The 71,752-nt window shown below is 41.8% G+C and overlaps 2 protein-coding genes across 10 annotated transcripts in view; one reads left to right on the top strand and one right to left on the bottom strand.

Moving 5' to 3' along the window:
- Positions 1-8,585: 8,585 nt before the first annotated feature.
- Positions 8,586-30,755, bottom strand: TMEM273 (transmembrane protein 273). The gene is made up of 6 exons (XM_085324731.1): positions 30,702-30,755; positions 25,262-25,312; positions 24,633-24,743; positions 22,697-22,721; positions 12,059-12,085; positions 8,586-10,840 (listed from the first exon to the last, which is right to left on the bottom strand). Exons 1-6 carry the CDS (start codon positions 30,748-30,750, stop codon positions 10,795-10,797), a joined length of 309 nt encoding a protein of 102 aa, XP_085180857.1. The 5' UTR covers positions 30,751-30,755; the 3' UTR covers positions 8,586-10,794.
- Positions 30,756-64,760: 34,005 nt separating this feature from the next.
- Positions 64,761-71,752, top strand: part of CUNH10orf71 (chromosome unknown C10orf71 homolog) — a 20,551-nt gene continuing 13,559 nt past the window's right edge. Inside the window, exons 1-4 of one of the 9 annotated variants that reach the window (XR_014898200.1) lie at positions 64,761-65,094; positions 68,106-68,208; positions 70,182-70,244; positions 70,787-71,051. The gene's annotated coding sequence lies outside the window, so the exon portion shown is untranslated. Of the gene's footprint in view, positions 65,095-68,105; positions 68,209-68,893; positions 69,102-70,181; positions 70,245-70,786; positions 71,052-71,752 lie in introns of those variants that run through there. The other 8 variants (XR_014898199.1, XM_085324735.1, XR_014898198.1 and 5 more) reach the window with 8 other exon arrangements.

A 71,752-nucleotide genomic window follows, 5' to 3' on the forward strand; every position in this document is an offset into this window, starting at 1 on the left:
TGTGTGTCTTGCAATAATTGTGTCCTTTCTGCTTTGTTGAGTACTTCTAAGAGCTTCCTTGTTTCCTGAAAGGTGTCCTCAAGGCTTCCTCGGGTTTTTTGGTCAGTTCTTCTGTAAAGGGTGCTCTGTCTTCAACAGACTTGTCATATTAAGACCAGCAATATTTTTTTCCTTTTCCCCCTCAGTCTTAGAAAATTGTCTTACTTCCAAGTCATACAGTTCTTTAATGGGCCTTGCCTTTGGCCTATTTTATCCTCAGTATAGTGTAAATATAACTGTTTCTGGCATTACATTGACTTTTGCATCAGAGACAAAATTAGTAAGCATCCCTCAGCTGGCAGCCAAATCATGTTTTGTAGCCATGCTGTCCAGACTTCCGCAGAAGTTGTAGTGTTGCTGTTACCACCATTGAACTTGCCAGGCCTTGATTGCAAACTTGTGAAGAATTATTGCTCTCACATCTTTTTAAACTCTAGGCATGGTTTTGGTTTGTGTGCTGGGTCACGTACTGATGTTTTGGACTCTGAGCAGCACAGCAGGCTGTGTTCTGATTTCTTCACTTGCAGTATTTGTTATTTCCTATCATGGCCACAGTATCAGAGCAATCTGCACGCTGTAAGCTTCAGCCTCGTCTGCGTGACTTCCTTTACTTGGCAGATTCCAGATGTTTTGCCAGAGTTTATTTCTGAGTCTTTCATTAGTCTGTCTCTGATGTGTCTGTGTGTGTGTGTGTGTGTGTGTGTCCTAGATGCCAGTGGAGAACTGTTCTCTTATCATGGATTTGGTTAGTCAATTCTATCCTTCCCAACTCTCTTTCTGCTCCCTTCAAAAAAAGTGTCTTGTTTTCAAGTCTTAAATCAATTGAAAATTCCTTAGTATTTTAATTTTCTTATTGCCTCTGCATTAAAAAATCTTGTTCATACATCCTGTTTTTGCATGGATACAATACTTGAGTTTCTACAATCCTTTTTCATAGTTAGGCTCTTGGCTGGGTTGACTAAAGACTATTAAAAACCTCAAGTGTTTCAAATTCAACTTTTATCAGAAATAAATTGTCTTTCTGCCTAATATCCTTCTGATAGCGTGCATTATTTGTAACTGTAGACTGAAGCTCTGTGTAGATCTCTCTGAGAGTTTTTTCACTAGTAAGGAGTTGACTCGCTCCATTCTTCACTCTTTCAGAATAATTTTCTGGTTCGATTCCTTCTTGATACCGCAGCTTGTTCTCAGGTCACGCCAAGCTGGGGAGTCTGTCAAACTCTCTGCTTGTGGCATCCGGACTCACCAGCATTGCTCTGCATGGAGCCCCTGTCAAAATGAACATTTTGTTCTACGTGCCTTGTACCAGAACTTTTTAAAGGCACAGCTCCACACATGTTGTGAACACTCCTTTTTGCCCAGAACATTTACCTTTCCATCCCCCTTTCCTATGCCCCACGTTTGGGATTGATGAGGAGAAAAATGCAGAGAGCTTACTCTATCCCATAGCCCAAGGGTGGAGTATTCCTCCAGGTGCCTGCAGAGTGTTAATGGACACTGTATGGACCATGAAGGGACAAAGGGAATCTGCCCCAGTAATTTTTAAAGCTTTACTTCTATAGCTAATGATACCTTAGAGAGTTAATGAAAGAGCTTTTAGAGATGGCTCTGTTAATGCTCATGAATGCGAGCGTATGAGTAGTTTTGCTTACTTCAATAGGAAGTTTATTCAGGCAAAATTCCCACTGAGGTCAGCTGGGCTTTCTCCAGGGCAATCCTTGCCTAATAGATCCCTTAATGGTAATAATTATTTAGTTTGTGTTTCTAGCTAAATATAGGAATATTTTAAATTGAAAAATAAATAGGCTGTATTGTCTTCCTAGCTGCACTGCATTTTCCTGTAGTAATTCCACCAGGTTACTCCTAGTCTTTGCTGGTATAGCTGAATGTAGAATCATCCCTTCTGTTCCTGCTTGAAATAGCTTATGAAAAAGTCTCCATTTTATACAATTTATTTCAAATAGAAATTTATGGCTTAAACTGGTTAACAGCATGACATCTAATCACTCCTGGAGTATCTGAACCATAAAATAAAATTAAGGATTTTTTTTTGTCTCTAAATGAGGATGTGATGGCAGAGTAGTCACAACACTTGGCTTTTCACCAGAGGTGTGAATTCCCCTGTTGAGTGTTTTCAACCTAAGTAGAGAATCAGATCTTGCTTCTTCAAGGCTTTTCTTGGTCAACCCAGCTATGAATGGATACCAACCATTCCAGCTGGGGGTGTCAGAAAGGCAGCTGCATGTGATCAAAATTTTTACATTTTCTTAAACGTGATTTACCACAGAATTGGCATGTATTGGCTGTGCCAGTCTGATGGGCTGTCCTTGCTTGTCTTAAACTGTGGGTGCTTTACTACTATATATGCTGGGAGATGTGCTTTATAAGTGTAAACAAATATGTCTTCTGAGCAGCAGAACTGCTGGTCCCAACTGATTTGTGCCATGTGCTTGATTGACTTTTTAGCTAAGTAAGGCTACAGCTAGGTATCAGATAATCTATAAATGAGAGGGGTCAGGAGAATGCCTCAGCCTTGGGAAAAGCCTCAAATTGAATTTTGTGTCTTTCTTAGACACTAGGATCCATGCTGTAGGGTGATCCAGTTGAGAGGTGGGCTCCCCAGGATCTAATAGGGTTCAGCATCTAGCTGAAGCATTTCCTGCAAGTTCTTTAGGATCTCCTATTTGGATTCACTGTTGTCTAATATGGTGATGCTCAAACGTTCTCTCAACCAGTGATGACACTAATACGGTCTTTTTCTAGCTGCCTGTCTTCATGAAACTTATTGGAGTTTAACTGTCTTGGAGGCTTCTGCCTTTTTGTCAAATCCTGACTGAAACTGATCCATCTATTTGAAAGTTGGTGGGAGGAGGCTGCCTTGGCCTGAGCTCCAGAATTCCCTCTAAGAAGAGATTCCAAAAAGCCCCAGGACTTTATGATGGTTCCATGCTTTCATTTAGGAAGGGTGGAAGGATCTGCCATAGGCAGATTACTGCCTGCTGTACCATGAAATATCCTGAGTTCAGCTGTTCCAAAGAACAGCAAAGATGCTCTGAAACCAAGCTACAGTGGGACTGAAGCCAGCAACATATATGGAAAGCACATGAAGTCATAGGGATTATTCTGCTCGGATCGACTCTTCACTTTCAGTGCAGTGTGTCCTCTTATGCCTTTTAACATCCACACAACTCAGTTGGATTAATTTGCTCTTGATTTTCCTCAGTGCGAAAGAGAGTGATTTTTACCCCCAGTGTAAAGTTGCATTGATTTCATTAATGCCATTACATTAGCATCAATTGGCACTGTCCTAAAGGACTAAAAGGCATAATCCATTTTTAGATTTTCCTTCAGAATGAGACAGAGAAGGAATTCTCGGTTGATAGGTCATGATCAGGTATCATTGTTAAGTACTAGGATTTTCCCTGGGAACTACAGTATGGAAAATAGGAAGACTGAGGACTCTGAGAAAAGGTAAAACCATCTATACAATGCAATTATATGGGATGTAGAAATTCTGCAAACAAATATGCACATATTTCTATTTCCAATTGAATTCTTCAAGTTTGTAGCCAAGTCAGAGAAAGTACCCTACTTTGCAGAATCCTTAAGGATGTGCTTAACTCAAGAAAGAAGGGATTTTAAGGAAAGTTTTTCTAGAGTCCTTCCTATAAGATGCTTCCATGTGGGAATCAGGCCAGTTATGTGTACAGTTCCTGACTCTGGGGCAATTAAGATCACAGCCATAATATTATATTAACACAGAATTTGGTGTGCCTAATGACATATTGAATCTTCCTAAATTATAGCTAAATTACAAAATGGAATAATTTACCAAAACCAGTTAATAAATGTTTAGAATAGGAAGATAATTGAATTATCCCTTGTTTGTCAGAGACAGATAATCTCCTTGTGAGAAATCTCATTTTTTCTGAAGCATGATTAATTGGCCTGACGAGTCAGAGATTATGACAAATTACGCACGAGGAGATAATAAATAAGTCAGGAGGAAGGCCAGGGAGCAGAAATCTAGCAGCTGTTGTTTGCTCTGAGGCCTGTTACTGCTTCTGAACTCACCCTGGCCCGTATGTGGTTCCCCTGATCCTGCTGTGGATAAGACATCCAGCAGCAGCACCCACCAGTAGATGCATTCCTCTGTACTCCCCGGGCCTCTATCCATTTCAGAGCAATAGCATCACCTCTCCCAGGAAAGATGCTTGAAAAAGCCACATACTTCTAGGCCAATGACTGTTTTTCAGTTACTGAGTAATCAAGGACATTAAATCAATTTTTGATTTTTCCTTAGTCACAGGAAGGCATTTATGGCTCACACAGAAGATACAGTCATGGCTTTATCTTGTTTTCAATTAAACTCAATGGAAAAATTAAAATCAGTTGTAGCCATGCCTGACTCTCAATGCGAAGTGTGCCTAACCCCTGCAATGTATGCGTAGCTAAGGGGCTTCTGGGGACTGTTGCGTGAGGAGTAGGTACAAACTCCTCTCACCTTCTCCGAACTGGGGATGCAGTGTGAAAACAGCCTTCGATGATCTCATCAGCTGCTGCTTGGATGCTGGTCTCTAAAGAAACTTAGAAACTGCAGGCCTTGTGTCTTGGTTTGTCACAGACAAATATGTGTTTAGATATTGAGAGCATGAGTTCTTCATAAGTATTTTTATAGTAGGGGCAAGGAGCTGCTCCTTCCAGTTGGGAAACTTGATTATTTACAGGGTTAGGGTTAGACAGGGGTCGATACTTTAGTGCAAAATGCTATGTTCTTCATTTAGATCTGGATTTAAAGCCTTTCCCCAAAGTTTGTAAGTATCTGAGCTGACTGTCTTTCAGTCTGATTCATGACAAGCATATGACCCAGATTTAAAATGTGGATCTTAATATTTGAATTATGTGTATAATGTTACCTGCTTTCATCATCTTGCTTCAAAAGCCTGCTAGGTGGTCAAAATGAATTAAAACACCCCAGTTTATTGGCTTTGTCAATGTTATATCATTTGAGCTTGAGAAAATGTTTCCATTTGCATCCGCTTGATATGCATAGATCATACAGGATTCTGTTTTAACAGGAACTTGATTTCAGTTATTGTCCCATTAATGGTATTTGGAAAAGGTTTTGAATTTGATCTAAATTGTTTGTTCATATGCAGCATTGGTAGCTGGATGACAGTGATAGTACTCAGGGAAACCCAACATAGAAATCATTTCTATAAGAGGATGCAGGATTGAGGCAATGATCTTGTCAGGTAAGTTTAAGACAGGTCTCAGAATATAGAGGGGGATAAGGGAAAGGGGATGGACAAACTCATTACTGTTGACACCACCTTATATATGGATATATACCTGACTTTTGCATTTAAAGGTCAGTGTATATGTTTTATTTACCATATATGTCTAACTCACTTCTGCTGGTCTCTAATGGAGATCATTTGTGCAAGAATCACCACCAATATACAATAGTGTATACACATATATGTACACAACTCGGAGTGATTTTGAGAGTAGATGCAGGGCTAGATCTGTGACCTTTGAAAGATGGCAACTGCTTGGACTCGCTGCCAGCCACGGCAAAGGCACTGCCTCTCCAGGAGTAGGCAGATAGAAACTGATAGAAACCTGTAATCTTACAGACCTGAGGTCTGGGGTGCTCCCACGGTATAAAAGATGCCAATTACCTCCCCAAAAGAGGCCTGGGCAGGTAGCAAGGTCCCTGTGGTGGCGACCTGTCAGAAGTGTGTGATGTGTGGGAGGGCCAGGTTGGCCATGCAGCCTGCCCAGCTGCAGGCACCAGTTTGGCGGGTTGCTGTTGGTGCCTTTCGCCCTGCCAGCATGCAGCAGCCTGTCCTTGAAGCAGCAATTTTGTGTTTTGTATCTGTTTCAAGGAGGCAGTTCCTTTGAGGGGGGTCCCCATATAAGAGCCCTTGTACATCCTCCATGGGTTTTCATTTGTCCCCTTGCTACTCTAATGAGTTTAAAAATTGAGCAGCTTAAAAAATACCAGGGTTGTTCCCAAATGAGGTGAACGCTCAGTGTTTTATATTCATTGGCACATCTGATCCAGTTTTAATCACAGCAGAGCATGTTCGCATCTGGTCCCAGTCCTATGAGTCTTCTCTAGGTATTGTGGAGTAATTGAAAAATATGGTTAAAGATAATTATTTTAATTGCCCATTGACTCAGGAAGATTTCTGATAGCAATGAGCGGAATCTAATCTTTACAGTGAAAGGCCTTGTGGATTCCCTGAATCAGGACAGATCCCAGGCAGCTCTGGCATGAGGGCTACAAAATAAACATCAACTGCCTCCTATGAGTGCTGTGTGGGTTATAGGAGGGAATGTGTTTTTTAACGGTGTGCAGAGGACAGAATCTGTGCACAGTGCCCGCTTGCCTGTGAAGCATTTGGGAGTGTTATTATTCCGCAGAGTGGTCAACCCCAGTGTAATGTTGTGGACTTTGCTGGGACTCCTGTTTGATCTAGTTGTGAGCAGAAGTACAGGGTTCATTTAAAAGCTGAAATACGAGAATAAAGAGCACATACATGCAATAGGGTAAAATATGGAACATCTAACCGTTTCAAAAGCAGCATTTTTTTTGGAGGTAGCATTAAAGAAGAATGAAGGTCTAATAATAATAATGTCATTCACGTTGAAACTGGGAAACAGTGTCTGTATTCTCTGCTCTACCAAAGATTTCCTGTATGGCCTTTAGCACAGCCCTTTGGCTGTTCCATATTTCATTTCTTTTCTCTATAAACTGTGGACAAATCTTTTCTACCACTCAAGAGTATGTGAATTGCTCTCATGCTGTGTCAGTAGGGACCATGCAAATTCATAATGCCAGTGAGGGTAGTGGTTTGAGGCAGAAGTCTGCTGGAGGCCAGAAAGGGCACGTATCAGCATGTACTTGCACTGTTCCTGGATTTCATCTAGACATTTGCTATTAGCTGCTGTTGCAAAATGACTTTTGGAGCAGATAGACTTTTAGTCTGTCTTAGCTTGGCTATTCTATGACCACTGTATGTATGCATGTAACGAATGCAATTTTCAAAAGTCTGACACCTCCATCGGTCCTGTTTGTTCCTTTTACAAGTAGAGGCACTCTGTATTTCCAGCCAGATGTTACACCATCATATCATGTTATAGTTATTTGTGCTTTATTTATTTCACATTCTATTTATATTTCTCCTCGTAAGTGAGTGTAAATATCCCTTTGTTACCAGGTTTGTTAGGTGTGCATTCTCCTTTGCTTCTATTTTCCCATCTTTGATTGATGAGTGAAAGCATTTTATGTTTTTTTTCTCTTACTTTTGATTAAGTGCAGTTGCAAGAAAATGAAAAATAATACTCCTGATTAAAGTAATCTGATTCTTCACTTAGAGACAAGAGAGAAGCCAAGAAAGATTCAGACTGAAAATGTTTTGACTATTATGAAATTTGCCATCCTTTCTGTTTGGGAGGAGCCAAACCAGACTGTTGTGTCACTCACACCTCTCTCAGAGCAGATTTATATCAGCGAGGTCTGATTTGCAGCACGTGCTTGTCCCCCCCCGCCCCAGACACTGCTTTTCTACCCAGGCGGTTCCACAACGGTAAGTGATATTTTGCCCAGTTTGTCCCCATGTGAGCAAGCACTGAACAAAGCTGTGTGATTCCAGCAGTTAGTCCTGATTTGCTGAGAGTCCCCAGAGCTGCTGGGAAGCTGGGCAGAAGTAGCCCATGTTGGACAGGCAGGAGGCGAGCACAGAGTTGTCCCGGTGCTCACTGCGGAGCTGGCTGTGGAGTGCCCAGTCTATATTCTCCATAAAGAATTAGTGGAGCCCTCCAACAATGTCTTTTGTCTTTTGACTGAATGCCTCCAAAATGCTCCCCTTTTATCCAGTTTTCCTTCACCAATTATTTCCAAATGGAGCTACGGGGCTTGAGTCAAAGCCAAGAGCTGCTGATGCTGCAAGTGGTGCTAGTAAAGCCAGTTGTAGAGGCAGGCAAAACCAGTACTTGTATGGGGTGGCAGAATGGCTGAGGTATGTTTTGTCTGTGCAGAGCCAGGCTGGCTGCTACAGTTGTGCAGTCGTGGGTTGGGCACTAAATTGCTGCTGGCACAGCAGCCCCTTGCAGCACTGGCAATTGCCAAGCGTGCCCACATCGCTCAGCGGCTGCAAAAGCAGCAGCGTTGATGCTCCAGGCCCCCTGTGTGTCTCATCTCTGCCTGTCCTTTTCCCACATCTGTGGAGACATGGCACACAGAAAAAGGTTTGGGGAGCTCACAATCTCTTCCCCAGCCTACAGCATTTGCTTAATCAATATTATTAACCTTAATTCTCCAGGTCTTGCCCCTCCACTGCTTGTTACTTACCATTTTTTTTTATTTATTTCCATCTTCATTTCTTGTAGTGTACTGAAATGATATGAAAGAAACATTTGTTCACACGAATAAGTGAAGGTAATAGCTTCCCTGCCTGACCACATGTTCTCTTCTGTTCCAAGTCTTAATTAAAATGGTACTAAAGGAAGCAAATCAATTAACAGATACCTTACAAGATGGTTTATTCACTTACACATGTACACATACACAATTACTTACAAGTATCACATTACAGCTTTAGTTTATCTGTTAGAAAATGCTGCTAATGAACTGCAGTGTTACTGAACTGGGTAACAGACACCTAGGGAATACATGCAAATTATTCCAGTACATCATTTTTCTGTGAAATAAACTTTACATTTTGTTATCTAAAATATGGGGGGAAATTACAATTCAAATAAATAATATACCTTCATTTTTACATTTTTTGTAAAATTACCTAGTTTGTTAAGCTCAGAAAAAAAAAATAAATAAATCCTTTTAGTTACAATAACAAGTTAGTACAATAGCTTATTCTTCACAGAAACAAAATCCTGAGATATCTGCCCTTACGCTCTGACAGTGCGCTGACCCTAAGCCCCTGGCTCAGCACATCAGCTCTGGCTCTAGCATGCAAGGCTAACTGCGGCTGTTCACAGTCTGCAAGTTGATTACTGGAGGGGGGCCCGGGTTTCCACATTTTTTTCAAGTCATATTTCTTGATAAGACACACAACTTCCAGGTTGCACTTCAGTTTAACATTTTTTTTTCTGCGTTGAATTCTTCTATATTACAGTGGTAAAGAACTGGAAAAAATTTTTACTTTTATTTGAGACTGATGTAACCGAGAGCAGAAACTGACTCACAAGTTAACTTCAGGAACGGATGCTAGATGACAGAATAAAAAAATCCACGTGCCTGCAGACATCAAGTTGAGCTAAAAGTTTGGATTTATTTACAGTCTGTGGTCTTCAGATCTGGCTAGAGATTCAATAAAATAGCATGTTCCCTTTGGAGTCATCTTGCAATGCTATGTTATTGCAGCTACGCCCATGCAATACTGTGACATTATTTAATTTTGTGCAAGCTCTACCTGAGTCTTTCAAACCTCTGCTTCCTGCTGGGTTTCCTGAGAAGAGTGGTGAGAACAGCAGAGGAAGTTGTGCTCCCAAGCACCTGCGGCAGACGTGCTGCCCTGTCTTTAGGAGCTGAAAGTAAAACCTGTTTTGAAATACAAAAAAAATACTGCTTTTCTTGAACCTTGTGATGATAATATCTGTTATGGTGAAACTTTTCTGTGAACTGCTGAACTTTTGAAAAAAATGACTTAAAAGGAAGAATCTGCATCTACAGAGTTATTGTCTTAATTAAGACTAAAAACGTAGCCTTTCTGTAAAAGTTGGATGTGTTTACAAAATAATATGGACTTAAACAATTTAAAACTATTTAAACTATTTAAAATGATCTGAGAGAAATCTCTCAATTTTCCTCTTGTTGCTCGTCCTGCAAGAGGCTTGTAATTGGAACTAGGCAAAGCAATTTTGATGAATATGGAGTCAATAATAAACAAAGCTAAAATAAGAATGGAGGAGCGGGAGACTGGATTTAGTCACAAATTCTGATTGAATTTAGTGAATTATTTTATATTAAAAATAGAAATGGGGGATTTTGGAAATATCAGCTTAGCTTGTTTATAGAATGTTGAGATGAAATGTTTCATTTCAGATGCCCAGAAACTTTTTATTTTGGGTATAAAAAATTGTTTTGATTTCAAGTTCTAAAACCAAAATCTTAATATTTTATTTGGAAGTGACATTTTTTCACTTTAAATGACCCCAGTTCATTTAAAATGACTGAAACTAGCATTATGGCCTAAAGTTAAACAAAAGACGTCAATTCTAAAGCTAAAAATAGATATCACTTTAGCATGAATGAAATATTTTTAGATAAACACAAAGCATTTGTCTTGAAAAACTTGAGAAAGCTTGTTTTGCTTGATCTCAAATGACTGATTTTCTGAGTCACTTCGTACATTATTTGCCTTACTGGAAGTATGAGTGTGGCTTTGAATTCTGCTCTGAAATATCTTGCTAGCTTTTTAATTACCCTGGATTTAACTGATTTTAGAAATCAATCATATACTTATTCCAGGCTAAACAGGGCCTATTAATGAGCAGACCTCATCTTTTCCATTTTCCTCATACATTTTGTTCTTATCCACGGTATTGGGGATTCCAGGCTTTTCGTGTGCAGATTATTGAAGTTAGCATGCACTGTAAACTCTTGTAGCCAATCAGTCTTTCAATTACAAAGCAAGCAAAGGAATTGTTATTGGTGAGATTCCTGCCTGTGGACAAGAGACTCGCATTGATCCTCAGAGCAGGTAGCTGTCAGCTGCAAAGGGATTATAGATCATTTGTACTTTTTTGCCCTGGGATGTTGACATCTTCTCTGAAAAGAAAAAAATGGTGCAAGTTAACAGTATTTTTAACAGTATTTTATCACCTTTTTTTTTTTTTTTTTTTTTTTTTTTTTTTTTTTTTTGCCTTTAATGATCTATGGCATCATTGTAAAAGCAGAATTGGGAGACAGAGAAGTAAAAATCACAGGAAATCTACAAAATAGTTATTGGAACCATTATAGTTACTTCCATGAAGTTCCTTCCACTTAACTTTTTTTCCCAAGGTGTTTCTGTGTATCTTTGAAGTATTTGTTTTTCCTAAATGAACTTATGTAACAAAAATATAATTCTGGCTATGGGGGTGACTTCCAGCTGCCCCTTTCTCTATCACGTAGGAGTCCACCTGCAGCCAGCAATGCATTTTAAGGCAACATCCTGCTCGGGGGACTGCTCATACTGCAGAGGTAGAAAATGGGAAGTCATGTGGCCTGACTGCCTCTTGGAAGCTGCCTTGGTGTGTGGCTTTGCTGTGTGGTTTCACCTCCAGGTTTCCATTTCTCCAGCAGCCAGCAGGTGACTACTAGCTGAGCGACTTTCCTCTGAAGATTTGTTAACGTTTGTACAATGCCTTAGAAATATGAAGGGATTTGTCTCATCGACCTTCAGCTGTCTAAAATGTAGGTGCCTGTATTTTAACTAGGTCTCAGAGTAATCAGTGGAGACAACCACCTCCAGAGGGGTCTTTGTATCCTGCAGCAGTGTTACAGGCTCAGGATGCGTCACCATTTCCCCTGGTCCCCTGGCATTGCCCTGTCATGCAGAGAGGGAGCAGCTCAGCAGCTCCTGGATCCATCCTGTGTCTGCATCTCTGCGAGAGGTTACTCCGTGGAGGAGCCACTAAGGTGGCATAGCAGCATTGCAGCACAGCCATGCCATAAAGCAGACAGCCTTAAAATAGGCCTGGGCCTTATGTTATGGTATTCCAGACTTACAGCTGGGACGTTTGAGGACAAAGGTCCTAAATGACTTGTCTCAGGCCCTATGGAGTGTCTGTGATATAGCTGCAGGCAGGTTGGGGTGCTCTGGGCACCTGTAGGTTCTTGAGTAACCCCATCCCAGTCTTTATTGCTGGCTGAATTTTCTCTATGTGCCTCTCTACGTTGTCCTGGTCAATGTGACTTTGCAAATACTCTCGGACCCTGTGTCTGCCTAGCATCATCACTCCACCCTCCCTGCTCCATCAAACTCACCCTTTCTCTGGAACATACCTGTTCTGACTTGATCCCATATTTGACCTGCAAAGTATAGAGAGTGAGACATTAATTATGACTTTAGGAGCAGTGATCAAAAATGAATGTTCAAAACATCATCAGGTTAAGAGCTGCCAAAATACAAGAGCTTTTCTTCCTTTATTTTCTTCACTGCTCTTGAATCTTTTATTCAGTTTTACTCCACCTAGTGTCAGTGCCTGGAAGTAGGACCTTTATATGCCCTATGGTCCTCAACTTGTTTATATCTTTAGCTCTCATGACTCAACTGGGAATTTGTATTCATCATAGTCTCCTTCCTTCAATACAGCTGAAGAGTTTTCTGATGACTTTGCTAAAAAGAGAATTCTTAGGAAATTTGGCAAGCAGGGATATATTCCTTGTAATTTGCCTCAATCTTATTTCTTTCTCCAAGAGAAACTTTGTCATATGTGTTTTTTTGAAAGCTATACTGAAATTTTCTGTTAATGTAAAATTCCCTGCATTAGTGTCCTTAAGAAGCAGTTAAGACCTGATTCTCACCTTTCTGGTTTAAACTGGACATGCAGTCCACTGCTGAATGAGTTTAGAAGAAGGAACGAGGCCAGTGCAAGCTAATTTGAGCTAGTTAGAGTGAATCAGCACTGAAACAGGTTCAAAGATGCTTACTTGACACCTTCCCGTACCTGTGCTGGGGCAGGAGAAAGCGGCGGAGATTCGCTGTCTCTCAGTGTTGCTGCCCCTCCAAGCGCCTGTGTGCTTCTGGCCTGATCTTAAGTAACTCTAATTCTGTGCATACAAAGGCGTAATCCTGTAAGTCACTTAAAGGCAACGGCTTTCTTGCTGATACTGTCAGGCTGCCGTTCCACACTTTACAGTGCCAGCCGCTGCAGAGAAGGATGGTTCAGCCTTCCCTGCCACCTCGGCTGTAAAATGTCACCACTTCCCTTGTGCCGGCTGCTCTCAGATAGCCTGATTTCTCCAAAAGCCATCTTTACTTTATGTCACGTAGATTTTCAGCAGAGCCATTTCCCGAGGCCATGGAGCTGTGGGGCTGCCTAACAAGAGTATGTGGCTGGGCTGGGAGGGAGGGGAAAGCTCCAGGTGGGGCAGGACAGAGCAGGACTGGCTCTGAGGGTGGCACCATCCTTGGGAACGTTCGCACTTAGCTCTCCTGCAGGTAGGGGTGGAAGCTCACCCAAAGGTGCTAGTTGCAGACACTTTAAAAGCAGCATTGCCACCTAAAGAGGTAGTCAAACTCCTCCTCTTGTCTCCCACCCCTCCTCCTCCTTTCCTGTGCCAGCACAAGCATTTCTGTGACTGCAGTAAATCAGATTTGGCAGTATGTCAGGGTTTTTTTAAGGACAAAAACCAAACAGATAAACAAAATCTTTATGACTTTTCAACCTGTGGTTTTCAGTCTTTTTCTATTTACAAAGTCCTTACAAAATTTTCATGTAAACTGTGAGGCTCTGTGAAGTGGCTTTAAACTCAATTTGCACCCATATTGAGGGCTTTTAAGCTCATTAACTTCCATAAACCCTTAGAAACAGCTCAGGGATCCCCAGACTTTTGCGGCTCACAGGGTAAAAGTCAGCATCGCTTTCTGTGATACTTGCTCATTTCTTTCAGCTTGCCATTTGCTTTAATAAATTAGCTTTGCTGATGCCTAGTACAGGTTCTTCAGAGCATAAATCTTGGAAAGTAAGAGACCATAGAATTGAAAGAAAATTATCTGACAGACCATATACATGAGCTTAAAAGAAGGTTTATAAATTATCCTCCTTTCTGAGAAATCACTGGAAAAAGCTTCAGAGTGAAACTAAAATTAAAGATTCCCTTTTTCATTTGTTTAGTGTGAACTTACCCAGGAACTCAAACAGGATGCAGGAAATTCTGTGAGCTGGACTAGACAGGAGCTCTGATTTGATGGCTTTTTTTTTCTAGTGAAGACCTGTGGCACTCTGAGTCTTTTGCTTCGAGAGGCCTTATCTTGTTTTATTTTTAAAGCTATTTGTCTTTTAGTGATGATCGCACTTTCATTCCTAGCTAAACCTATGTTGTCACAGTCACACAGTTACTTACACAGCTATTGCTGGAATCATGGCACCAGCATGCTGGCTGACAGAGACCAGGATGGCTCGGGAAGGACTTGCCTCCAACAGGTGTCTGGATATTGCCAGGAATGCATTCTCCTGACTCAGCAGTTTGGGACCAGCTCTCACAATCAAATGATTTACAGCTATTCAAGACCAGCCTCAAACAGTTGTGCAGAGGAGTAGGAAGGAATAAGGATTCCTCTCCATTTGGCAGCTGTGAAAAGGTCAACTGCAAAGGCAGCCCCAGCTCTCCAGAGAGCAGAGGAATCCTGGGCCAGATGCTTTCCCAGGGCATGTGGAAAGTGGCCAGGCAGGAGCAAAAATAGCTAGACGTGTGGCTCTGCCCTTCAAGCTGGTAGCTAGCACGAGTGAAGTATGGAAAGGATATAATGAATTACTTTCACCCGAGCAGTCTGGCCAATATATAAGTATATATATAAAATTCTCTCTGTGTGTGTATGCGCATGAGTGTGAGAGAGAGAAGTTTTCCCTCCGTGCAGGAATGGTGATACAAGAAACCAAGGCCTGGAGGTGCCCACAGATTGTCTTGGTGCTGTTTTTTAAAGCCCTGTGTCACAGCATGGTGCAAAGCTTAGTGTCTTTGTTCTTGAGTGTGTGATATAAAGATCAATTTCATGTACAGAAAGGGTAACCTGAGATAAAGTAACATGTTGAAGGTTGGTCAGAGGAACAAGTTCTGTTAGACAGGACAGTGACAGAACGAGGTAGATATGCCAGTTTACATGGATGGTTATTGCCTCAACACAGAATGGATACCTACACTTTGTTTCTGTGAAGGTATCTGTAAAAAGGAGTTGAGACAGCCATTTCTGAGGGCATTTGCTCATTTACATTTACACAAATGCATATGAAGTCCTTTAGGCCATCGCTGGCTGTTCATACGCGTGTTTACTTGCAATAACATGCGTTAGCATGGCATTGGGGTAGCTTTTAAAGATTTTTCATTGAACTCAGTTCCTGGGATGCATGCTGAGAAAATCTGTATTACTAAACTATGGTTGCAGTGAACAGAGCCCATAGTCTGCCAGCCACCCGCCAACGCCTGCTGTGTTCAGCAAGGAATCAGACCTGCTCCAGTGTATTTCCAGGGCTGGAGTCATCTCACACAGATGATACCTGCTCCCTAGCGAAGTGCAAGCCCTGGTGCTTCTGCCTAAGTATTCGGCAGCTCTCCAAGTTATCTTGCATTTTCACTCCCAATAGCTGTTCGTTGCTGATGTTAGGTCACAGTGACAAGGAGAGAGGGAGTTTTGCGGTCAAAGCTGGCCACAGATAAATCATTTTTGATTGGTTTGGCAAAGCAGAGGCCTTCTCTGTGGTGCTTATTTAGAGTGTAGAGGCTAAGTGTCTTTGCTGTCTTTGCTTTCCTTTTCTGGTAAACCCGTACTAAGTTAGGAAAACGGTATGTTGACCTGTTTATTGGGGTATTTGTGTAATACATTAGTTGGAGAATGAAAGACCTTGTGAAAGGTTGCTGGGAGAAAAATGAGTTGCAAGTAAAATAAAAGTTCATGGTAAATCTTTCAAGATATAGTGAAGGGATGTTAAGGGAAAGCATTAAAATCTTTGACTCTAGACCTATCAAAGATTCTGGTGAATCTAATGGCTGATTTTATCCAGATCTCATAAAAAGTCACCGATCATCATAGTTTTTTAAAAAGAGTATTCACGGGAGAAGGGAAAAAGAAAAAAAATAGTTTAGGAAAACAGACAGTGGCCCTGAGGAAGTTAGACTTGCCTGGATTGCTGTGGATTGCTAAAACTTTGGAGAGAACAGACGTGCATGGAGGTTACTTGTAATCCTTTCCCCTTTGATGCTTCACTTCTGTTGTTATCAGACGCTTTAAGAAGGTATGTGAGAAAGCTACTTTGGCTTGGTCACAGCTCCTGCCAGGAGGAACTGTAGCACTGAAACTCAGTTTGGCATGCTCCATGAGTCCAGAAAAGCATAGGTTAGGACAACCAATACCAGAACAACCAGTTCTTACTCTTTTCATATAAAAATCTTCTCTGGAGAAGAAATCTCAGTTACTCTGATTAGCAATTGATAAAATGAGATTTTGCAGATCTATTTTTGGCATCCTGGTATTTCAAGTACTTTTGCCTGTGAACTTGTCTATAGTACAGTGGCAGTATGTGTTTGCGTCTTAAGCAGATATTTCAATGGAGAGTAGAGTGGCTGAGACAGTATCCCTCACGGGAAGGAGAGGGAACATATAATGTTACATGGGACTAGTTTATGCAGTATCTTAGTCAATGTGATGCATTTCAAAGCCTTGCATCCCGCACAGACTGCTTTGTAGATTCTGAGCCTTTTTCCTTGTGCAATGTTCTTCCAGTGACGCAGTCAGCTAAGGGCAAGGTCTCTTTTATTTAAAAGAATGTTTACTTATGGATTTGAATTTGTGAATATTGTCCCCAGTTTCCAAAGGACTCCCACTTGTGAATCTCTCAGGTATCCTCGTATCAAAAACTAGATCTCCACTTAAATTTATTTGTGACATCAAACTCCAGCGATTAGAAAAGTTATACATCTCCTTTGCAGCTAATGCTATCTGTGATATGACTTATGTCTACTTAATTGGCTTCCTGTTTAACAGTTGGTGCTTTCTGTGATCCACAGTATTATAAACCAGTTTGGGATATGTTGATCAAAACAAAACTAAGAACTACTTTCCTTTACAAAATAGGAGGATATTCTTTCTGTCTCCCTCTGAACTTGCTTGAAGGCTCTGGGATTGTTTGATTAGATCTTGTTACGTTCATTATCTCCACCTGTCAGTGCAGCTAGGTATAGACCCAGGCAGGGCCAAATGCTAGGAAAAAGGTTCTTAGCTCAGATATCTAGGCTGAGACAGCTTTGCTACTTGGGAGAAACTGCAGCTCAACATTTAAACTTGTGCTTGTTTGTCCAAACCTAGTCTTTACAGTGTCATCCATCTCTGATGTTTATATTTTCCAAGTGGATGACTTCACCTCCTATTTAATCCATAATGCTATTTTTAGAGTTAGACAACCTGGAGACTAGAGGCTTTCAGGATGGGAATGACCGTTTCTCCTTGGCTTCTGAGGGGGAGGTTATGTGGAAGAAATGAGCCATGACTTTGAACTCTGTCTCAGTCTCAAAGGTTATCATTTCACATGGGTTTCCAGACTTAGTTCAAGTGAAGGCCCTTTGCAGTTTGCCGGCAGCCTGAGAATCTCATTCAATTTATGCAGAATGGGTGCAATTATAATTCACTTCTGTTAAACAGGGAGGCTCAGTGGGAAAGAACGGCAGGCCCATCATTGCATGCACCATCTGCTGAAGTGAAACCGAGCTGGCTAAAATGAAGGGTGCCATTCCGGATGCGATCTCCCAGGGAAATATATCTGTGCTGGAGATGCAAGTGGTTGTGGACAGAACATCAGAACTCACTGCATGTTCTTGGGAGCTGTGGTGAACCCTCACATACGTGGGAATTCGCAATGTCATCGGGTGCAGCATTATATAGTCTGTTGCTGGTGAATGATCGCTTGTGTCTGTTTCATGAGGGAATAGGGAAAAAGGAGACTTGCCGTCCATGGAAGTGGTATTCGATTATAGTATTTTAAGAAATATGTTACAGGCTAGAATTTATCCGCTGGCATTACCCTTGGTTACAAAAATTTGGTATTGCCAGATCAGTGGATTGCTCATGCCTGGAATGCACAGATATTCTGTAGTCTGAATGAGGAAAAAAAGAGAGCTTTTCCTGTCAAAAGGCACAGCCTGCTCCAACCCAAGGGAAGTTCTGCATTAGCTGAGAACAGTGCAAGTACCCTGACATGCAGCTGAGCAGCTGTGATTCCAAGCAGAAAAGAGCTTAAAAGATGCACTTAGCTTAGTGCCAAGCCCTCCTCTGTTTGTCTAAAGAGGCTCTGATTCACAAGAGTACCCTAGGTTTCACCAGGATAGCCTAGCAAAAGAAAGAGAAGTCAGTCCCTTGGAAGAAGTCTAGTGGGAAAACACAAGAGAATATCTAGATGCTACTCTGGGTAGCAAAAGAAAATCATTGATATGCTTTGCACCTCCATTGATATGCAGCACCCAAGCTCCTTCTCTTCTACCTCAAATATCAAAATGACTTGTGCATTGCATTTAAAACCTGATCTCATGCTGAGTGATTTGCATGGGTGGCTGTGGAACTCATGAGCATTTTTGGTATATGTTGTTGCTCAGGATGTTTTCAGGCAACAGATTCCTTTTTGCTCTTGCAGCAGGTTTAAAATATGTACCTTTTCCTTTTTAGTAAACTTCTATGTCCCTGTCTCTCAATCCTTCTCCTTGTCTCCATATGCCTCTTTCTTTGTCTCCTTCTGTCAGAATAAATCTGGCTGCCATGCACTGTAGTTAACTCAAAATATTGCTAACATTAAATGTGCCCAGACATTTTTATTAATACATTAAACTTGCATGAAATTTAGGCATTATAATTTACCAAGCTTACACCAAGATGGCATTTGAGACTGACACGAGCTATTAATTAAAAAAGGACATTAAATAATTGTCAGTTGACATCTAAATTACTGTTTTGTTAGCTGACAGCAGCCTGCCTCAAACCTCTTACTCAAGTATTAGTAAATACCCCATTGAATTTAAGGGCATCCCATTATAAGTTGATTGTTTGAATCATAATGTTATATACCTGAGTAAATAAAGTGGTAGATGCTGTTAATTATTTCACAGTGAGCTGCCAATGTTATTTGGGTCTAGAAACAACTTCTTTTTAAAATATTTTTGGAAATTGCTCAGGTGGAGACTGATCAGAATGCTTCCTGATTTAAGTGTAAACATGATTTTACCATAGCCTGGTTAGGTTCAATATCAGCTTATCAGGATTCTAACGTAAATGAAAATTGTCTTCATGGAGGTCTTCCACTGGTATGAGTCTGTGTGACTCCACTGACTGCGATGGCTCTGTGCTGGATCACACGCACTCAGCATATGTCCCAGTGAGGAAGAGAAATTATTAAGAAGCTTAAGGCACTTGTGGGAATTACAGAGTGGAATTTAAAGCAAAATTTGGCTGAACATGAATTCAGTGAGTGCTTTATCAGTTGGATTAAGCTTCTCTTCTGAATGCTAATAATATCACTAGTTGAGCTGAAAACTGTCTGCAGATGATATGCCAGTTGACTCCAGTCCTAAAGGGGCGATATCTTGATTATTAGATATTGCTGAAGGATTCAGGTATTCATTTGCCTGTATGATTAGCTGATGTAAGTCTAAGACCAAGTAATTTCAGATGGTAGACTTTGGTTCATCAAAGGGTTTTCCAGGACCATCTATTTGCCTAAAAATACTGTGAATTAGAATCTCCAGGGAACTGAAGCAAGTAGTTAAAATCAGTTTAGACCTAATTAGCACTTGTCTCTCCAGTGACCTCAATAAATGGGAAACTATTCCTTTGGCCTATGGGGAAAAATAAATGAGATGAAAACGAACACACAGCTTGGATGTTCTTGAGAAGACTCTTCAGTACTTGTAATACTGCAACATTTGTAATGCTTGATACTATTAATATCTCAATGCTGTTTTCAGGGAGTCTGTGGTTTTGGTCTGGGGATTTTTTCTTTGCTTGTTTTTCTAAGAATAGCTACTTCCCTTGTCCCCTTTGAGAGATGTACAAACATCCTCAACAAGTTAGATTAAGACAGTTGGCATCCAAAACATAGCACAGACAACCATATCTTTGTGTCAAGTTTGGTCCTACAAAGAGGAGATGCCAACATTCTTGAAAGTCTCATGGAAAGCTATCACATACTCCAGATACTACCCGTAGTATAAATGTCCAGTTCCTGCCTTTAAGATATTCCAATCAGCTATGGGCCGGTATAATGGCAACACTAATTTTGCCGTATGGAAAGGTCCAGCTCAGAGGAAGGCTAGCAGAAAAGATGGAATACTACATCGGATCCTGCATGCTTTAACTCCCCTTAATTTGCTGTGAGTAGATTGCTGGGTTGCAAAACAGACGAATGATGGTGCAAAACCAACAAAACTAGTGCTGCATCAGTTATCGGATATATGGAATAGTATTACTTTGTTTATGAAACAGTACACCGTGTGTACTTCCATGCTAGAATTGATGCTATCTCAAGGATATCTGCACCTCACAGCCAGCGTTATCATTAATCTTCCCAATTAAGGCCTCTTTGTAAGTTCTTAGATCCTAATTAACATGTTTACATCATCTGTGGTGTAGCTTTATCAGAGTTAAACCACTCCATCATTTTAGCAGATAAACAAGAATTGGCTGTGTATTTTTTTTGATTATTTAAGATTAGATCACATATTCTCTTTTTTTTTTCACTACAAATCAACCTGCTATAGATTAAGATATAGCTACATTTTAAAATTCATTTTCTATGAGCCTGGTAATATTTCTACTGTTAGTGTCAGTTTTCCTCAAAATCAGTAGAAGGCTATATTGTTTTCTCAGATTAGCATCTGTACTACAAAATCCCTAAATGATTCACTGAGGAGTAATACATAGCTGTCTTGAGGTAAACAAGAACAAGATTTGTCAGTGAACTACTCACTGTTACAGTAGAATTGAAAAGTACAACTGATTAAAGAAGAGATGTTGGATTTCTAATTGTCTTCCACTTAACAGAAAAAAAATCAGCATACATAGTTTTGCCCCCAAAATATTGTGGGATTGCCATCTCTCACATTGATCTGTGGTGGTGGTTCTAAGTGAAAGACATTTTTTGTGTGTAATGTCGTGTTTCCAGCCTTCAAATCAGAATTTTGACATGAAACTAAGGATTTCTCTCTACCTTATAGCAAATGCTTGTAGATCACACAGAATCATCAAAAAGGTCAGTGTAAGGACATCACTAAAGATGTTAAATTTTGTTACCGTGACAAAGTCAGTTACTTCCTCCAGAAAGAAAAGATAATATGATAGATGCTCAAAATGTCTGTGAAGGAAAATATCACACATAATAAACAGCATATGGAGTAGAAAAGCAAAGTCCAATCTGCGACAGTTTTATAGATCATAGCAGTAAGCCTGGATGAAATATAGTAAATCTACTTTCTTCTATCTCTCTTCTTGTCTTTTTCCCTCTATTCCCTTTATGACCTTTTCCCTCTGGACTTTAATCTCCGAGTTTTCTGTTTTGGCTTTGATCTTTTTTTTGTTGCTGTTGTTCCTGTGTCTACATTCTCTTTAATATATCAGAAATAGCTTACTAGGCATTGTATAAATATGTCTTTTCTTTCTCCTGGCCACGTAGAAGTCCTAATTTATTTTAGGTTGATACATGGAAAATGTGAGTGTTTTGTAAGAGAACAGCCTGAACACAGCGTGTTACTAAAAAGAGAACATTTTGTGAGAGTTAGCTGTGTTAGGTTGTGGAACAGTCTCCCTGGGAAAATGACAGATGCTCCACGGCTGGGGAGCTTCTCTGTTAGGCAAAACACTGAAGTACTTACTGTAAAAAGAGCTCTTGTTTTGATCTTCAGCTGAGTGTTTACATATGTTGTTTAGCCTCTATGAAGAATGACCCTGATGGGGACAAGCCCATTAGTGCTTTGCTTTTATCCACCTCCTCCACAGAGGCCAAGAACCTTTTTTAGGGTCGTTGAGTACAGCTGTTGCCTTCAGTTCATGAGAATGCTGATTAATTCATGCATTTTTTACTCATTTATAAAATGTCTTACAGGGAAGAAAAAGTATCTATACATGATCCAAAGGACAACTTGCAGACCCCTTTGCACCTCTACCCTACTGCCTGCTCCTCAGAGGAGATGAGGAGCAGCAGTTGTCTAGGCAGTCTAGCACTGCCTCTTGTGCCTGTGGAGGAGGCTCGCACCATGCCTGGGTAGAAGGGAGGAAGGTAAAGGGCAAAAATGCATCCCCTCCACCAGGAATGACTACTGCATGGTCTTGCTCTGCAAGGTCGGTTGAAGGTAGTTCCCAGAACTGAGCTGTAGTCACAATGTTTGGGAAAATTTTGATGAAGCCGTTCGACCTGAATTACACATTTTTGTTGAAATCTAAAGTCTCAATATAATCAAATTATATAGTCAATATACGATATAGTCAAAACTTTGTTTTGGAGAAAATTTGGAAAGTTCTAGCAATGTCCATTCAATGTTGCTAGACAACAAATATCCAACTTCAGCACCTTTGAAACAAGGCCTTTGGCTTACAGCCCTCAAAAACACTTTTTTTGTGAGCTTGCTATTATAATATGTAGCACAAACTAAAACGTCAAAATCAAAAGTGTTCAAGGGATTTTTTTAATAAATAACCTCCATCCATTTTTTAATAAATAACCTTTCCCAAATCTGAAATGTCAAAATCCTCTGTTATATGGAATTCCCTTTCTCCATGCAAGTCTAGTAAATACACTAGGTATCATGGTTCTCCAGAGGCTTGCATGTATGTTGTATACTGTGGAAATCACAGTTGTGGGTAAGCATTATGCATAGAGAGCACAATTAAACACTGCAGATTTTATGTTCCACTACACCTCAGAAAACACCGGGAGCAGGGAGTCTTACCTTCTATCCATTTTGCCATCTGACTCTAAAGAGAGAATAGGAAAATGTGGTTAGTTAAGACACTAGGAACAGACTGGTGATAAGCCTGTTCAAAAGTTGTGAGGGTGAAACCAGGAGAACTTAGTTACAGTAGATAAAGTGGGTAAAGATCCAGCCATCCTTTATGAGACCAAACTCTTCGACATTAGTGGTGCCATGCAACCTTCCTAAAGCTCTTCTTAATTCTTCCAGCTGGAATATCTAATACCAATTTTTTTCAGGACTATAACTTTGTTGATATTTTGGCTATTTTGAGTTTGAGTGTGGTACATCCCCAGAGCGTCAGGAAAACATGAGGACAGATGCTTAATGAGAATTAGGAGGAAGCAGTCTCCCATTATCACTGTGGTGCAGTGCCAATACAGGAAGCATGAGCCACTTGTCCTATGGAAAGCGGCATTACATCGTCATTGGTATCCTCATGGAGTACTTGGGGAGTTCAAGTTGCAAAATTATCCTTTAAAAGACCTGTATTCCAGGTGACCAGGTGAGCTCAGGCAGTCTAGTTCACACCAAGCTTAGTGATAGACCTCTCTACTCCCCTTTTTGCTGAGCAGAAGTCTGTGACTGCTGTTGAAGCTGTGTGTCATGGTGCATTGCTGACTTAGTATTGTTAGACAGTTCTGGCTTGCTGTGAAATCGCCTATCGTTTGTCACATGAAGATTAATGTGGATCTAGTCACAGAAGCAAATGTGTCTGAATACAGTGAATGGCCACAGTTCCTAGTCCTATGTCTGCATGATTCCCTCCCTGCATTTTCCTTGTTTAACTTCTGTCGCATTTTTTGTGGTAGAAGCTGGCTACATTTATGAGAATTCCTTTGTTTTCTAAAGGCAGACTGCACAGAATTGGCACTTTGCATGCAACTGGAGCTGGAAAGCAGCTTTTTCAAATTCACCATGGAAATGCCATACAGAGAGGGATACTTTCGGTCCCCTAACTCTCTCCTCTCTTATAGTCCCTTTTCTTGCTATTGTATTTGGCATGCTCTTATTTTAGTTCTTGACTGCAGTTGAGTGTTACTGTGTTACCTCATTTCACAGAGAACAGTTGTATTTCAGCAGTAGAAGAAACCATCACAGTATTTGCTTTACTATGTTTTGTAAAAGTGCATTGGGGTCCTGCCAGAAAGGAGAAGTTCTGTGCAGAGGGCATAGGACCGTGGAATAAGGCTGCCTCTGGAGAGGTCCCTGGGACAAATTCTGCCTCTCACTAGCTCCTGTATACTTGAAATGGAGGGTGTTTTTCAGTTTCACTGTAAGATTTGAGGTTTGAATCTAGAACTGTCGATTGTAAACTCATTGTCCAGAGCCAAAAGGAGGTGATGCTCCCACCAGTTATGATGTTAGATCAAAGAACTTTCGTCTGTTTTAAACAAAAATAAACATGCTTTCCCCTCACAACCTGAGAACCTAATCACAATTAATGAGTTACTGTGTACTCTGATGGAAACTTCATTAAGTACCATATCTTGAAGTTAGACAGTCACATTAGAAGGGAAAGACCAAAATCAGTGAAAGAAATAGTAATTTTGCTATGAAGTGTGAGCAAACTCCTTACCCATCCTGCTAGTAGAACAGGATCTTTAACTTATGTTGAATAAATAGAATTTTGTTTTAAATATATATATATATATATTCAAAAGGATACCCAGGCAGTAAGCTGAAGTGAATTTGATTTTTCTTGTAAGGCTGAAGAGCTGAGCTGATTGTATTAATATTTGAATCTGCAGTTCCACGGACTACAGCACCTCAGGTGCTTTTAAAACAGTTCTTAATACGAAAACTGGAGCTGCTGCACATACAAATTTCCTAGCAGTGAAGCTCAAATCTGCTCTATCAGAACAGAAGGAGGTTTAGCTCTCTGGGCTAGAAGTCAGGAGAATGTTTTTCTTACCTCCGAAGACATTGTCAAGCATTTGTTTTTTGATCATACAGATTATTACTGCTACAAAAGCAATTGCTAGAAAGGCTCCCAGAGTAACTCCTATGATAACGTATGTGAAATCTGAAAAAAAAAGAAAACAAACTAGTGAATATACACCATTAAATATTAAATACAGCTTTTTGTCTTCCAGGAGTGATAATACTAAGGTTCCAAAGTTCAGATGTATCCTCCCTTCTTTTTTTTTAAAACGGCTCTGCCTGACTAGTCTACCCTTAAGTCTTTGCTAGGAGAAAGCAGAAGAATTTTTAAGTGTAGCTTATAAACCATATTATGTTTCTGCATGACTGCATGCAACCCAGGATCCACTTTCAGCTGTCAGACTGAAGGGTGCCTCTGTTCAAGATCTGTGGGGTTCCAGCCTCTGCCATCCCTATGCCCATAATATTTACTCAAAAGTCATTTAAAGGCCCTACTTACAGGGCCAGACTCTGCTGTGCTAGGCAAAGTACAAACACACAATGGGCAAAAGATATTCTATACATAAAAGTACATGCTAAGTCCATTCATTTTTTTGTTACATTTTCTTTGCACCTAATGTTTCTTCCTGTATAGAAGTGAATATCTCACCACGAACTCACCTATTTCCTCCTCTGAATTTCCAGAAGCATAGACCTTTGCTCTCCAAAAATCTGAAATGGAAATGTTGCAGCTTGTTAGCATATCACGTAGAATGCCCTGTTTTCACCTGATCTAAAACTAAGTGTGCTGTATCAGGCTATTCCAAGGTGAATGGCTGATCCTGGTAAAACTTGAAAAAGAGTTGTGGCTCTCTAGACTAGTGAACGTTGTCAGTATAGTTAATGAGGAAATCCTAGGAATGTGAAAGAGTGCACTGCATGCCATTTTGGGGGCAAATTTGGGGGCAATTGTTAAAACATGGTTTTATGTTGTGATAGCAGTGTTTTTCATTCTAGAGTTTCCTTACTGCAAGCCAGTGAGCTGCACGGAAGAGACCTGAAGCTGAGAAGTTGCTATAAACCAAGAAAAAAATTATAGATGCAGTAAAGCTTATAAAATATGCTGAGAGGATATGGCACACCCTAGCACCCTTCTCCGAACATGAACCCTAATCCTGTCTGTATGGTAGTTGCAGTCTTCAAAAAGTAGTTTATAGCTGGCAGAGTCTTTTCCTCTTGCAGGCAAGAAGAAGTTATGGGCTGGAAGAGACCTTTTCGGAGATGCCCATGCCAATGGGCACTCCATGTGACACTGCTGGAATTCGTCCCTCCTCGCTGGTGCACGTGTTGCCCTGGTGCGCACCAAGTCCCACGCTGCGTTTTTGCTGTATCTTGGCTGGAGCTGGGTGATCTCTGGTGTTGCTGTGCTGGCTCTGCACAGCTCTCGTCCCTGAGGAATGTGCTGCAGAGAACATGATCTTTCCATGTGCTTTTTAGGCTCTAGTGGAGAATTGTGAAGGAGTATTACCTGTTTAAAGCTCAGGCAAGATTTTAAGGCCTAAAAGCATCAGTTTTTCCCAGTAGTGAGTTCTCAGACATCGTAAGTCAAGTTTTGCCCCACTTAGCTCCCCTCTTCTCTCTCTCCTCCACTTCTTCTTGAGAAATAATTCTGTCATCTTAAAGGCTTTGAGGGGCTATGTTTTCACTTATTTAACCATTAATATGAATGCTAAAAACATGATTGTTTTTAAACCTAAAGTGTAACTGTTTCAATCCTAAAAGTTACAAAATAGCCCCTCTTTTTGGTACCCTTTTAGAAATCCATCCTGAGTCTGATTTTCAGATTGCTGAAAATCTCTCTTAAGTTGAGTGTGGGCTCTGAGCCTTCTGCTATCATATCGAAAAAATCTAACATACTGGGCAGCTCAGAACAGATTTCTTTTTATTTCCTGGCCTTAGACAATTTCTAACCCCAAGTTTACACACATTATGAGCCAAGCTCCAAAAATCTGGAGACTGGTTTTAAAAAACCATGAGTTTTAAACCAAATGTACTTTGGGAGCTATAATTCAGAGATAGAAGTCTTTCTTTCCCAAACTTTCTTCATAATCAAAATGCCCAGAAATTTTCTACATCTATTTCTATATTTCTACGTTCTATTTTCTACAATCAGCAATGTATTCCATCACATGGCACTCAGTTGGGAATCTGGGGCAGGAGGGAGGGGAATCAGTCATAGATAAGATCTCAAGAGCTGCTTACTCTGCATGATCAAAATCAAAGTTACAATAAAAGGAAACAAAAAAATCTAAGACTACACAATGTGTGTGGAAGCATAGCTCCTTATTTTCCTGATTAAAAAATGGTTTCTTAGCTATCACCTGTGAATTTATTTCATTATAAATTTTTTAAAAATAGCCTTTCTTCCGTCCCCTTAATTATTCTTTGTGCTCATATGAAGAATGTTTTAAATTCAAACATAATAAAAGTGATATTGTATTACTTTTATTATCCTAATGATCATAATACATAGACCTTAATGTACGCTTTCTAATGGAATTAAACCAGTGACAGATTATGTGTTTTATGGTAGAAATAATATTTTACATATAATATTTTATATAGGTCAGTTTAATATATTGGGATTTAATTATTAGTTTCTTTTTAAAAAGGAATAGAGGAAAATCTCCGAAAGCCCACAGGGGTAGAGAGAATGTTTTCAATTCATAGATTCAATATGGTTTTAATTAAGGTTTAATACCATTTACTGGATGCTGCTTAAATACCAGTTGCTTTTGAGGACTGAGTGTTGAATAGCTAGCTTCTATTTGTTTTGGTTTCTCCTTAGAAAGAAGTGGATGAACATTGTCAAATACAGGACACGCGTGTCACTGTTTAATCTAGACCACATCTTCCGTTTAGATCTCTTGGGGAGATAGACAAACATCACAGCACGGAGACGTTAGAAATGATGGCTAATATTCTGTAGCACTCCTACCCCCGTTCCAGCTTTCTGGCTGGCTCTTTTCTCTGTATACTGGGTTTAGGCTAAATCCTACCTCCTAAATAAACTATCTGAATTTGGAGAATATTTGCTTCTGGACCAAAGGATTTTGCAGATGAATTCGATATTGGTATTTGAGTGATTTTGGGATCATTTTTGAACAGTCTTTAGGCAACTGATGGTGCTTTCTCACCTCTCCCATACGCCTGACTTGTGCATAACACATGGTATACACAGTAGTACAAATGGATAGCGTTATCCTTACTATGTGTATTGCAGATTAACAAGGAGCCTTGGTATGGGTCTGAACCAGGATACCTGGTGAGTACGGGGCCAAGGATGGTGGCAGCACCCCGGCATGCCTGGCTACATATATTACAGGGCTTTGGACACTCCACCTGTGGGATAAGTTTTTCTGCAAAATTGTTAGGGCCCAAAGGCACTAACAGGACTTGGTTGCCCTGGCCCTATCCTGCCCAGCCCCAGGCCTCATCTCAGCCCAGCCTGAGGCTGTCAGTCCTTGCCCCAGGTGGGGAGACTCCAGGTGAGGCCAGTCAGGGCTGTTAAGGGCTATCAAGGCCAGGGTGTGCCTACATCTGGCCTGGGAAATGTTTTGTACATGTGTTGTTGGCAGAGATGAGCTGTCAGGTCTCACATGAGAGTCAGAAAGAGAACAGGGAAAGAGTAAATACAAATTTTCCATGCCAGCACGCCTGAAGAATCAAGAGCTTTGTCAGGTATATTGGATCCAGGTGTGCAGCTGATGAAGTGTTTGATCTTCTTGGCCCACTGCAACCCTCTGCCAGTGTGGTTACCTCCCCCCAGGTAGGAGCAGCTGATTGGGTTATCAGTCCATTGGCTGAGACTAGACTGAGAGCACTTGGTCCATAGGTTCTGCGACTCCTCGGGTAGCCCTAGTCCTCCTCAGGCTCACCGTGTACAGAGAAGGATTGTGCTGAAAATAGCTTCTGGGCTAACTACCCTGCACCAGGAACTGCTGTACTGAGGAGTGTCCTGCTCTGCTTGTGCCTTGTGCTGTGTAAGTGTGTTAACATAGGGTTCTGTCCCTGGGTCAAGACAACGAGAAATGTGGTGTGGAGAATGGTTAGGGCATAGGCTAAGCTCTGCAGGGAGCAGGAGTAACTTATTCTCCCCATCTTGTTAAATAGTGTTGTGAATGATTCCTAGCCCTGGCCTGCAGAGATAAACAGCGACATACATGCCTTGTGTTTCTTAGTGCTCAGCGCTTACCTTAGTCCCTTTTCTTCTTCTGCCTTCTACTTCTATCTGGTACGTATATACATAGAAAATACGTGTATGTATGCATAAAAATATATTTCCCCTTCTTCATTTTCTCAGCTTCCTCCCTCTGCCTTCTCATTACGGCAGACAGTGGCAAGTCTTGTGGCATTGCAGTAGTTCTGTGCCATTTGTCTTGGGGGCAGTGAAGGGATAGATATGGAAAGAAGCAAGTATCTAGGAAGCCCAGAGGCAAGGTGGAAACAGGAGATGGCTGATAGTGAGTATCTGAGCAACTCTAGAGTCATATATAGAGTGCCAGTGATAATAAAGAGGTTAGAAAAAATGATTCTGTTAGAAGCCATTCCTGAAAGCCATTATTAGAAAAGGAAAAGTATTTTGGTTGGTATTTAGTGCAGCAAAATCTCCAGCTACTCATAAGTTTTTGTAAAATAGGCATCCAGGTGAATGGAGTCCTTTCTTAGTCATCAAATTAAAGGCAAAATCCTTCTCTGTAGTGATACACGAGGATAGGAGTCACTCCCACATGCAGATAGGAATTTGTTGAGCTCTATTGATTGCCTGGCTTTCCTTCATCAAAAGTGCACAGAATTAGCATCACTTGCACCTTTTGATGCAACACTCAGGCTATGTTAGTGCAGTCTGCTTGTTTCCTTTGCAAATGCTTTTTCTGTAGAATATGTCTTGCTGCTCTTGAGTCTAAATCTATCTGTTTTCTCTGGAAAAATACTATTGCATTAATGGGATTTGTGCTATTCATTCTCTATGGAATAACAAGAACCAGCACTTAGGGTTCAATTGTTGCTGACTTTCTCTTCACATCTGTAATAACTGAAGCTGGTTACCCATGCCCCTGCGCTGAGTAGGGAACAGTCTCCACCAACAGGAAGAGAGAGAGAGAGAGAAATTCCCATATATACTCTGAGAGGAAAGACCTTGTGAGGTCCCTGCTGTCTTTGAGAAGGACAAAGAGGATAGAGCACTGCTAATAGAGCTACAGAGAGATCAGCTTTCAGAAGCCAAGACAGGAGCAAATCTCCAGTAGATGCAAGCTGGAACAGCTGGTCTACTTGTCTCAGGTGGGACAAATTGTCCTTGTGCAATTTCCCCAAAATAGAAGAGGATTTTCTACGAATTTTTGCACCCAGTAGGGTGGTGTGGGAGTTGTCCATTTGGTTAAAAATTAGGTTCTTGCCACTAGAGGGTGCCCGCCCCCATCACCTAACCTCTCAGAGACCGCAGTAATGGGTATATACTCCTATGTTTTATCTGCGTCTGTTTTCTCCTTCAGTTCTCATATTAACATAACTCCTGCTGGCCCTTGCTATCTGTGTGCCCCACTCATTCCTTGCATGAATTGGAAGTGAGTAACTGAAGTAAGATGCAAGCTGTGCAGATGAGGAAGCCCTGCTTTGGGCTGACAAGAAGCATTAGAAGCAGCCTGAGTCAAGAGCATCTACATGAGTCACAGAGACCAAAAGCGACTTGCAGACAGCATGCACGCAAACCAACGTTCTCCTTATACTGTAGTAAAGTAGTATTTCCTACACAGTGCCAAAGAGGGTGCTCAGCAGCCTTTGCCATCTCACCAGTAAAGATGTAGATATTTAACTTCATGGTATCTTTTGGACTGCACAGAGCTGATCTTTTAGCACTAAAGCTAAGAAATACTGGCTAAAAAGCTCAGCAAAATACTCCACTGTCTCAGCAAATGTTCCTTCTCCAAGGAACAGTGTTCAAACTAAAGTTTAAAACAACATACATGCGATCTGACTGAGAAATAATCTCACCAGTCTCAGGAGATCAAAAAAGTGAGTCTTCTAAGCAGATAGGAAAGCAAAAAAATAGATCACTTACGTAAGAGAAGTGTTGTTAGGACTGATATCCAGCTTGTTAGTAAGATCATTCTGAGGTTTTGGCAATAGAGTGATTTCACTGATATTTCCTGGATTTAGCTCTTTTGTAGTGTCTTAAAAAAAAAAAAAAAAAAAGTCACGTGGCTGTATTAGGAAACAACAGCCATATTCTGATTAGTTGCAAGCAGAAGTTGCCTTTTTTGGGTTTAACTTAAGTTCAATGTAGAAATAAACTCCTTGCTCGAAAGTGTTCTGTGGAGATGGACAGCTAACAGTCGGCTATTTAGCTTGTTTTCTTAGTATATATAACTTCAAATGCCAATGTTTGTTTTTACAAAGTTGAAAAAGTTCTACTGTAGTGAATTGGTCTCTGCTGAAATTTTTTGCATCCAGAGAGATGCAAGTGGCATTTCTGAATTAAAAGGAGTACTTGGCTGAACACTCCCTTAGCACATCTAGTCCTTTCAGAAGGACATTGGAAGAAACTCACCATGGACTGCAAAACCATTGCAAGCCAGTCCCTGGAAAAGAAAGCCATATTTTTCCAACTTATACCTTAGATTTTTTTTAAGCAGGACCTTACTGGCAAAAGATTCTTCTAATAAGAGTCAGGCTTATTGTTTGGCCCACTGTGAAAACCAGATTTTTCTGTTCTTCAGGAAGACTCAACTTTCAAACAGGTTCACCTGTTTCAAAATTAAATGACAGCAAAACATAGAACTAAATATTAATGCTTCCCCCTAGGTGAAACCCTCCCTACCAAATCATTTCAGGTCCATCCGTCAGAGATTGTAAACTTGAACGTGAGCCCCATTCATGCAGGGGAGGCTTCTGGAGGAGCAGGGGCTGGAGGTCCCTGTTTCGCTTTTACTTGTTGACTCTTGATGTACCTTCTCCTTTAAATTAAAGAGCCCTTTGCTGCTCAGCATCTTCATCTCATGTAGATGCTTATATATTCCAGTCAAAATAATCTTACACACATCCTGAATGAGAAATTTTATGAGAAAACTCTTTAGTACTTCTTCTCCTGTTGGCAAGGCCATGTATGAGCAATCTGGTCTCCAAAGAACTTTGCTGCTTTGCTGGATGAGACATGTCAAGTTGATTAAAATATAGCTGTAAAGTCATCCTTCCGGAAGCATATTTTAAAGGGGACCATTTCAGACCTTAAGGGTTGTTGATGACTGCATATGTATGGCCATCTTGACTGAAAAATGGCTGCTGATGAGCAAGCTGTGTGCAAAAATTTAGTTGTTCTGACAAGCTGTGAGTGAAAGCATCTTATTATTATTATTATTTTTTTTTTTTTTTTTTGAGGAATAAGTAGGGTGTTATACTGCAAGTAAGGCTTTTGGAGCACTAAAATACAAATAAATACAAGTAAAGACCCATCAGCTCTCCAAGGCAACCTTAATTCCAGGGTCATTTAGCTGTATGGAGCACAGGTAGAACTGATGGAATGTGATAGATATAACAAAGAATTTGTTAATGTTTTGACCCATTATATATCGTATGTGTAACTTGTTGCTGCTCTTTCACTGTGCTAATGTCAGAATTGAACATGCCAAAAAAAAAGGGGGGAGGGGGGAAAGAAACCTCTTGGCCAGCTGGAGAGAAAAGATGTTAGGCTTCTTGCAAGAAACACTAGTGCTTTCATATCTCTTGTGATTCGTAGGCAAATGAACCCATGCTCTAAGTTTCCTGAGAACCTCCATTGGAAGGAGCAACGGAGTGTCGACTCTTGTTTTTTCTTTTTCTAACTCTGTGCTCTCAGGGGGTTCTCGTGCTTCAGAGAAGCAGCTAAGCATTTAAATATCTGGATATTTGGCTGAACTCTCTAAAGCTGCCTGGTTTATTCTGTTACTATTTCTTCCCAAAATACTTGAGGCTGCTCAGCTAGCTGACTGTGCGCTGTTGATGATGCACGCTTCACTATGCTCGTTCACAGCATACTGTCGGTGAAGAAGAGCACTGATCAGAATAAGCCAAGCTCTATGAACTCCTACTTTGTAGTAGATTTTATTCTGATTCTTGACCGAACTGGGAAATGTAGTTTCAAGCACAGTCATCCTTATCAGCCTTACCTCCGTTACCCACTCCCCACCATCTGGCCACTGGACAGGATATATATGTTTAATTAATTCTGCTCTTACCTTCGACCTGTAAATAGTGGGAGTAGTGTCAGATTTATGTTATATGAATAACAAGGATTTCTCTGGAGGCCATATCCTGGTGAAAGGGGCTAACTGTAATTTTCAGCTGTGAATAATTGTATATAATATAATCCTAAATGATTTTTCTTCTGTAATTTCATTAGAGTTTAGAAATTTAATTAGATTTTGAATCACTCTGAAATAAAGTAGCAAAACACCCAGAGACTAAGAGCAGTGGTTATTTTGTCCTCTGAGACCAGAATTCTTGGTCTCAAATTGGCATGTGTTCATTAGGAGGAAGTTTGCAGAAGTTCTTGATATATTATTGTCTTTCAGAATGGACTCTGAATAGGTCTTTGGAGAGCATTAGAAGAGCACACAATTATTATACAGACTCTTTTTGAGGTTTAAGATCATCTGCCTTGCATATACTTAATAAAAATATGCCTCTAAAGTTGTTTAAGAAACTGTGGAGATAGGAAAGATGCTCCTCCAGTGTCTCAGTGCTCTTCCTGGTTTATTAGCAACTCTAGTACCTGTGTATGATGATACAGAGAGGAGTTGTTTGCCTCACTGTAATGATTAGGTAGGTTTATGGTTATTTTTATCACTGCACATATGAACTCTCATGGTGGCTGTAATTAGAGGCACACTGAAGCTCTGCTTCTTCTTGTCCATCTGAGGTTCAGAAGAAATCTGTCCTTCTGGCAAACTTTGTTTCTCTGTGGACTTTGTCTCTATATGCAAAAAAAAAATGGAATCAATTTGCGTAGAATGGCACAAAGTGAAGACTAATCCAGCAGCTTATATTTCTGTGAGGTTCCAGCATAGTTGGAGTGCTTCAGAAATGGGACTCTCTTAAAAGATTTGGAAAGACCGGATGTGCAAGTGCTTGTTTCCCTTCTGTTTTAATTGGTGTAACATGGCTCCAGTCTGTGGAGATGCCTCGATGTATACTTCTTAACTCTATAAGGTATTATGCCTTTAGGAACATATCCTCCCAAGCTTTACCTATATAGCAGTGCCTGTTTTCTCACTGGGACTGGTTGCTTGAATTAGGACTGTCTGCTTGATTTTGTTAGATTTTGTCCTTTAAAGGGCAAAATTACTAGTATGGACTTAGGCCATTGGAAAGTAACACATTGAGGAGTTAGAGGAAATTCAGATTTTCTCTTTCAGTATGGAGGCAATATAAGGAACCATAGCAGAGCCAGAGACAGCATGAATAAAAGAGAATATGTCTAGGCTGAAAGGGGAGGGGTAGCAAGTGCTATGAAATAAAGAATTTCAGTAAGCCAAACTAGCCAAAAAAAAATGCTCTTTAAAAAATGGAAGTCCAACCCATTTGAACAGAAAACCAGGGAAAACGCCTATGCAGTGGGATGTGTGTAAATCCCACGGTGAAAAGTCAGAAAGAAACTTGCAGGCTGGTCGAAGCATTCTGTGATTGACCACTCCAGGTAACTGTCGATATCAGCCCCTAGAGAGGCTTGTGTTGGCCACTGCGGGCAGAGAATGGGGTGAGACGGTTCATTGATCTGACGCAAAGGGCCATTTCCTGCATCCGTTAGCAGCTGTCAGCGAGAGCTCAGCATCTCACCGAGCCGGGCCTCAGGCTGGCAGCCTGCTCTCAGAGTGTGGCCAAGGCAGGCTTGGAGTCACTGTAGGAAGAAAACGATGAAATGCTTGTGCACTCAATTAGTTGGTTATTAATGCATCTTAGGCAATCTCCGAGTGATCTGGTGTGTGTGGCCTTCCATTAATCTGCCGCGTCACATCACAGAACAAATTGGAGAAAACGTGTTCAGGCTGGTTAGTGCCAAAAATTGAGGTTCTTTTGCTATGGGCATCCGGAACAAATCGCAACTATGTTTGAAAACTCACAGCTGCTCTTCCTTTTGCTATTTTCTCAGTCTCCTCCTCTGTCAGGACTCTGAGCTGCTGGGACAACTGGGAGAGAACCTGTGTTTTAGCAGGGCAACAGAATCGCAGATGCCGGGTGTGTTGAGAAAGGAAACACACCCGCCTCTGCTATTTAGCGCTTTCTTTCCTCAACATTGAGGAATACTGTGGGAAACCATTCAACATCTTAGTGTTACTCGTTTCTTTTTTTCCCTCTATCTCTGTTTTCTTTTCGATATGAAGGAACATGCTATGTTACAAAGATGTTTGTTCATTTTTTTAATGCATTTTAATGCATTTTCTTGATTTTTTTTTTTTTTTTTAACCTGATGGACACTATGGCTCACTGCTATCACCAAACCAGAGAGGTGTAAGGAGACAAATTAAAAAGCCTTGGGACACAGATGTTCTAGGCCCTTTCGTGCAAGATCAGGAAGGAAAATGTTGAAGCAGGGCATGTCTCAACTAAGAAGTTTTTTCAATTGGCAGAGATCCCCTCCCCCCAGATCTTTCTCTCGTCTCACAATGTTAATCAAATTTTGTGGGATCCCTCATAGAAGTTATAACTTACTGAGATTTGGTACATCTCTTGCTTAATTTATTCCATACTAGGTGAATTTGGGATGTTCATTCGACTGGGCTCCATCTATGTGCCCTTACTCCTTGCTTTCCAGTGAAGAGAGCTTTTTTGTGTTTCTAAATCAGATTGATTCTGTGCTGTATTGCATCCGGAAAAAAGAAATAATAACAAAGTGATTTATTCCATGGTGGAAGAAAGCGTCTGCCCATCGTTTTGGGAAGCTGTATGGCTTTAAAAGGGTTACACATACCAAGTAGCACATTACATAAAAACTGTCAAATTAACTCTAGACTATATTTCAGAGTCCTACCACTTTGCCATAGACATGCTTTAAAATCCTGGGGACCGGCTGGTGGTGTTCCCTGAAGATGTAGTTCTGCAGCTCAGGACTGGGTGCAGATGACAGGAGTGCTCATGGTGCCTCTTCTCCCTTTTGCTTTCTCATGCTATGATGCCCTTCAACTGGATGAGAAAGACTTACTAAAGAGCTTCCGCAATGCAGTAGGGCTTTCAGCGATGGTCTGTCTGACGGTCTGGAATGTAGTGGTGGGTGGGTGTTTGTGTGTGGGTGGTTTGGGTTTTTTTTGTTGTTGTTGTTTTGTTGTTTAGTTTTTTGTGGGTTTGTTCTGTTTTTTTGTTTTTGTTTTTTTTTTATTCTTCCTGTGTGAGGAAAAATCTGTTAGCTATGTTGCAAGCAGTTGAAAACTTCTCTTCTATCTGGACCTTGTGGTGCACAACCATTGCAGCAAGAGGCCCTGGCGTTTTTCTTGCCGCATCCCCCAGTTTCTCATTGTCATTTCCTACAGGGCTGGGATTCCAGCTGGAATACAGTGAACACCATTGATGGCTAGGATTTTTTTTCTTATCTGCCACTGTTCATTCCCAGAAGGACTGAAATCCATCTGTTTTAGAGCAGAGGATTTCAATTCCTTTCTGGTTTTGAAGACCTAAAAATTTTCTAGTGGAGGTATCAACCTCTGGATAGTATGCCTAGAAATAGAAGGATGTGTTCATGCTTGAGATGACTGGCAAGTATTTTAGTTAGCTAATGAGAAAAGAAAGGGGTCAGGATCCTGCCTTAGATATAGGGCCTATGAGTCACTGGGAAGGATTAGTGTGAGAACACGCAGACCACAGGTTTAGCAAGATGGAGGAACAGATAACCAGGAATTAGACTTGTTTTTCCAACAGCAAGTCTGCAAAAAATAGTCAGTGAGACTGATGCTGCAGTTTGTCTTGCCTATTCTTTTCTGATCTGTTTTTGTAGCTTGATCATGTTTGATTTCAGTAGAACCAGGTCATGTTTTAGTAGCAGCATGGGACCATCTGATCTGACTTGCTTCTTCTACTGCAAGAACTATTATTCTTATTTAACTTCTTTCAGAGGGCCAGAGGATGGAAATTTTCTTAAAAAACAATAGTCACAAATAAATGGAAACATAATAAGGGCTAATACAAAACTATACCAACTGAACAAAATTGTTCCTCTCAAAGGTAGTTGAAATTGTTCAGTGAGTTCGGAGGGGGGAGGACTGAGAGATGGATGCATACAAGAGACATCACAGTCATCTGAGTCTCATTACTGTAGGAAAATATGCTATAAAGAACCTCTGTCCCTGCCACTCACCCACACTGCCTCTCAGAAATATCATGCAGCACTTTTGGCTGGATTATTCTGAAGAATACGTCTACTCCTGTGTTGATAAACCTACTAGATTTTTTTTTTTTTTTTTTTTTTTGACTCTGTCCTTCTTTACTGCCTGGACAGATTTCTTGTGTTGAGTAGAAAGCATCAGTTATAATATGGAAAGTTCAATATTCCAGTGCTGTTGATACCTGAATTAAGTGCTGTTACGAAGGCAAAGAACCAGACCTGGATTTTTTTGCCTTTATTAAAACCCAAAACAAACCCAGGAAACACTGCCAAAAACAAAATTAGAAGAACTTTGTATCTCAAAGACAACACAAAATAGCATCTAGAGAAAACTTATTGTGTGAAATTTCAGATTTAAAATATCTTAATCCAACCTTATGTGAATATCCATGACAGCACAGACCTTATTAATGTGGTCATGTGGTCTCAGCATATACAGTCCTCTGTGTCCCCTCTTCCCTGTCCCATTCCTGCCCATCTTCCACAGCAAATCTTCACCTCCTCTGATACATGTGACAAACGAATCAGAGAAAGGAGGCAGTTGTTCAACGTATTCCTTTATCCTCATCATTCAGTACGGAGCCTGTGCCTTATTTATCCTCTACCCCCTGTGCTGAACACAGAACAAGTTTGTACTAATCCCAGCAAAGCTGCACCTTGCATGGGCAGGTGCGTTGGTGGGCAAGGACCAGTGAGCACAGGCAGTGCCCTCTGTGGCTGACCCCGCAGCAGGGAGCAGGACTGGAGGTGCCCTTCTACGATGCCGAGCCCAGTCCCCTGCTGTCACGGGCCAGCGCCCTTTATCAGTTGATCCAACTCCATCAGAACACTAGGTTTGGCCATGAAAGTTGGGGGGGGGGGTGTCTGTATGTTTTCATTGGTGTGCTTTGGCAGACAGCTGCTTTCTGTACAAGATAACTCCAGGCTAGAGTTAAGAGTCAGTGCTTAGGGGAGAAGGGACCCTCTTCAGGGACCATGTGGGTTTCCATATGTTCAGCATCCTGTAGGAAATCTCTCTGTACTGCATTTGTCTCATTGCTTGGATCTGCCTGGTGAAGGAGATTGCCCTGTGTGCTATATATTCTTTGAAGCACTTCAACTCACAGTAGAGAAGCTGTAGCATTTGGAAATGGAGCTACAGGAGGTGGGAGGATGCAGGAAGGAGCAGCAGTTGCACAGAGCTGTGCAGCCCCTCCAGATGAAAGCTGTCATTGGGAGAGAGCTTGGCTGTTTGCCCTGAGCAGTGACTTTAGGGTTGGGTGACCCTAAACAGAGGCTGCAGTACTCACTGGGCAATGCTGTCTGCTCCTCTGATTATCAAGTGTCTTTCCATCGCTGGAGGGTTCTATGTTGATAAGTTCCTTTACTGGGGCAACATTACTGGAATTTTTCCTAGGCAGATTTTCGTGAGACACGAACAAAACATCCCAGGCAGCCTGGCTTTGTCATTGTTGCACATTCTGATACACCCAGCTGTGTCTTAAAATACCTTTGAAGTATATGATGATAACTTCCTAAGCAGCCTCCAAAAATGGCTGAGTGTTCACTCTTTGCAGGTGGCATGTGTGGCGGAGCAAAATGCAGTGCTCAGGAAAACTCAGGGCAAGAGACTAAGGATAAAGTATAACGAATTCCCATCCAGTATTCTTGTCTCCTGACCACCTGTATTCCGTATAACTCAGGATACAGAGCATAAACTTTAACTAACAATTACAACAGCACAAACATAAATAGCTGTGTTAATGTCAAAGCTAAGGGTGCCCAGGAAAGATGTGGGAAAGTCAAATGATTTGAAAGTAATGGTACTATGGGACAGTACCAAAACAGAGTTCTAAACCACTTGTGTTTTAGTGCATTAGCACTTTCCTTATTTAAAGGAGGATATGTAATGAGCAAAATAGGTCACCCAATGTAAATGGAGTTCCTGTGAACTATAGAGAAAAAGCTTTGCCTTTTCTTAATGTGATTGACTTTTAATTGTGCCGCTTCTTAATGTTTTAGGGATAGTTAGTTTTTAGAGGATCCTTTATAACATCCTTTTTCTTAAGGGTGAACAACAAAAAGATAAGAAAAATAAATTGCCTGCCTATAATAATGTTTATTTTTAATATATCAATTGGACAATGAAGGGAAGAATCCAGGGAGGTGAATGGGAGCAGAAGGAGACAGAGTAGACTAATTTGCTTTTGCTACTGATGGCCATAGTGGAAACAATATGATGCTTTGCTCTTGTCTGCACAGAAGTGTTGTCCTATTTTAATGATGCTGGTGTGAAAATGAGGTAGGTCCTTTGAGTCCTGTGCAGGGCATGGTGAAGTTTTGGGGATGGTGGGAGAGGTGGGATGCAGGAGAGGGTGTGCACAACTCATGATCAGAGTCACATTGCATGCAGTGAGCGCTGTGTCTGATCATGTGGCGGGCCTTCTAGTGCTGATGACTGGCAGATCAAAGAGTCGGGGAAGACGGGGACATGAGTGTTGCCAGTGACAGTGTGGGAAGCAAGAAACAGAAGCTCCTGGGCTGGCTATAGCCCCAATATCCCCCTCTTACCCTGGAAAATCTGCAGTTTTCCTACTGATACAGGATAAACGTGCTTATAAACATGCGTCTTATACCTTTGAAGCAGAAGTGGCTTTATAGGTATCAAGCACTTTTACATGGATAGAACCGTTTCATAACGAAGGGACTTGTGTCAGTGCATGTGACAGAAAGATGCTTTTGTTACAGCATTTTTAAATCAGAACAAAATCTGAGTGTAGGTGCCATGGTGATAAACCAAGCCTTAACTGAACCACTCTTGCTAATCAAGATACATCCAGAGAGACCATTTCTCCCCAGCAGCAGCTGCTGCCGTTCTAGTGAGCGGCCTGGTTGTCTCGGAGGAGAGGGCAGGATGCAGGATTTCCTGTTTGGCTTCTCCCCGCGTTGTTCCAAGGGAATCTGCACTCACTGGCCTCTGCAAGTGGCAGAAAGGTCGACTGCTGTGCTGGTGGGAAGCAACTCTTCGTGGTGTGGTGACTAGTTAATCACTGGTTAATTGCTATTTTAAGCATAATGGTGGCAAAAGCATGGCATAGGAAGATTTATCTGGCATCTGGCTCTGAAGGCAGAGGGTTTTGTAAATGAATATGTCCTTCAATGAGAGATTATTGATTTCTCTCATAAAAATTCTGCTTACTGTGGTTCTCCTTAATACTGACATAGCTGTAAGATAGCAAAGCTGCCCATATACCTCTCTAGTTTACTAGGAAGAAAACTGTCCCGTTTGTCTGACTACCTCATCTTCAACCCAGAACTTCACTAAGGTAAGAATAAGTGTAAGTCATCATGGCTAACATGACCACTTGGCAACCTATATAGAGTGATGGACTAGGAAATTCAGGGCTATAACTAAACATAAAAATGATAGATGCATTCAGTAATATGTTCTTTCAGGAAATAAGATCATAGCACACTGCTCATAGCTAGTACCTGGTGCTACATGTATGTAGCACTATAGGTGCATGATGCTCTTCCAAAGGCACTTTGTAGCTTCAGTGGCTAGGCAATATGTGGAGTTTTGAGTCTACTGTCGCTTCTGGTCTGGACGCAAGTCAATCTCTCTATGTCCAAAGATCTACAGTTTGCTTCTTCCAAGTGACCCACCACTGAGTGTGAGTATTGGTCTGAATGAAATGCTTCCGTCTCTGCTGCTCTTTGATGTAAAATAAAAAGATGTTATATTGAAAATCCTACAAAACATGGAAATGCTGAGGTTTTGTCAGAAATAAATGCCTGAAAAACACCAGCTGTTACTCTTTGGGAATGTAGATGCAGTGTCTCATAGGAGTTGTAATTCAGGTAGTTCATATCCCTGTTATCCTCTCTTGGCTGGTTCACCAGCTGAATTGCATTCTCATGATGCACTGTAACCAGAGGATAGTATGATGCATTGCAGTGGCACAACAGAAGTTTGATGCATCCTGGGATATGTTTTTCTAGCTAGTGAGTTAGAGAGGGGGACATGAAGCATCTGATGGAACTTCCACAAGGAAGCATGGTAATTTTCTGAGTAGAAATGTTCAGCTTGGAATTTTCCTACTTTTTTAATGACAAAAATAATAACCAAAGCAGGTCAATATTTTTTTTATTATGTATCAAAGAATAAGGGAATTATTTGGTATCAGACTGCTGGTCAAGGGCAGCCGTTCTTAGCAGATAGAGAAACTAGCTTCTACAAACCAACCAGCATGCTTATATGGTTCTTGAAAAGTATGAATACTTTGCACTTTCTTCTTAAAATCCTATTAAAGGGGGAATTTTGAATGCACATAAAACAGAGCCACTTGAACAAACAAAGCAGTTTTGCCTCAAAGTAATTGCCACTTATTTTGTTTATAATTTGAGCCATGCTGCTGACATCACATTAGACTTAACTGCATCCTGTTTTGATGCTAACTAATATTTGCCCTAATGCTAGGTATAAATAAGCTGGGGCTTCTCTTGAGACTAAGCAGATATTGCATCTTTAATGGGATTTAATAGGCATAAACAAGCCAATTGCTCTGCTTTGGGATTAGAATTATGTGATTTTTCTCCTTTTATATTTAATGAACACTGAAAAGCACTAAAAGTCATTAGGCAATCTTCATGAACACCAAGTTAAAATAAAATAATCATTTATCATTCATTTCCATGCAGGTTCCCCAAATACTCTGCCTCAGTCATTTTGTTCACAGGCATAGTGATGGGGAATGCTGAAGGCTTTCAGCCCCTGGCAGAAGCTCCTCAAAAATCTACATCTCTTTGCATGGCAGTGCCATGCCTGCCTTGCCCTGGCATACCATGCAGGGTGAGTGGAGGAATGTTCATGGATAGATGAGAAAGGTGGCCATCAAAATCCAAATTTGAGTGACAAAGTGAGAGACATAAACATGCTTCTACTGACCTGATTTCGTTCAGCACTGGTTTATGTAGGTAAATATATATTTTAATTTCTTCAGTAGGAATTTAAGCACTTATATTAGAGTTTAGATATTTAAATTAGATTTCAAAATCTCACCAGTGCTGTTTCTTTCTGAATGATTGGGCCTAAGGCCTTTCTGAAGGAGACAGTGTTCATGATGGGCAATTAGCAGAGGCAGCATCTCAGTGCATAGTCAGTTTGCTAGTAAAATCATCACTATGCATGACCAAATGACAGCCAAGGTACTCAACTTTGACTACATTACTAACATCTGCCTGCATGGCAATGTAAATTAATTTTGTGAGAGATCTGAGGAGAAATTCTGTCTTGTGAAATCCTTGAATCACCACAAATTCAAGTAGATACTATTTCCCTTCATTGTCCATCCATATCTAGTCTGCAGTGGGTCCCCATCTCCCTCTTCCCTTAAACAGAGCATCTTGTGAAATAAATTTATTTGAAGAAATTGTTCTTAAATGCCCATATGTGATACACAAAAAAAAGTCCCATATGACACAAGCTGGTCATTGGTCATCGTTTTGGTGAAGGTAGTGTGTTCTCTGTTCTTCATTACTCTGCAGGAAACAAGCTTATGGCCATAACACATTTCTTGTTTTCGTTCCCCTTGTTTGTCACTGTTCTTTTCAGTCAAGCCTACATCAGACACACCAGTTCCAAGGCAATATGGGGTCATTTAAATGTGTTGATGTCAGAGGAGGAAGGAGCAGAACCAGTATGTGAAACATCCAAGGGCTTACTTTGAACTATGTGAATTCATGCTATGCAAGCTACTGCAGAAAAGGGAATGTGAGGTTACTGCAGTCACTCATGCTTGGGCAGATACTTGTCATCCCAAAACTATGCTGTTGAGGATTTTAGTTTACTAAGAGCAACAGAGAGGGAAAAATTAGAAGTGGAATGTAGGTCCTCAGGATCCCAAATTATTAAGAGGTAGAGGTGCCATCATCACAAACTAGCCTACTTCTCTCTTACGGATGAAGCGGAAACAGTAGAGATAACATTATCTTGGGTCTTTTGGAGTGAATTTTTCAGGGTTTGTATAAACCTGGTGCAGTGTAAATCCAGACATCTAAATTTAGGTTGGCTTCTGTGTCCAAGGGCAATTTGAAGTATACTCTTGCCTCATTTGGGCTCTTACCCCATCTGTGGGCTTGCTGTAACCTGAGCTTGCCTAGGGACAGCAAGCCACTCAATGGGTTGGGCAAAGCAGACTGCAGGGCTGACGAGAGATCACCTCTTCTTATGTAAGCAGTGGCCACAGAAAATCAAAATTATCCTCCTTTAGTGATGAGTATCATAAAATGACACCATCCACTCCTGGGATGCCAAGGGTAAAGGTCTTCACAGAGGTGCCAGTTCTCCAGCCCTGGGGCTATTTTCTGCCTGTAGAATACAGCTCTGGGCTCTGCCTGAGAGCCTTTCTGCAAAGCGTTTCAACTTGTTTTATTACACAGTGCTAAACATACAGGCAACATCTGTCATCTCTTCAGTGATTCCATGGAAGTCTCTTTTCCCCATAGCTGCCGGCACAGACTGGGAATGTGTAATGGATTTGACTCTACAAGGTGTGAAATATCCTTTGTTGTCCAACAGCCTGTGTGTGCCTCACACAGTCAAATGCTGCTGCAGAGGCATTTCTGTGGCTCTTCACTGGCAGAGCTGGATTACACTGCTTGATGTCATATTTGAAAGCAAATTTGCATCCTCAGTGACTACTTCTTTCCTTCTGCAGCATTTCTTCTGTATTTTTCTACTCCTTCATTATTTAGGGAAGTCCACTCCTTGCTGAACACCTGCCTGGAAATGTAAGCTGGTCAGGAACTGATCTCTTGCAGACTTGCTTGGGTCTGTTTTAATCTCTTGGGCTCTTCACTATTAATTGCCCATTTTTCTTCCTCTCTGAGCTTTTTTTCTGCCACCCACTTTGGAGGTACTGTCTTCTGTACTGTACTTCTAGAAGAAGACTTTGTTCAAAATACACTCCACTGAAGCCCAAAGATGGAGAAAATTAATAAAAACCTGGATCAGCGCCTCCTATAGTGGTGGGGGAGTTCTGACTTGAAAATGGCAGAGTTTTCAAATAGTCTGACAGTGAGATTAAGGGAGGTGAGGGTTCATATCATATCACGTTTCATTGCCATTTGGTTACCTAACTCTCCAAGGACAATTATAGTCTAAGTTACATATGCACAGTTTAGTGTGTCACTGGTTTAGTGTCTTATTTTTTCCTTTATGACTTAAGTATCTTAAAATTTTTCCAGGTCACCAGCAAAAGCCCAACCTAGTATTTAGACAACACTACCACAGTGGTAAGACATCTTTGATTTGCGATGACCCTCCCTGCAAAGTCCTTTCTGAATGGCATTAAGAGGTGATCCTTATAGCCTTTATTGGACTGAAACATGGGCACTGTTAACAATGGTTAGTCAGGATAAGCAAAAATCTTGCCGGGGCTGCAGTAATCCTTTGACGATGCAGGGCAGATTTAGGGAGACTCAATCTAATCAGTATTCACTCCTAAGGCAAGTGTCTACAGAAGCAGCTGGTATAGTCCTGCACCAATGGATTTCTGTGGAGAGCAGTGAGAAGGGTTTTGGATGGCCTGGGGTGTTGAGAGGCCGATTGGGAGGGAAAGGCAGAGGTGAGAAGAGTTAAATAGGTGTAGGAGGATGCTAGTGTTCAACGAGCAGAGATAGGGACATCCTCAGCAGCTATAGCAAAAAGCAGCATGATATAGTATAAGAAAGGAAACATGAAGCTGAGGGTAACACTGAAGATATAGACTGTGAAGTCCCATGGCAAGGGTAGCAGGCACAGCAGGAGCAGGGATATGCTAGTAGTCAATGATATGTAGTAGACGTTTCTTGTGATGCAGCCTTTGGGGTTCTTTGGCTAAGGAAATATTTTTTTTTTTTTAGACTGTCAGATCAGACAAGGGGGCAAACGTGTAACACTTCAGGAGGCACGACTGGAGTTGAAGGTGAAAGCAGAGAGCACGCTGGTTTTCATCTGAGCAGAGATGCAGTGAGAGGGCTTGGCTCAGTTAAGAGAGCTACAAAACTTGTGCAGGGTTTTCCAAAGGAGCTTGCAGCAGTCGGTTACCTGCTTGCTGTTGTATTCTCTGAACTGGCAATCCACATTTCAACGGCTCTTCAGACTATCCCCACCTCTGCCCAGTGAACTCTTGCTATCCCACTTGGTGTGATAAAAGAAACTGCTAAAAGTGGAGGCTGCTGAGTGCTGTGCTGCCTCTGTTCAAATCTCTAATGAGCTCCTCCTTGTAGTTCTAGGTTTAATTAGTTTTCATTGCAATATTAATGATCCAAACAAACCATTTTAACTTTCCTGTTGCACAGCTGGAATCTTCTTATTTAGCATTCTGCTCTATAAGGGAATCACACCAACTTCCTTTCCCCTCCCCTCTTTGTGCCATTAATATGCATTAAAATCAGTCTCAGTGGCATGGAGTTGCAGACCTACTATAAAACTATAACAATTTCTAAAAATGGCAGGATTGAACTAATTGGAGCCTCATCCAAATAATACAAAGATAGATTTCTCCCAGAGATTATGACAGTGATGATTAATACTTCATTTATTTATTTACGGTGTATCAGCATTTACAAAGATTCGCTTATTCCTCTGAGCACAAGTATAATATCTCTTGAACTCCTTGATAATAAAATAGAAATGACTAATTTATACATTAATGACAACTCCTTTCTCTCATGTTATTTCTCCATGAGAAGGGTATGCCTTCATCTTTCCAGCACAGGTCTGGAGACTACACATCTTAAACTTTCGTCCTACCACAATGGACTAAGGTGCATCCCACGGTTCCTCCTGAAATCATTCATAGGGAAGACTTTGAGAGGACAGCCTTTTTGTTACCTTCTAGTGCATTTTAGCTCCTGGACTCATCATGATTTGTGGAGACTGAAATAAAGTATGTTGTAGATAGTCTGGGGATCTTCACGCTGAAGGATGCTGGAGAAGACTATGCTCTCCTGTGCTGAAGGACTGAGATGGAGTCATTGCCAGTGCTTTCTTTCCTAGCCATAGAAATCATAGGAAAATCAGTAGTGAGGAATCATCAAAAGCCTCTTGCCAACCTTCTGCTTGGAGCTAGATTATGCCCAACAATAGATGGGTCAGTTATGGTTTTGCCTAGCTCAGAAATGAATCTCTTCTGGGAGCCCAAGGAGCTGTACTCCACACAGGCTGTCAACAGCTGGATAAAAGGATTTACCTGGCCTATTACACAGAGGTCAAGGTACAATGTTGAAAATGCCAAAAAGATTTAGTGTCACTTTCAAAGGCTCATTTTCACTGAGGCTTACTCTAAGTGCTCACATCATTTTTGAAAATAGGACTTTGGAGTGTGTGCATTAAGATTAAGGACAGAGTTCTGATTGCTTGCGTTGGCACTGCCTGCAGGGTATAAGTTCAAGAGAGCAATGAGTGACTGGATTGCAGAACACCAGCCCCATGAACCAGGCAGCGAGGAGCCAGAAGTGACTTATTCAGGACTCCTGCTTTGGCAGACTGATATAGACAATCCTTCCTTGTGCACTATCCCCAGCTCACCCCTTTTTGAAGAGAAGTGTCCTCACAGAGCATCTTCCCTTATAATGTTATCCAGCCAACTGTGTGCTAAACATCTGCCTGCTTCCATACTGTTATGCCTAAATCAAGAATGTGTGTTACCAGAGACTGACTTGAAAATCAGAATATTAGGTATGTGCAGGCAAGGAGTTGTGTGATCACTATTTAACCCCCCCCCCCCAGGTACTCTTGGAGTTAGGAGAATTACCCAGGAAAAAGATTGGGTACTGAGGACTGAACTTTGCCTGGTGATCTTGAGGCGCTCTCCAACTGTGTGGGATTGTAAAGGTAAAACTCCCTGCCCCTCTCTGTGTGTATTTAAATGCCATAGGGTCCTTCCATTTTCCCAGCTGACTGAATAGAGTGTGATTCTTGGCTGACGGGATTGATGATCCATTTTCTTGGCTTTTGTGATCCCTCAGGGGAAAGACTTCAGTTTGGGGTGGAGGGGGTGGAATTGCCAGAGTATTTCCTTCCAGCAGAAGTTTCTTCAAGGCTCATATCTGTGAACCGGTTTTGGAAATGCTCTCGTGCTGTTTTTCTTACTGATTTCCTTTCTGACAGTTTGTCATTCAATTGTTGTGCTAGAGGATAAGAGTAAATGGTAATATGCCAAAGCAGACAGCCTGCAACTTGAAATATACTTGTTCAAAGTGCTGCTGCTGGGCAGTTGTAGATAATCAATTTGTTTGCTCCCAAGTGGGAAAGAACACAAGCACTTGTTACCCCTTCATGTAATTCTGTGAGCATGGAAGGGGAACAGAGGGAGATGGGGAAAGAAAGGATGCTCTTTCTTTGCTCCTTTGGAAAAGGTGGAGATAAGCCTTCCTTGAGCTGCAAGCAGTACCAGTGCTGTGTCCTGCCAGTGTGAGGCATGCACTCTCCCTGGAGGCCTGTAGGACAGGTGCTTAGAGCACTACAGTATTAGCTAGAAAAAAAAGCAGTTTTTTTGTTTTGTTTGTTGTTTTGTCCTGAGGCACAATGAAACTTGCCTCAGAGTTTGTAAATTACCCTGACAAATCCAGTCTCTCTTAGTAGATGTGTTTTCTCCCTTGCCTGTAGCCTGGACACCCAATACCCTGGGTGACATCACTCCAGGCTGAGCAGCCCATACAAACAGGACTGGAGCCATGAAGCCTGTGCCCGCAGGTGTGTGGTGTGATGGATGTCCTGTCTCCCAGCCTGGAAACGTGCCTCACCACCAGGCCACATCAGGAAAGGAGCACAGTAGCAAAAGGGAGGTAAGTTCCTGAGGCTTCGTGTTACTAGAATTCCCTGCAGTGCCTTGCTAGGCTTGACAGAACTGCAGCAAGGAAATGAGCAATTTAGATACATTCCTTATTCCAAATGCAACGGTTGTTTAAGGCTAAAATTCTTCTTTTTATTAAGCTTTTTTATCACATCCAGCTAGCCACAGCTCTCCACACATCTCTTACTGTGCTCCCTTTCCCTACCAGAAAACATCTTTTTTTCACTTCTGGGAGCCCACTGGGCCTCTCAAGAGCTCGAGTTAACAGTTCACCAAAAACAGCAAGTGCACCAGGGATTACCTACTAGCTGCAACTGAACCATTGCATTCTAGCTCCCAGTTGTATTTATGGTTAATCATACCAGCAAGGTTTAAACTAATGCAAGTATGTCCAGCCTCAAGGTCAACTTGGCTTAATTTACATGAGTTTAACTTCACTTATTTCACGGGAATTTAAGCTAATGCATTTTACCTAATGTTCACTGTAAGCTACAAATGAGCAGGTTAGCTGGTGGGGTTCAACTGATATGTGGTGATAAACTCATAACCCAGTTTGTCAAAGGAGCGCATCTGACTTTGGGTTTAGCGTCACATAAAAAGGCTTGTGGCAGGAGATTGATTCAATGTAAGCAACACACAAGGTTTTAAGCCTAACGTAAGACTCAGATTGAGGTCTGACTTCGTATAGCTTTGGGGTTGTCACATATTACTACTTATTTACCAGGAACTGTTGCCCTTGGAGGTCTACTAATGTAACTACATATGTGTTCTCTCCCTAGCCTGTTTCTATGAGAAAGCTTACATTTTAATTCTTACTAGGAGGTCTCAATCTGCACTATATTTTGCAGAATCAGGCTGGGGACTCCTACAGGCAGGGGCCAGTAAAATCCAGAGGGGGAAGATAGAGCCCAGCAATTTTCCAGCTTTATCTTATTGCTCCATCTTCCTGACTAGCTTGGCAGCAAGTAGCACAGCATGCATAATTGCAGCTTCAGAGTGACCTGCTTTGCTCTTCCTTCAGTCAACCCATTAGCCAAAACAGTGCTGTCAAGCTAAAATCAAAATAACTATACCAAGGGAGGGATCTGATTTAACAAAATTGTTTTCTAAATTGATTTAAATTGGTGTTCAAACTGTGTGCATGGCTTCCTTCAGTGGCAGAAGTATGATTGTTCCTCTTCTGCTTTCTGGTAGCTCTGCAGAGTTGAATCACCTGAGAGGGGCCAGCCTCGAGTCTCTCCATATCTGGGCATTTTCACTAAAGTGAGTCAACTTTTGATAACGAAACTGTGATGTTTCAGTTAAGAGCCTTGGGAGATTTTCTGCTCCCAGACTAAATCATGTGCCACCTAAAGAAACACTATTTTATCTCCTAACAGAGCACATCCTGTATTGCCAGCCCCAAATGCTCCAAATCAGCAATATCAGTGTCTCTTTAAAAACGTAAGATTTTAGGAAGAGTGTTTTTTTTTTCTTTTCTATTTTCCTTGGTGTTTTGCACCTTTGCAACACAGCCAGCTCAAGGTTTTTCTTTTGCAGCTGTGAGTACCAGCAACTTATGTGGCTTTTTGGGGAGTGGGATCTGACTGCTTTGTGTAGAAACCATTTAATTGCACTGTCATCTTCTCAAATAAGAATATTTTATTGTGCTAAAAAAAATGTAAAAATTAACATAGGTGGCATTTATACATTAAGCACTGAATTTTGTGACACAGTAAAAGTATTATGGCTGGCAACCATGTCTTAGATGTAGATGTGCTGAAAAAGAAAAACTCAGAGACCTGCAATTTCACAAAGTGCATTTTCCAAAGATGAATGGCACTGCAGGAGCCGGGTGCATTTATAGTTGTCTATAAATAATTAATAATTATATTAAAGGTGTAGGGTTGACTGGGCAGGCTTCCTCTTCTGGAATTGAAATATTGCCTTAAAATCTTTAGCCATTTGGCATTTGATTGAAAGCTGCATGTCATAGCATTTCCACATTGAAACTCTTCACAGGGAAAAACTTGGAGCTGTCAATTGCTGCGAGAGCTAATGCAGCATTAAAAATGTAGCGGCTTCCTGGGAGAAAGCAGCGTGGGTGGGGAACGCGTGTCACTAGTATATGCTGTAACGAGACTGTAAGTGGCCTCTGCGTATTCATGAATGATGGCCGACCTCTGCTCCACTAGGGCACACGTGTGCATGTCCATCATGACAACATGCTCTGAACTTACTCCACATGAGGCTCTTAGGAACATATCTCCCAGTCTATCTCCAAATATAGCCCTGCTGGCCTGCAATATAAGGCAGTGGGGAGAGCTGCTGGACCGAGGAGCCATTTGGAGGCTGTGCTGGGTGATATTCACCAAGATCTCTTTGCCTGGGTGATGACCTTCTTTCCTAAGAGGCAAATGTCTGCAGCTTGTAAAAGAAAAAGATGCCTCTGAATGCCTTTCCACTTTTAAAAGCTCCCTGGTGCCGGCTCAGCAGAGCCAGCGAAACCCACAAGTGACAGTCTTCACTGTACTTGTACTGTACGAATGTATGCAGCCATACATCTAGACAGGGACGCGCGCCCCAAGCAGGGCCTGGGGACTGCCTCTGGCTGCAGCTTTGACCTGAGTCAGATGGCTAAACAGGAACTGTTTCAAAGTCAGTTCCTGGGAAAGTAAGTCCAGTAACCCCTCTGCACCTCAATTTTCCCCTTCATAAGCCCTTTGTAGAATGGGGCTATATAACTGCTCACAGGAGACTAGGAAAGATTCATTTATTTGTATTTAAAGTACACCAGGGTCTTTAGAGGGAAGTCCTTTATTAGAGCAGTAATGAATAAGATCAATAATAATAATTCCATTATCACTGTGAAATTGTAGGGATTTGGTCAATGTCACTTGACCACAGTTTTGTTTTTCCCACAGATTACAGCAAAGAATAAATCATCCTCCCTAAGTATTTTTTGAATGTGGAGGATGAAAATGATATATTGCTATCTTTTAAAAGAAAATTAAAACTTTAACTCTGAGGTGTGTGTAATAAAATGGCACTTTAATTCTCCAGTGTGCCATGCAGGCTGCTTCTGTTAATTTATTCTTTTCTTTTCTTTTTGTGCTTCATGTAATGTTCTGAAGTTATTAATGTGGCAATATATTTGACCACAAAAACCTGCCTTCTAGTGTTGTTAAGACCGTGAATTAACTCCACAAATGGGAGGCATTTCAGAGTTCAAGGCAAACAGGTCATATTTTGATTAAAATGATTAGCAACATGACCGATATACATGGAGTTTTAGGCAAAGGCTTTCCCAGGTGTCTTTCTCTGATGTGTAGCCTTGGGTCTTGTGAGCCTCCAGCTCTCAGCAGCATGTCTCCACTGTGAACTGCATGGTGCAGAGACCTGCAGACACCACCATCTGAGCTGGTTCAGACTTGGGATACTGGTGCTTGGCCATTTGCTCTGACCAACACTGCTACTAGTGCACCTGGATGCCTTCCCGTCCTGCAGCAAGCATACAAGATACGAGGCTAAGGTCCCTGCAGCACATTCACTAGTGCAAAGTACCTTGGCAGAAGTCACTTGGTAAAGTGGCACCTCAGCTCTTAAATGACCATGATGTTACCTACCTTAGCTGGATGAGCCAGAACCCAGCAGCAGGTAGCCAAAAAGCATTCAGGAGGATTGGATTCAGTTCAATGCAATTTGGGCCAAATATTCGAACTCAGTGAATGGTTCCAGGACTAAGATGTGGGCCTAGAAACATGTACCTATGGGGCAAGTCATCAAAGGCTGATTCAGTATACTGAAGACTGCACTCTGAACTGTTTGTAGGATCAAGCCTTTAAGTCACTAGTGCCAAGCTAGGTTACAGCTACTTCCAAAATAACTTTCCTCATCTAGCTTATTCCTTTATCCCTGTGCTTAAGTATTTGTAGGACTGGTCCCAGATCCGTGGCACAGTTTCCACTGAATGCAGTTTACTGGGCTCAAGTTCAGCCCTCTGTATCTGTAGGGCCGTGGCAAATACATAGGAAAAAGACAAAAGTTTTTTATTAGTACTTGGATTTGTGCCAGGGTTAGTATTAGACTCTGGGAATGTGTGCAGTTAGGGAGATCATGGGCATGCTAAGCTGAGAGCTATGTTCCACATAAGACATCGAGGTTACTGAGGCCTTGACTCTGCTGTGGATGCAATGCATTCATGCAGTACCCTGGAGAGACTGTCTTGGCAGAGAACTGGGAGGAGTCAGGTTTTCAAATACAGTTTTCTGAACTGTATTGCTGTGTTAGCTTTGATGTCTGCCTTTCTGCCCTAGTAGGGCTATATTCATCCCTCCAAAATGTCCGCTTAGAGCTCAGCAGTCAAAAAAGGCAAACAGAAGACTGGGAAAGGAGTCAAGAGCAGTATTTTGTCCCTGTGCAAATCCATGCTGAATGCTCTATGGTGGTAATTACCTGTATCTCCAAAAGGATGTGATAGTAGACTGGAGAAGGTACATAGGGAGAACAACAGAAATGCAGAGGAGTGCAGAATATCATTTTCCAGGGGGAGAGGTTAAATGAATAGGACTCTTAAGCCTAGAAGAGAGGCAACTGATAGGGAATGATTTTTTCATTAGTTCTCACAATCCAGGAACTGCAAGCCATGCAATGAATGCCAGAGGAAAGATAATTCTAGTCACAGTCAGAGACAGGTTATTTGATGCAGTCTAGTCCATTTTTATGATGTTCTTAAGAGGCACTGAGTAATAGGCTTTATATGAGAAAGAGGGTTGGGGTTTACTCTGGGCACCTGACACAAAGACAAGTTGTACTGGTGCACAACAGACCTCCTTGCATCTTTATCTTTGGCTAACTTGCTGAGACACATTCTGATGAATGCCAGACTCCTATGAGGAAGATGAGGCTGAACCACTGGACCAGCATCCACCTAGATTTGGTAGTCTGTTCCCACGGTGTGGACAGTGTAGCCCTGACAGAAGGCTGCAAAAAATCTGACTCTGGGGTCAAAGCTCTGTAAGTAGTTTCCATCTTGGCATGTCTACTCAGCAGCAGATGTCCAGCTCTAGGTGGGAAGGGATTCTTGTCATTAGTACTATTAACCAAAGACTTTCTAACTGCTTAGAAGCCAAATTGCTAATGGACATTTCTTAGAGCTATTAATTCTTACCCTCTACTCAAGCCTTGCTGGTCAGACTTTTATCCTTAGTGCCAGTTGCGTGAGCATTTGTCTGACAGCTGAGCTCCCCGAATCTTGGCACAAGCAGGAGCGGAGGTTGATGGTGTTCTCATTGCTGATGGCTGGGCAGAGGCAGATTGTGCTGCTGGGTTTGTTGGATTTCTCTTGAAGAAGAATGAGGTATAGTTAAGTAAAATTGCTTAATATGGTTTGGGGGAGTCAGAATCAGCCATTGGGGAATATGTGATGCTCTGCAGGTGATGCTGAGAAGTTGCTACATGATGTATTTATGGAAGCATGTTTGGGAAGTGAAATGGGAAGGGAGGGGGCAAAGTCGAGATGCCGTAGCTGCTGTGGTGAAATGCAAGCAAGTGGCCAGCTACGCTCTCACCACAGCAGTCTTGAGAATTGTTTGCCTGCCTTCTTCGGATAGTGCCTCTGCATCAGAGACAGGAGAACAAGACAGAAGAGCACTCCCCAAGCATGTCAGCATGAACACCACCATCACCAGTAGCCTAAGCTGACAGCGGCATGGAGGAGCACTTGTTCTGCCCTGCCAGTGATGCTGTACAGGCAGCAACCTCCAGCTGAGGTTGATTGCCAGCTGCCAGGGAAGTTGTTAATATTTTATGTCTGTTGCAGCCATTCAGTTGTAAAGATCAGCCCATGCACTAAGATGGGGCAGCCAGGGAGGTTGTGCCTAACTACTGAGTCCCCTCGCTGTTTCCAGGCATAGGGAGTGACCAAAGTGGGGCAAAGCCGCTGCCACTCTCTGCTGCGTCCTCCAGACCTCGTGCTTAGCAGTGAGAGCCAAGGACGTGTACTCTTTCCAGGGCTGTCAAATGGACAGTGAAAGGAAACAGCCTTAAAGGCTCAGTTAACTGGAAAACAGCACCTGTCTTTTTAAGAGAAAGCAGTGTTTGCTTGTCACTCTTGTCAGCAGCATGGGCTCTGCCTGAAAGGCCCTTTAGGCACCTGATTATGTAGGAGGGGGAGCTACGTTCCTGCGCTCTAACACCCGCAGCAAAGTGCTGGCAGGCCCTGGGGTAAGGGAAGGCGGGTTAAGTATCAGTGCTCAAGGATATCGCTTGGGAGCACAGCCCGGCACCCCTCACTACGCGGGGCGCTGGGCAGCGGCGCAGCATTTCCCACAGCCCTTCTCTTAGCCACAGTGGAGGAGGAGAGCATCAGCACAGGCAGACTTCCTCTGTGAGGAGGACTGGGTACATATCTCTTTGGTTCATCTTTCTGGGTGAAACAGCATTTCCTGCCTGTGTTGGAAGTGAGATGTAACACAGCTTTGTTTGCATGAACTTGTTGCTAACCAGTCACCCCCTATCTAGTTCAAACATGCCAGTGGTTTCAGTTGCCCCATCTTCTCTTGCTTTTTGTTTAGGTTTGCTCTAAAATCCTGTTTAGCTGGAGTGGTCAAGAATGACACTTTGGTATAAAAGCCAGGAGCTTGGGCAAAGCAGCCCAGTGGCACCATGCTTGCCCTGTGCTAGCAGGGCAGCCGGTGAGAGCACAGCAGGACGGCTCGCAGCGTAAACTGAAAGCTTGGTGTGTTTTGCCTAGGAAGTCATTCAAGTCAGACTTTGGAAGTCTGGAGGAAGATGCTTAATTCACTTTAGGTGCCTTTGATCTGAGCCTATAAAATCTTGGGCAGTTCGTATTTTCTGCCAGAGCATTTCCAAGGAATCAACAGAAATAGGATCAGACACACAAGCTTAGAAGCCTGAAACGCAATTTTGGGGAAGTTTTTGTTGCTCTTAGTTTTCTCTTAGATGCTCTTTGCCCTTGATTTCCTTTTATTCTCTATTTTTGCAGGAGATCGCTGATATCTCCCCCCTCCATTTACATCCGTCCTCTTGTGTGTACTTCACCTCTGTTTCCTTCTCCCAGGGATCTCAGCCGCTGCTGGGTTAGTCCTCTTTAATGGGGCGAGAGTCCTGCCACCGCTCTGCAGCTGTCCCAGCACCTGATGCCCAGGTTAGGCTGGTCAGGAAGGCTTCTTGTCCCATCCGTGGAGAAAACCATGCACCTTGAGACTGTGGTTCCTCGTGTTTGAAAAGTGGCATTTAAAACAGATGAACTGACTCATTCCCAGGGGAGTACTACCCTCTATGGATGATAAAGGGAGCATAGATGATCAGTTTAAACTTGTAAACAGTTGGTAAAAAGTGCTGGGTGTGATTAATTCCATCCACTGAAGCTCATCGTCTTGCTCTTACGGGATTTTGTGTTAGAGATTTTTCTCTCCCTCATGTCACCGATTTCAAACCATCCATGTACTCAAATGCTGAAATGAGAGTTCTTGAGTGCCTCTCTCCCTGAAGGTGAGTTGTTGCAGTCCTGCCCTTCATAATAATAATAATAATAATAATATAAAATAATAATAATATCTTCTATTTATAGAGTGTCAAAGTCTCCCAAAGAGCCACCTTTGGGATGGAGCATACCAACTGTTAGATAGCACACAGCAACCCTAGACAGCTTAAAACAGATGAACGTATCCAGTTGAAACTAAAGATGAGATTTCAGTTGGCAGAAGATAATTGCAAAAGTTATTAATTATTATTGTTTATGCAGCTCTAAACTCGAGAGCAATAGGAACTTTCTAAATACTACCAGTAGGTAAACAAAAGCTCAAAAGCGTTATGATCGTACCATAGTAATTTGGAGAAGGCAGAATGTGCTAATGAAAATCCTCCCTTGGAGATTTTCCCATCTAAGACTCAGCATAATTTGATGAATAGTCCATAATGCTGGAAGAGGAGAGAGCTGCATTTTTTTTTCCTGGCTTTTCCGTAGATTTGCTGTGTGATCTTGAGCCTATAGTTTAGTTGCTCTAATAAAGTATCTACATAGGAACATTTTATCTGTTTAACTGAAGGTGAGATTTGTAAATCACTTTGATAGAACTACCTAGTGTAAATTTCTGTGTTTTGCAGAATGACTTAATTCAAGCTGGCCATTGTTTGTTTTTGCCTTAAGCTAAGGACAAGGTGTACGTGGGGCCTGAATTTAAAGATCTTTTATTCTGAGTGCTAGTTTAGGTGCTGCTTTACTCTGGTATTTGCCACTATGGAAACCCTGAGATATATAATGACTACTATTAACATCTAGAAATGGATAAGAGACTTTGAAAACTAATATAACTCAAATAGCGAACATATGGACTGTGTGATTATAGCTGAAGTATTTCGTGGAAACAGTGAATTTGCAGATGATTTTTGAAGAAGACTAAGAGAGTTTCATGACATAACATTGATGCCAACATCAGTAGTTGAGCAATGGAAAGTACAAAGTTAAATGAGAATCTTGGCACTGGAATTAGCCATATGGCAGAACATCTAAAGTTATTAAATAATTTTTATTTATTTTTACTCTTTTGTATTTAAGCCACCAGTTTCTTGCTTTTTCCTATTTTCTGGTCTTGAATTAATAACTTAGTTGTTTCTTGTTTTCCTAAAAGTTGGTGGAGTTTCAGACTTAGAGTTTTTTTTCTACTGAGTTGTTTCATACTTCTTATGCTCAACTAAGCTGGAAAAAGATGAGCCCAACGTCTCGTTTAATACCCTTTCTGTGAGAAGAGCACAAACTCCACCTCTAAAGCAATAAACAAATGGAGCATGTTCTAGCTCCTGCTCTTGTCTCTGGCAGGGTTTCTGTTGATTGGAGCTGTCTCAGCCATATCTGCCAGGCTGTTCTTGCAGGCAGTATCAGTTCCCAAAATGTTCAGTTTCCACACATCAAGGAAGCTGAAATGTCTGAGGGACGATTGTCCTTCACCAAGGCTGAAATACTGCAGTCAATGGGACTTGTGCTCCCAAATGACATATGACATTGTTGAAAATGTCATCAGTGGAAACATCATACTTTATCCCCGTGTTTTGGCCTGTCTACATACACAGATATTTTGTTAATGAGTTTGAGATGCACCTTGGATTTGAGAATTACTGCTATATTTGAAACAGGAATGCTTTATGCCACTAACAAAAAAGCTTGCAGTAAAAATGCACTTTGAGCTTGCAGTGCTTAAGTGCTTCAGCCTGTGCTTTACATTAAGTGTGTAAACACTTCTAGTGAAATCAATATCTGTATGAGTAAAGTTATGGATTTGCATATGGCCCTGATCCTGCAAACATGCCTAGTTTCCCTCCTAAGAGAAGGGCCATTTTGCTCTGTAGGAAGATAATTACAGATGCATGTTTCCATGATTGGAGCTTTCACCAGTAATCATTCTATTATGTGTTTATGTTTATCTTTTTGGCTTAAAAAGCCTTTGTAAAATTTAAAGGAAACCAGTTGTGACATAAAAAAAAGCCCTGTCAATATTTATTTCTTTATTCCTAGTATATTTTTATTCAAAGATTTGACAGCACAAATTTTCTAATGAATTTTGTAGACTACAACCCTTCTAAAATCTGCAACTGAGTGCTTGAAGTGGTTTATATCATCATAATTCAAATCACATGACCTTTCCCTAATATAATGATATTAAAGAAAAAATTTTATTTGCCTCTGTCAGTTTATTAACTCTAGCTATTTTAGCACATTGGATACAATAAGTTTCAGTCCCAGGAATCACTTTACACTTTATCACTTTACTTTAGAGTGGTCTCTGATTGCCTGGGACCCTTCTGGACCATCCCCATTAAGGGGCTGTGGCATAATATTTAGGCCTGGGAATTAGGAGGTTCTCTGATGCAGTCCAACTGCATACCCATACTGATATTGCTCTCCAAATTCAGGTGCAGAGAAAGAATGATAACCTCTCCCTAGTTTCCCAGTCCACCCAGTTTCCTAGTCAGACTGTCCCAAGAGTCTTAGAGCCAAGTCCAGGACTGTGTCAAGCAACCCAGGTGCGCAGCAGCCAGAGGGGCTGCGACCGACTTGTGCAATAAAAAGCACTTCTGTTTTCTCACTTCTCTGCAGCAGTCTCTCTCTGTTCCTCATTTGGCTCCTTTCTGCTCAGTCATTTAGCACTGTTCTGCAGAGGAGAATATTTGCTATCTTTCAGTCCAGATTTCTGGCTGTTGTTGGCTTTTCTATGTTTGCTTGAATTCCTCCCTTTAACAGTGATAATCTCACTGTGTCGCCATCTGTTTGCCTGTTAATCTTCCATTCATGACATTCAGCAAAACCCTGAACAATTACATGTTGGCCTTCTCTAAAAGGCTGGGCATAAAGTTCTAGTTGTCTTACTGGTGTTCCTGTTTTACTGAATGCCAAATTTAGATTACTTACTCTTCTTTAAGAGGATTTAAAGTCATATCATTTTAGAAATACAGTATTGTAATTCCTCATGTTAGTGGAATGGGAAAAAGGCAAAAAGCTATGTTGCTTTTCCCAGCTGTTGCTCTTTACCTGATGTGCACCATTCTGCTAGTGGATTGGAAGCAGGCAGTTTCCTTTGCTGTGGCTTGCATATTAGCAGTGCCCATTTTACTGGCCCTGCAGCGTCCTGTCCTGGCAGTGAATACGGCAGAAGTCCCAGGCATAGAAGGGCAGGCTCTAGGGAGGGCAAGACACAGTGTTTTCTCAGGCCCACTGGGTATTAGCAGAGCTGTGAGCAGTGATGGCACTGGCATGTTTCTGGGGTTTTTTTTTGTTTGTTTTTGGGGGGGAACAGTGTGGTTGTGGGGAGTTTATTCATATCTGGTGGACTGCAATCCTGCAGTAAAGTCTGTTGGAGTATTTTTCATGCAATGAAATGTCACCAAGATATGTAAAGCTGAAATAATTTTCGAAAACTCTGGTGGTTTACAGTAGTCCTTTTCTGGGAAGGATTTTGAGAGAGTTGGTTTGGAAAGGAGGAAGTGTAAAATTAAATTCTTCTCTGTCTGATTCTCGTATGGGATGAAATCTCTCTTGTAAACCAACCTATCCTTTCCCTTACTGTTTGCCAGTGCTCCAGCACAAATCCACACAGAGAGACATTTTTCACCCTTGCATTTTTTGCAAGAATCCTGTAATGTTATGAGCTTTGAAGAGAAGGAAGAGATGTTTTGGAACTGCAGTATGTGCTGAGGAGCAAAACACTCCTATTTTGTTCTGCTGTGCTTCACCATTTCCTCTTCTTGGCCCAAAGCAAGCGTATTCTGCAAACCACAAAATGAAAAACTGTATGCTTCAGGCAGACCCGTTAGCCTGTAACAAGTTCGCCCATTTTATCTTTTTTTCTCTTGACTCCTCCCCACCCAGAAGTAAGCCTTGCATTTGAACCGCGAATACCTCTGCAGTACCAGTTGTACTGCAGCATAACACAATTTCCTATCATAAAGCATTGATATTCCCCAAAGGCTGGGGACAGTCAACTCTACAAGCGCTGCCCCAAACCCATCTCTCAATTGCAAAGGAATCTGGGCACAGGGCAGGGCAATGGTCTTTTGAAAACTTCATCCAAACTTCATGGAAATTCATCCACCGTATTGTGTGAAAGAAAGTACTGCATAAAATGTGGATGGGAGACTGGAACATAAAGCATATTAGCTATTTCACCTTGTCTCAGTGGAGTGATACCATTCAGAGGACTAAACAGCCATGTGACACCTCCAAGTTGACTAGACTTCTAGTTGGTCAGGCTCTCATATGATTCACTAAAAATAGAGCCTTATGTTTCCCATCATTGCTGTCCAGCTATTTTAATTAGCCTGTGGTCTCCCCTTTTGCTTTGTGATTTGTAAATAGGAAATATTTGCTCTAGGCCAGTAACTCTGCGTTCCTCCAGACTCTTTTCTTAACTCAGATGGATTAGAGTTGTTTATAAACACCTAATGCATTTCTGTTAACATCTCTAACTGTCACAGGCTCCTAAATAACATTTTTAAAGAGGACTGGTTTTTAGATCTCTCAAGCTATTCATAGGCATTTTTTCCTCATCTGATCTGTCACGAGTGTGCTCATTTCTTAATCTTTGATTGAAAGGCTGCTTCATCTCCTAATCCTGGAATAGGCTGAACCTTTCCTGCAAAATGCAAAGTGCTGTCAGTTCCTGCTGATTTCACTAATGATTCCTGATGGCTTTGAAGGACTAGATTTTCCAGGTAAACTGGAAAATAGGTACCTAATGCAGTTTCTACTATTTTATATAGTGTAAACCCTTTGAAGACTTGGCCCTAGGAAGTTTAGCACTTTGCGGGATTGAACCCTTAGTTGCAGAATAAGTTAGCCATCTTCTTGGTGTATAAACATTTCCTGTAGTGAGTTTCTTCTTTGCCACATGTGCCTCCTGCTCTTCGTAGTGTTCAGTAGTGAAACAGCTATGCAAAAATACCTTTTCAGGGTTCTGCAGATGCAATCAAGGTATGTTAATCATCATCAAAAGCTGTTCTTTCACTGACAAAAGCAAGGCTTAGCTCCTCACTGCAGAGTCGGTGCAGTTTTGGAGAAATAGATAGGATGTGGTTGTGACAGATCCTTGCCAAAATTGTCACTCCAGCTGTGACTTCAGAGTCCTTCTAGTGTAGTTTTTGCCTTTAAAAGCTGTAAGAGCACTGCCAAGGTCTCACCTGCAGAGCAGCTAGTAGGTACCTCCCCAAGCTTTAGGATGAATGTTCATGGCTGGACTCAGGGTCAGCTGAGCCTGAGTAATATTGACAGGACAGAAGCAGAGAGCGCATATCAGGCTGTTAAAATTATTTTAAAATTACATGTAAGGTCATACTTGTAAAACTGAGAAGAAAGACGCTGGTGGAAATATTGTCTGCCAGAGATCACAAATGCAGTCAAAGCTGAAATGTAGCAGAGCTCATTGGTTTCATGTGAAGTCTTATTTCAGAGAAGAACTACAGGACTTCATTTTCCTTTTCAGAGGGCAGGCTGAAAATAATTTTGTTGTTATATTAAATACTGTGTTATAAAATTCTGAACAGTAAAATCAAGGAAATGCTTCTTTTTGCTTGATCCATGCTGCATTTTCTTCCAGAGCTTCCTTCTGTGGAGAATTTTCACTTTGCCAGGCTTCATTCCAAGTGAGAATAAGGACAAATAGAGAAATCTCTAAGGGCTTCATAAATTAGAATTGCTCTCATCAGAGCTCTAGTTGTCCCTGAAGCTGGGACCAGTAAACCTCAGCTACTGGTGAGGAGTGAACCTGGAGCAGTAGCCCTGGAGCGAGGCCATGGGGTGAGTCTTGAACTTGTCCAGTTGCCCAAGGTCTGCAGAGAGGGTATGGACAAGCATCCCATCTGGCAAGACAGAGAAATGGCCCCAAAGGAAGTGGGATTTCTTCTGTCATCGCCTGTATCTTCTCTGCTTGGTCTGTCAGGCCATAAGTTGGTTTGAATCTGGATACGGATGGCTTTATAGCACTCATTGAAGGCTGGATGCAAAAGAGGATACAAGCAGAGAGGAATATAGCAGCAATCTACTTGTCATTCCCCCATAGCGAATGTGTCATGACTTGTGCTGGCTCACAAAAGGTGTTCCACAGAATATGGATCTTTGATATTACTGTTCTTTGGGTGAGAAAATATCTAAAGCAATAGTGAGACATCTTCCTCCCTCAGGTCTCTCCTGTCGCCAGGAGCTGGGGGAGTGGGTAGGTCTGACCAGAACTTTGGCACAAAGTCCAGCTGCAGGAGGAAGTGGTGATGCTTTCATACTTTGTAGAAAACATGCAGTTGCTCACTGCCTCCTAGAGGAGAACACCGAATTTAAGACAGAAACTCATTTTCAGCCATTCTTTCCACTGGCAAGGTTGTGACTGCAACAGGAGGAATAAGTGTAGCACCTCTTCCTCAGAAACTGGGAGCATTTCCACCATCCATGTTGTACATGTTTAGATCAGCTTGAGCATGGAAGGGATTTGGGTCCAGGCTGCTGACATGCTGCAGGAATGGCATGGGACTGGAACTTCCATCTCATCCAGACATGTGGAGGTGAAGCCCCCTTGCTGGGAAACAAGCCTGGGGGGTTGGGCTCTGCAGGAGAGACAGGGGAGCAGTGCCTAGTTTGTGCTGTGATTCCTTGCCCCACACTCTAGTGCTGCTGCACTCCTGGGCATATCCAGGAGCAGATGTGCAGGTACTGGAAAACTCTCTTGGAAAAATGGAAGGTCTGCAAGATTTCATGTGGGGCTGAGCATCATCTGCATGTGAGTTTGGGGACTGACATGCAGACCAGACCAAGGTGTTGTATCCTGCTGTGTGGGATATGTTCTCATCCTTGGTTCACCACTTTTGTAGCATATGTTCAGCTGATACAGCCTTGGGGCTCTGATGTCCGGTGATGTTCTGCACTTGTCTGTTTAGTACCCAGCAATCAAGTTATTGTGCAGACTGCAATAGCAGTCAACAAATCATTCAATCTGTGGCTGCCAGGTAAGAACTGAACCTGCATTGCTCTGCTAGGCAAAGGAGTGCTGAAAGCTCAATACAGCCGTATTGCTCTCATGGGTTATTAAATAGGCCCTTTGCTTATTAATGCCAAGAGAGTTATAAACCATTTACTTTCTACAACCAAAGCAGTTTGATGCTTGCTTTTTCCTTCATTTGCCTGATGGCGTAAGATGACCTATTTTCCTTTCTATTTATGATAAATTCTGCTTTCTGGCTTCCAGGTACCAGTGTCTTTTTGCTTGTGATCCATTGACCTCTCAGGGTTTGCATACTACTTCTCTGGGATTTGCAGCTAAGGTAACAAGGGGAAAAAAATGGCTCTTAGTAGGACTGAACTCCGTTTACTGCCCTAGAGAAAGTGTTAAGGGATAGGGTGCAAGTCAAAACTACTGCTCTTGCATAAGTCTATGTTCCCAGCCTCGCCAAGAACTTAGTTTCAAATATGTGTCTACAAAAGCTACAGTTCATTATACATACATATTTTAATTTTCCATTGACGTATTTGTGTATGTTGTATGCTCTTTTCATATAAACTTAGAATTTCAGTCCAAATCTCTGTCAACAAAAGTTCAACATGATCTGTTACTGCTCCACATTCACTGAAAGCAAGCAGCAGGAATTTTTGCTTTTTAAATTTCCTGGGAGAAGCATAACAACATCTATGTGCCACTGGGTTGTGTTTGCTCAGTCTTATTCAATTATTTCCCCCAGAAGTAGTTTTATTTTAATGACAGGCCATCTGATCCCAGAGTCTCATCTGAGCATTGAATTTGCAAATATAAGTACTTATTACCAGCATGTTTGAACAAGTAAAAAGCTTATCCCAAGATCTGAGCCCTTTCAAAACTGAATCTGAAAAGCATATTCATTATTAGTTGTAGCATTAACTCCAGCCGCTTTTGTGGGAGAGGCCTATTTTGGATTTTTGAAGCAATCAGCCACCTTTTCCATACTAGTAGTCTTAACTATTTCCCTAGGGGTGTTTTTAGTTGTGATTCAGCCTCTTAGTAGTTCAGAAGTTCATGGGCTTACAGAAACCAGGCTATACCTGCCTCTCTTCATAGACAGCAGGGATGGGTTTATTTTTAGCACAAGTATTCCAGAAATACATTCCACCCCTCTTCAGAAATGTGTGGGAGAGACAGACACACACATACAGACAGATTTGCCTACATTAGTGTCAGTGGCTGCCTGAAAACAACTTTTCCACTGTCTGTTTTTATCCCAAAGTCTTGTCTTTTTTTTTTCTTTTTCAGCACCCACTGATTCTCACAGGTGGTTTGGCTCATATGCGCTGTGACTCACACGTGCACCTGCTCTTAGTGCAAAAGTGCTCTCCTGGGCGCGGGAGGCGAGTGTCTGCTGCAGGTGTGTGGTTCTGGGCCAGAAACAAACAGACATGCCCTGGCCTTCAGTGAGACCAAACCAGGGTTTGGTTTGGGATGAGTTAGGAGAAGCTGCTGAGCATCTGAACCCCAAACTCGGAGTCTAGGAGAGTAGGCTTTGCAAAATCTTCCTGCCAAAGTGAGCGATGCACCTATCCCAAAAGGGACAGCAATGCCAAAGGCTGCTTTGGAAAATATAAGCTGTTGTTCTCTGAGGATGCGAGCTCAGACTGCTCCTGGGTTGCTGGGAGGATTAGTTCTCCCGATGCTTGGGACTTCTCCACAGAGGATACAGCAGGGTTGTTACTCAGCTTAGGCTGTAAAAATACAGTTATTAGCTCTGTTCTAAGATGTGACCGAGTACTGAGCTCACCCCGAGCCTGGCTCTGCCATCGAAGCAGGATTTGGGCCACAATCACAAGAGGTTCTGTTCTTAATTTTGCTGCAGTCTGTGGCTCAAGTGCAGTGTGATGGTGACGCAGAGCTCCGGAAGATCCCCGTGATTTCAGTAAGGGGCTCTGTGCCCTCGGCATTGCACAAGATGCAATCCATTGTTTATATTTGCTGTACAAAAACTTAGCTTGCTGACTTCATGGCATATTTCCCCTATTATTGAATATCCTGTTGCAGTTCACCCAGTGAAACCCAATGCTGACATGTGCCTCCCAGGACGCTGCGGGTGTTGTTTGCTTTGGAAGGACGCTGGAATGGGGTCCTTACTCTGACAACGCTGGATACATTTGCCCAGGCTTGATGATGAAATGAGCTATTTATGAAAAGGCATCATTAGGAAAGCAATGTGTTACTCACAAACACACTTTTTACACAGTATTTTTAATGGTGACCTTAATAAACATTTTTACTTCCACCTGCAGATACAAAAATGTAGTGCTTTGAGGTCTGAATCACTGGCAGTAGCGAGCCAATCACACAACATGACTTTCTGTGTTAGTTATCTCTGAAGCATTACCAATGGCGAATCTGAATGTAAAAATAGCTGATGACTGTTTGTTTCATCTGTCTGTTACTTGACACCGCATGGTTATTCCAATACGTATGTTTGCCTCTTCCCCACCATGATCTCCGTTCGGTTTCCCCTTGCCTGATAACTATTTAAATACATTTTACTAACTTTGGATTCCTTGCTCACTGCACTTCACCTGGCTGGGCAGGTCTGTGAGGGCTCCAGGGTTAGCTCCTCCACTTTGTTTTTTGTTTGCTTGCTTTTCAGTGATTGTTTCTATTAAGATAATCATGTTCAGAAGGAGAGTCCGAAACACATGAATAATGGGAAATGGTAATAGTAAGCAGGCTGCTGTAAAATGTGCTGGGGCTTTGACTTAAGGGAAGAAAGCACAGCACTGTACTGTCTCTGATCAGGAAACTGGAACACAGAAGGTAAGGGGGAAGTGTATGGGCGTTTTTAAACAGGGAAATGGTTAAGAATGGTGGTGTCTGAGTACGTGAGTGTGTCTGCAGCCAGGGATCAACTGTGTAATTGATCAGATGAGAGAAATCAAACAGCATTTGTATTTTTTCTTCAGTGACTGGAAGTGGAAAGTCCTTTCGTTTTGTCCAACTTTTTCCACTCTGAAAAATGCAAGGTTATGTTGGAAAGTCTGTATGTAGAAAGAGACATTCGTGCAGATTTGTATGCAGTAAATCCTGCTTATGACACATAATGTTATATTATTTAGTGAAGGAGTATAATCTTTTGGAAAGCTCATTAAATTGCTATGAAGCTCCATTTAATTGTCCTGCACATTGTGTCGTAAGCAACTTTAAGCAAATATACATTGATTTTATTTTCCAGATGATTACTGCCTACAGATAAGATACTTCTAAAAACTTTAGTGATTTGTGTAGGAATTTGAAGGCATTTACATTTCTTTTTTTGGAACAAATAAGAAGAGAACAATTTAAATATTTTATAGGCAGCAATTAGTATGCAGTAGAGCCTGAAAAAGTAAAATAGTTCAAATACCTAGGCAGTGCTAAGAGGCCAGTATAAATGACTGTGACTATGACTTGTATCCAATTTTAATCACTGGAAAATTTCTTAAATGGCATAAGCTTTTCTGAGTCCAGTTGTTGCAGAACTTCTTAATCTGCCATCCCAAGGAACTATGTTTTATTAGCCCAGCTGCAGAACTCAGCAGTGAAATAAAAACATAGAAATAATTGAAAAAGGGCTTGAGAATCCAAACTGTGTGTACTTTTTTTAAATGGTCTATGAACAGGCAATTCAGTTAGATCTGAATAGGGAAAAGCATTCTAGCACCAGGCTAAATGACCTGTTCATACTGAATCTATAATAGTATCAGTTAGAGGGTCCCTCACTTACATTCTGCCATTGCTGAAAGAAAGGCTGGAGAGAAGGAAAAGTGAGAAGAAGTAAGAAGGAGATGTAAGCTTTCCAAACAGGATCAAAGCCATGGAACTCTTTTCCCTCAGTTCTTCAGAGAAGTGACTATGTAAAAAAGCAAATGCCTTCAGTTAAATGCCTGACAGGTGAGGCCTGCGGGAAATGCTAACAAATGAAAGATGCCTGGTGTGCTGGGGCCCATAAACAACTAAATCTCCTCATCCTCCCATGCTTGTCCTGGAAGAGTATTTAAATTACATACATACTCCCAACTTAGCAAAACAGTTATAGCAGGCACTCTCCGGTAAACTTGAAGGTCATGGCCAGAAGGAGGTAAGATATTAACTGCCTCACCAACCAAAAACACATGGATATTTCATCTTGTAGCTGCTTATTCCTCTCTGCTTCCCTAAAATGTTTGTTATCTGTGCTCAGGGTTTGATAGTGTCTGTGCTTGTGTTACTAGAGCTGTGTGAAAGTCGCGCAGACTTTCAAAGAAAGAATCTCGCCAAGATCTGGAAAAAAGCAAACTAACCCTGCAAGCCAGGATGGAAGAAAATGCCACTCAGCTGCATCAGTCTTCCCCTTCTCCAGTTTAGCTTAGTTTATGCATACAGAAAATTGCTGGCAGAGGGAAATTCTGCAAGTGGTTTTTAGCTGTAGGCTCCACTGTGCTAGACTGTGTGCAGCCAGCGTATCAGCTCACACACAGCTTTGGCTGCTCTGAGCAGCTGGGGGAGTTCATGGCTTTTAGAGCTAGTGTATGTGGCTTGAGGTAGGGTCTTATTTTGAGACCAGCAATCTGCGAACTAGCTGACAGGTGTGCGGTGAAAGGGAATGTGGTGAGGGCTGTATGTGTGCCCTGACAGGGGAATTTTACCCTTGGGCATACACTGTACTTCTTCAATCTGGACTACATGTGTTTTTTGGGTGGGTCAGTGACTACCTATGCACACATATCTATAGACATATACATGTATTTGTGTGTATTAAGCCTAGTGTTTCGTGATCATGTTGCTGCTTGCCAGGTTCTTATGGCTCTCAAGCCTGTATGACCAGATACTGCCACTGAGACAGTCTCAGGGAAACTGAGGCAGTGCTGAAGCCATCAGAGGACAGGCTTTCCCCAAAATTGAAGTTTCGTCCTCCCTTTGGTTCCCCTCCCAAACAGCCCTCTTTAAAGAGGTGTAGAAGGCAGATATTTAATTATTCACTATCCTCCATCTCCTGTACTTGCAAATAATGATGTACATGAAGGCATTAACAAGTAATGATTAATATAAATCATTTAGTAACAGAGTCAGACCAACCTCCCCATGAACAAAGCTGGTTCAATAGTGATACATCTTTATTTTGAGGTCTCACTTAGCTACCTCCTGATAACTTCAGAGATGCTTTCTCTGTTACTTACACATTATGTCTGAAGCTCTTTTGGGACATGTGCTAGAATTTTGACAGAGATGAGTATGTGAATGCCATCTAACTCTAATTTTCTACTTGGACAAGGTAGAGGTGAAAATCCATGCAATTTTTGGAGAAGTGTTTAAAAAAGGTGTGTGTGATTAATATTTGGCTACGTTTTCACATGCGGAGTTAGCAAACAGCAGTATCTGGCAGTTTACAGCTACTGTAGATCCTCACTCTCAGATGTGCTTCTGTCTGTCAGCTTTAGCTGGATCATGCATAAGCTGTCATACCTTAAGGTCAGCTCAGCTTGTCCGTCAGCTTTATTTTAGACCTTTGTACAGTTTAGCCCACTTTGGATGACTTCTGATGGGTCAGGGTGTATTTCACGTGTGTCTCTGTCCCTGTCCTTTACATGTTTGACATCACCGGGCTCCATTGTACAGGAATTGGAGCAAACACCCCAGGATCTGTGTGGGATGTCTATGCAGAGGCAGCACGTGTGTGAGCTCTCTGGCACACTCAGTGTCCACTGCCTACAAGCTGTGTCTGGGCTTTGTGCTGGAGCAACAGGGCAGCATTCCTAATTGCAAAATTGTGACTCACTAGAATTCATTTTTTTGTTTGTTTTACTTTGAAGTAGGGACATTAGGACTTGATCTTTTTCTCCAAAACTGAGAAATGATTCATTGAGCCACAGGAGTTTGTGACCAGGCCTGGGAATTGCTTGAAGCCATAGACAGGTAGGTAGACTGGCTGCTTGTAGTGCAAGGGAGAATGAGGATAAGAGTGAGGGCAAGATGAAGTGGCTTGTGACAGCACTGGGCTCTGGGCTGTGCTATTGCTTGTCTGCAAGGCTCTACAGAGGGCCTTGCATGTATGGAAAAGCACTGTGGTGACAATATCATTGAGTTAGCAGAGGACACTGAGAGGCCTAAGCTGGGCTACCCTGAATTCAGCCAGGGTCAGTGGCCTCTCTCTTTGGGAACTGACACAAATTCTGCTGAGAACTTGTGTATTCTTTCTTTCTTTCCCTCTCTTATGTATATCCTTTACCAGACAATCACAAGAAAAGCCTTAGCATGTGCATTAACTTTACAAGAATGAGGAAGTGCCTCAGGAACACACCATTAAATCATAGCCATGAATGAATCCCTGAATAGGAACAAGAATTCTTTGTTTCCCAGGAAAAAATGAACCTCAATGCACACTGAAGAGGGGGCTGGAAGGAGCTTCTATCTCACTAAGGAGACTGGCTGGGTTTTACTTCCCACAAAGACATTCATGTGGCCTTCAGTGATAATACGTGGAGGGGGCAAATGAGGGGAGCCCCCCTTTCCTGCCCTCTTAGTGCCCTCCCATGGGTGGGTAGCTGCCCCATGGCCATTTTCCAGATGGCAGGCAGGAGTATGGCAAGCCACAGCTTTTGTCCTTCAGCTGGAATGGCTCTGTTATCATCACAAATGGTTGAGGAGCACTTTGTCATCAGGGGAAAGATGTTAAGCGAATGGATCACTCTGTGTTTGAGTCATACGCGCTGGCATGTGTATAAATGCGCATTTTCCTCTCTGCTGCACAGCTTGGTAAGTAGAACTGAGCTCTCTTGACTGCACTTGAAAGCTACAGCAACACATAGGTAAGAAATGACTGTATTCCGGCAGCTGCAGCTGAAAAACCTTTTAAACTAAATTCTTCACCTTCTCTTCCCCGTTCAGTGCATGTCATCTGCTGGCTGGACCTGTTTGCCATGACAGCTCTTGGGGTTTGATTATGTTTGCAGTGGTATTACTAGAGCAGAGTACAGCCTGGAGATTCAGAGTAAAGAGTCTCCCCTAAAATCTGTTTTCTAGATTTTTTTTTTTTGCATTATTTTGGATATTATTAAGAGATCATGCTAATGAGGCTCTTTCATGTCATGTCTGGCCCTGGCTTAGTCTGCTGGAAGCCTGATAAAGGTTAACTAGAGCTGATGAATTCATTCAGGTGCAAATTTGGAGTAAAGAGAATTAAACTGGGGCTTGATTTTAATGCCCTTAGCCTCAGTTGGTATGGTCCACAGACTTTGCTGCATGAGCATGTGAAGATGACCTAAGACGGGGTCAGTTCTTGTCACCCAACTATGGATGATTTCTTCACTGCCTTGCACCCTGATGTCCAGAGGGACTGCTTTAGCTGCAAGTCAAGGCAGACTGGTCCTGGGCAGCAAGGCACAGGATGCAGCCTGCAGGCACTGTGCCCATCAGACTGTCTTGTGCTGATAATGCTCCTCAAAGCACTGTTCTGTATCCTCTGACACTGTCTTGTGTCTTTAGGCATATCTTTCAATATGTGTTTCACAGAAATACTACTAGTTGCACTGGACTCTGGGAGTGAAGGGGAGCATTTGTTAATGTGTTACATATTGTTGTGGATGAACTCTTGAAACACAAGCTACAAATCTTGATGTCCATTTTGAGTTAGAAGTTTTGTTTTATAAAAGTTTGTGATGTTTTGTGTCCTGCAGGATTTCTAGAAAGTTCTGCATGTTCCACAAGATGTGATGAATATATCCGAAAGGTTTATATGGTAGCATCAGACAGGTCTTTCAGGATATTGCACATACCCAGATCCCATGGACCTCAGTGGGTGTTAAAACCACTTAGAACTTGAAACAATTTCGAACCTAGCACCCAGAAGTGACTTGAGTTTTTTTCTTTTTGTTTTTTATGGAAAACAGAATCAGCAAAATCTTTGCCCAAATCCTTAAAAAAGATGCAGAAGATATAAAGGAAAAGAGCAGGTGAGACTACCAGTAAAAGAATGATACTTGTTTTCTGCAAGCCTGTTAGCTTCCAAGGCTGTGTCCTGTGCATGGCTGTGAGTCAGACTTCCCTTGTTGAGAGGCTTGAATGGTCTAAGTGTAGACTTGACAGGGCAGAGGGTGTTGGCATGCTGGGGATGCCAATGATGCCAATGCCCTAGCTTTCAACAAGGAGGGCCAGCATAAGTGTGGGGGAACAGTTTCAGATCCCCAAGCTTGGAAAGAATAGTGCAACATGGCTGGATGTTTACTGTGGATTTCCTTGTGTAGATCGCAGAGAGGAGTACCCCAGGATGGGTCCCTTGTCCAACTTGCTGATATCATTACAGTTTTCTCATGACTAGGACAGGGATTGTCTGGGACACTGCTTCACAAGGCCTCTAGGCCACTACATTTGTTTTTCTGTCCATGATTTTTTTCTTCCCTTTCCTCCATGTGATCTCTTGTCTCTAGCCATCGTGATGTTTCAGTACTCTACAACTCCCCCTTTACTGTGAGATAATTTTCTTTCTCCCACTCAGGAAGCAGAAGCTCAAACTTTCATCCTCTGAGTGAGACTGAGTGAAAGGAGATGAAAACCCATCTCATGAGCCAAAATCCTGTCAGTGCTCAGCAGAGAAGCTGTGCCAATGAAATGCCAGTTGTCACCTCAGCCTGGTGAAGAAGGTTTGAAACTTCATGACCTCAAACAGAGGCATCAGGAACCTGAGGAGGAGTGGAAGTCTTTACAATAAGTCACCTGGAAATCTGTATGGATTTCATTATATAAAGTAATGCCAAAATATACCACCAGACTCAGTTGAAGGGTTTTATGGCATAAAGCTTCTTTCCTGCTCTTGCAGAGGCTCATGATAAAGTACCATACCCTGTGGAGAAGTGGGAAGGTGTATTTTGCCTTAAGTGCCAAAGGTTAAGCTCTTCTTGCGGGACTCAGAAGACATACCTGTCTTGGTTACCTGTGCTGCCACAGATGCCTTGTTTGAACTTGGGCAAGTCAGTCTGTTATAGCTGGGCGTTAGCTACTCATGTGCAAATGAGACAGAAATCCCCCTGCTTGCAGCAGGAGAGTTTGTAAGCACAAATAGCCATGAGGTGCTCATGTACCGTCCTAGTGGGGAGCTGTATAAATATCTCAGTATATGATGACTGACCTGGTTACATACGGTGGCCTTTTCCAGTCAGTTATTTAATGCCAAGAAATGCACTGTTTGGGTTCAGTGGCTTAAATGTCACCTGTCTGTGCTGACTTCAGTCCTTTGCCCCATGATTCTCAGAGTTTTAGTGTGTCTCATGTGCTGCACCTGCCCTTTGCCTGTGTTAGTAATGCTCTTTATGCCTTTGACTTCCTCCATCATTTTTGCTTGTTACTGACTCTTCAAAGACAGCGGAAAGCAGTAAGGTAATGGAAGGGGTAAACAGGAGTTGCAAGAAAGCCTTAGTCCAGATACAACCCTTTCTGAGAGACATCTCCTTCTTCCAGACTTGAC

The sequence above is a fragment of the Rhea americana genome, unplaced genomic scaffold, assembly GCF_003343005.1.
Source record: "Rhea americana isolate MKP2758 unplaced genomic scaffold, rheAme1 scaffold_93, whole genome shotgun sequence".
Classification (NCBI taxonomy): Eukaryota; Metazoa; Chordata; class Aves; order Rheiformes; family Rheidae; genus Rhea; species Rhea americana.

Bases quoted from the DNA above. Each gene is read 5' to 3' on its own strand.
- TMEM273 (XM_085324731.1), bottom strand. From the start codon at position 30,750: ATGATCTTACTAACAAGCTGGATATCAGTCCTAACAACACTTCTCTTA. The intron at 22,722-24,632 runs GTAAGAAAAACA...TTCTCTCTTTAG, and splicing joins GCTTGACAATGTCTTCGGAG to AGTCAGATGGCAAAATGGAT. The intron at 10,841-12,058 runs GTATGTTCCAGA...TTTTCTTTTCAG, and splicing joins ATGGGATCAAGTCAGAACAG to AGAAGATGTCAACATCCCAG.